This window comes from Marmota flaviventris, chromosome 8, assembly GCF_047511675.1.
Source record: "Marmota flaviventris isolate mMarFla1 chromosome 8, mMarFla1.hap1, whole genome shotgun sequence".
NCBI lineage: Eukaryota > Metazoa > Chordata > Mammalia > Rodentia > Sciuridae > Marmota > Marmota flaviventris.
The window spans coordinates 65,853,767-65,920,995 of record NC_092505.1 but is presented as its reverse complement, the minus strand read 5'-3'; the positions used below and the strand labels follow the sequence as shown (position 1 = coordinate 65,920,995).

The 67,229-nt window shown below is 36.9% G+C and overlaps 2 protein-coding genes across 5 annotated transcripts; both read left to right on the top strand.

Moving 5' to 3' along the window:
• The first annotated feature begins 7,023 nt into the window (after nt 1–7,023).
• Nucleotides 7,024–31,377, top strand: LOC114093193 (OX-2 membrane glycoprotein). The gene is made up of 5 exons (XM_027935909.2): nt 7,024–7,087; nt 11,035–11,373; nt 12,058–12,357; nt 23,207–23,308; nt 31,226–31,377. The coding sequence occupies exons 1-5, from the start codon at nt 7,024–7,026 to the stop codon at nt 31,375–31,377; spliced, it is 957 nt and encodes a 318-aa protein (XP_027791710.2).
• Nucleotides 31,313–57,695, top strand: LOC114093385 (OX-2 membrane glycoprotein-like). Of its 4 annotated transcripts, XM_027936168.2 has the most exons (7): nt 31,313–31,499; nt 38,751–38,832; nt 41,857–42,183; nt 44,310–44,582; nt 46,954–47,061; nt 47,453–47,572; nt 57,259–57,695. In XM_027936168.2, exons 1-6 carry the CDS (start codon nt 31,488–31,490, stop codon nt 47,542–47,544), a joined length of 894 nt encoding a protein of 297 aa, XP_027791969.1. In that variant the 5' UTR covers nt 31,313–31,487; the 3' UTR covers nt 47,545–47,572; nt 57,259–57,695. The 4 variants fall into 4 exon arrangements, with proteins under 4 accessions (XP_027791969.1, XP_071471450.1, XP_027791970.1 ...); XM_071615349.1 differs by lacking the exon at nt 46,954–47,061; XM_027936169.2 differs by lacking the exon at nt 47,453–47,572.
• Nucleotides 57,696–67,229: the final 9,534 nt, after the last annotated feature.

The window sequence follows — 67,229 nt, the reverse complement described above, 5'->3', positions numbered from 1 at the left end:
ACCTTTATTTTACTTATTTATTTTTATGTGGTGCTGAGGATGGAACCCAGGGTCTCGCAGGTGCAAGGCGAGTACTCTACCGCTGAGCCACAACCCCAGCCCCTACAATTCTTATTACACATATATAGCACAACTTTTCATATCTTTGGTTGTATGCATAGTATATTCACACCAATTCGTGTCTTTATACCTGTACTTTGGATAATAATGACCATCACATTCCACCATCATTAATAACCCCATGCTCCCTCCCTTCCCCTCCCACCCCTCTGCCCTATCTAGAGTTCATCTATTCCTCCCATGCTCCTGCTCCCTATCCCACTATGAATCAGCCTCCTTATAGCAAAGAAAACATTTGGCATTTGTTTTTTGGGGGGAATTGGCTAACTTCATTTAGCATTATCTTCTCTAACTCCATCCATTTACCTGCAAATGCCATGATTTTATTCTCTAAATTTAATTTTTAATACTTTTGTAAATGGCATTGCTTTTTTGATTTCTTTTTCAGATAGTTTGTTGTTACTGTATAGAAATGGTATTTATTGGGTTGGGAGTGTAGCTAAGTGGTAGAGTGCTGAATTCAATCCTCAGTACAATGACAACAGACAGGTACCTATTTTTGTAAGTTGATTTTTGACCTGCATCTTCACTGAACTGGTTTATTCTAATAGTTTTGTTTTGATGGAGTTTTAAAATTTTTCTACATATAAAGTTCACTTGTAAACATGGTGTTACTTTTTCCTTTATTTCTTTTTCTAGCTTAACTGCCCTGGCTAAGACTTCCAGTTCTATATTGAATAAGTGGGGTGAGAGTGGTATCCTTGTTTTGTTCCTAATCATAGGAGGCACTATTTTCAGATTTTCACCACCGAGTATCATGCCAGCTGCAGGCTTGTCTTTATTATGGTCTTTATTATGTTGAGGACAATTCCTTCTATACCTAATTTGAAGCACTTTTTATTGTAAACAGATGTTGAATTTTGTTGAATGCCTTCTCCGTGACTAGTGAGATGACCATGGTTTTTGTTGCACTTATTGATTTCCATAAGTTGAATCATCTCACATCTCCCGGATGAAAAATCTCCATTCATCGTGGTTTATGATCCTTCCAATGTGTAGTTGAAATTGGTTTGCTGATATTTTGTTGGGGATTTTACATCTAAGTTAAATCAGGGATATTGATTTACGATTTTCTTTTCTTGTACTGTTCTTGTTTTGCTTTGGTGTCAGGGTAATAGCACCCTCATAAAATGAGTTTGCCTTCTATTTTTTGAAGAGCTAGAACAGGATTGGCATTAATTCTTCTTTATATTTGGCAGAATTTACCAGTGAAGCAATCTGGTCCTGGGATTTTCTTTGTTGGTAGTTTTTTGGATTACTGATTTTAAAAAAGTGGATATTTAAGTCCCTTATTATCAAGATTCTTACTTGTAATGGTTATGTTTAACTTTTCTATTTCTTCATGACTCATTTTTGGTAGCTTCTATGTTTCTAGGAATTTGAGCATTTTTTTATGTAGTTTGTCGGCATATAGTTATTCATAATTGTCTCTTAGTATCCTCTTATATTTTTGTGGTATCACTTAATTCATTATTGTTTTTGTTTTTTAAAGTCTTCTTTTTTCTTTAAACTAGCTAAGGGTTTCTAGATTTTTTTTCTTTTCTTTAAAAAAAAAAAACAACAACTCTTAGTTGTGTTGGTCTATTCTGTCATTTTTCTAGTCTCTATCTGACTTATTTATGATCTAACCTTTGTGATTATTTTCCTTCTGATAACTTTTTTTTTCTTTTTCTACTTCCTTCATATATAAAATAGGGTTTGCTGTGCTTTGTTTTTGTGGTATTGGGGATTGAACCCAGGGCCTCATACGTCCTAGGCAAGTACTTCTGAGCTACATCCCCAGTTCTATTTTATTTCATTTTAAGACAGAGCCTAAGTTGCCCATGCTGGCCTCCAACTTGCTATTCTTCTGCCTCAGTCTTGAGATTAGTTAAGTAGCACATAGTACAGGGAGTTTGGGGGATACTGGGGATTTAGCCCAGAAGTGATTTACCATTGAGCTACATCCCCTAACTCTTTTATTTTTATTTATTTATTTTTTTATTTTGCAACAGGGTCTCACTAAGTTGCTTAGGGACTTGCTACATTGCCTAGGCTGGCCTTGACCTTGCACAATCCTCCTGCCTCAGCCTCCTAAACTGCTGGGATTACAGGTGTGTGCCCAGTATTATCTTACTGATTGATTGATTTTTCAAGAGTGTGTTTTAAAATTTCCAAATGTTTGTGAATTTCAAATTTTCTTCCTGTTATTGATTTATATTTTTACACCATTATGGTTGAAATCCCTACTTGACATTTTTTCCATGTTCTTGAATGTTTTAAGACTTGCTTTTTGACCTAATATGATTTGTCCTAGGGAATATTTTATATGCACTTGAAAAGAATATTTACTCTGCTACTGTTGGATAAATGTTCTACCTATGTCTGTTAAGTGCACTTAATCTACAGTGTTGTTCAGTTCTGCTGTTTTCATATTGATTTTCTGTGTGGAGGATCTATCCATTGTTGAAAGTGGGATATTTAAGTCCCTTATTATTATTGCATTGATGTCTGTTTCTCTGTTCAGATCTTGTTTTATATATTTAGGTGCTCTGATGTTGGGTATGTATGTGCTTATAATGGTTACATGCTATTGATGAGCTGACTCCTTTATCATTTTATAATGACCTTCTCTGTCTCTTGTGACAGTTTTCATATAAGGTCTATTTCATCTCATGCAGATATCGCCACCCATGATCTGTTTTGGTTATCATTTGTATAAAATATCTTTCCCCCCCCATGTGTTCATTTTCAATCTATGTAGGTTATTAAAACTGATGTGGAATGGAAGCAAGTAGATGGGTTGTTTTTATACATTCATCCATCTTATCTGAAAGTACAAGTAAACAAAACGGAAACAGATCTGAACGCCTCAATGGATCAGCAAGGCTTTCTTTATTAAGCAGTGGAACAGCACATTTTCAGGAGAGAAAATGGCAACTGGTTACAACAGGGGTCTGATTTTTATAGGGTTTAAGTGAGACTTGAATCATAACAGAATGTGTCAGTTGGGCAGTCAGGGGGAACAGTTGTACAAGTTCAAAGTCCATTGTTGCTGGGAAATGGTCCAGAGCACATTGTTTTCCTGCTTTCCCTGGGAACCACTGTCCTCCTTTCTCCCTGGGGGTTATGGTTTTTTTATATCCTTCATTATCACAGTCATACTTTAATTATTTAGGCATAGTTTTCTTTAGATCGGGGATCTGAGTAGTTATTTAAAGTTGTAAATTCTTTGTTCATATCTTCATGACTCACAAAAAAGTAAGAAGCTGGATTTTCAACTCAATAGAATTTCCGGCACTTCAGCATAGCAGCTGTGCCACTCGTTGATGCAAACACCAGACCACTAATGAGGCCTCAGGAATGGTTCCAAAACCCAAGGTAACAGAATCTGTTTCATTTTCCCTTTGGAAACTGGTTTTTTCTCTTAACCAAGAAAATAGCTCTCAGGTGGGTAGTGGCTTAGAGGCTGGAATATAGATGGAGGGAAGGTTTGTTTGAAGGGATGAAAGGAAGCAGAGTCTCCAACACCCACAGCCATAGGAAGGACAAACATTACACACAGCTTATCTTAATTAACATAAACTAGATACAGCAGTCAACCAATAAGGAATCTCCACAATTAATGACTCGCTGGCATTACTTCATAAACCACTCCCCCTGGCAAAATGCCAGACGCCATCTTGACTTGTTTACAGACCTTAACAGAAGACCTCTAAGAATGTGTTAAGAGATAAATAAAAGGGAAATTGGCCACTGCCCTTTATCTTTAGGTGAGAATCAAAGCAGGATAATCTCGGCTGTGAAGTAAAGTCAAATACTCATAAAACAATCTCACATGCACTGTTGACATGCAGTCTACCCAACATATTCCCACTGCCTGTAGGAATGATAAGGCTGATCATTTTATCCTGGCCTGACACCACCCATGATTGCCTAAGTCAGAAAATGTCTAAACTCTCTCTGATAAGCGCTCCAAGTTCCTTCTTTGGGACTGGAAAACAATACACTGGGGTCTTTGCAGTCCTGGGTTGGGGGACTGGGTTGTGTAACTATGTGTGTGTGTGACATGGATGCTGGATACTGATCTCAGTCTAAAGAAGACAAGACCAACTGTACACTTCTGAGTTGAGGATTTGCCCCAGGTCCCAGATTTGGCTTCATTTTCTCCCACTTCGATTTTTGTGGCTGATTAGGAATACTTTGGGAGATAGAGATAAAGATCTTCATCCCCAATTTTTAAGGCAGAACATATAGTCTTGAAGACCATGATGATTAAAATACCAAGCACATTTTGGGAAAAAAATCTTCATTTTCAAATGGACTGTTCTCATTAAAATATGCTGTGAACTGGTAGTGAATGTGCATGGCTTCTCCAGGAGGAAGGCATTCTGGGGAAACATGCAAAATTGTGGGTGTGGAAGGCCATCAGGCAGGTGGTTGGATTGGGATTTAAATGACAAAAAGAGTAATTAAAAGTACCAGGTAAGGAGCACTTTCCCTCTCTTCATCTTAGCAAGTGAATAGTATTTAATTGGAAAGTGTTTAATGATCTTATAGGATATGATTTTTAATTATTTTTAATTATATAGGATATAAAAATTTTTAATTTTTCTACTCCAGTTCTTTGGGGGAAGATGGCAAGAAGAATATTTTTCAGAGGCTTGGCATATATCTTTCGAAAACAGTTGTTCAACCCCAGGGCTGGGAAGCCTCACTGTACTCTTTTTCAATCCCAGAGAAAGAACTTGGATGACTCAACAGAGAGGGTTTGGACATTTTTTTATTCATGTCGTCCTGGGCAGCTGCAGAGTGGAACGATATGGAGGGCAGAGATGCTCCGGAAGGCAGGGGGAATGTACAGACAGATTGCATGCTCGCTGTACAGATGGATTTCTTCAGATGTTTTATGAGTATGTTCTTTTATTTTATAACCAAAGTTGCTTTGCTTTGATCTTCACTTAAAGATTGGAGACAAAGGAACTGGCTAGTTTTCCCCTCTCCATTTCCTTTGTTATCACATTCTTTAGAGTCTTTATGTTTTTTTTCTTTTTCTTTTTTATTCTTTTTAGATATCTATGCTAGTAGAGTATATTGTAACATGTTATACATGTGTGGAGTATAACTTCCCATCCTTATGGTTGTACATAATGTACACTGATCATGTATTCCTATATGAACATAGGAAAGTTATGTCTGATTTATTTCACTGTCTTTCCTATTCCCATCTCCCCTCCCTTCCTTTTTTTCTCCTTTGTCTAATCCTAAGAACTTCTATTTTTCCCTACCCCCACCTCAAATATTCTCTTTTATATGTGTATGTATTAGATCCGCATATAAAAGAGAATATTTGACCTTTGGTTTTGAGGGATTGGCTTATTTCACTTAGCATGATAGCCTTCAGTTCCATCCATTTCCTGACAATTTTTAATTTCATTCATAGATCAGTAATATTCCATCGTGTGTGTGTGTGTGTGTGTGTGTGTGTGTGTGTGTATCACATTTTCTTTATCCATTCATCTGTTGAAGGGCACCTAGGTTGGTTCCATAGCTCAGCTATTATAAATTAAGCTGCTATAAACATTGATGTGGCTGCATCACTGTAGTATGTCGATTTTAAGTCCTTTGAGTATGTGCCAAGGAGTGGGATAGCTGGGTCAAATGGTCCATCCACTTCAAGTTTTCTGAGGAATCTCCATACTGCTTTCCAGAGTGGTTGCACCAATTTGCAGTCCCACCAGCAGTGTATGAGTACATCCTGTCTCACTGCCCTGAACAACAAACTTTCCTAGGTTTTAGGAAGCTAGTCAACCATGAATGAGGGAGCAGAGAAAGGACAATGAAGGGTGACTGAAAACCACATGGAACCTTATCTCACAGATCACACCTGGAAGGTTATAGCACCTGTGTGTTAAACCTGTCCCGGTCATAATTGTATCCCCTAAGAAAATCCATTGTTTCAAGATCATACTCCACCAGGTAGCCTGGACCCTCCCTTATCATTGAAGCCATGTCACAACCCCCAATCACCCTGACAACCAAAACATTAAGACCCTCACTAAAAATGCTTGCTGAATTCTTCTCAAAGAGTAATAAACTGATTAAGGCGGCAGGAAATTGAGGCAAAAACAGGGGGGACTCAATTTCCTTCAAAACTTCCTCTCTGTGAGTACTATACCACCCCCTCTTGTAGGTAGTCTGCAGTTCTTATGCCGGGAGTCAAAAGTCAAAAGGTGGACCTGGGTTGTGCTCTCTGGAGACTTCCCTGGAACCCCCAATAACTCTGGAGGGCTGGAGAAGCACACTGTTCTCTTCCCTGAGAGGACCCACTGTCTGCCTTGAGAACATCCCCCTTTCCCTTTTCCTTTCCATTCTAATAAACGCATGCCTGTTACTATGAGTGACATGTCTGAAATCTTTCTGGCATGACAGCAAGAACTGGGATAAGGGGGGCCTTCAGGTCTGCCTCAGCTTTTCAGCAGGGCTCTGCCCTGCAGCAGGAGGCACCCAAAGCAGTCTTGTTCCTTGATCTCACTCACTGTGGATAAATGAGCTCGATATTTGTCATGTGCATGGATAACAGGACATTAATATTAGGAAAGGCTTAATGACACTCTCAAAAGGAGTGCTAATTAAATTTTCTTGCAAATCAGTAGAAAAGGAGCCTGTGAATAAATCGTGTGACAGCTACAAACAGCAGACAGATATTTAGAAAAATGTTTTTATAGATCTAAGTACCTGAAAAGAACTGGTGGCTAGGCAGACCAGGAAGTTGAAAAACAACAGTTTACAGACTTAATGAGTAACAGGCCTGTGGCGGGAAAAGTTGGAGGTAGTGAATGGTGCACATTCACTATCGGTTCACAGTGCTGGAGGTAGGATAAGAAAATGCATCAATAGTGAAAGTTCTCATCAACAAATTCCATGGGTTTCCCACTCCATCTTGTCCCCCACCTCTTGATTCTTCCCATCTGTGCACAACAATCAGGTAACTCTACAGTTTTTCTTTCAAACATGTTTGGCTGGAATCAATAGTTTAAAAAATGCCTATTTACTTTTATACAGTGAGGTAAACAAGGTGGTATGTTTGCGTCTGTATCATGTGGCTATTTAATCATGTAGCTAGCAAGTTGTTTAAACTGAGTATGTTTGAAACAATGAGTTATTCAACAGAATGCAAGAAAGGTAAGAATGAAGAGTCTTTCTGCATCAGAGGAGTATCTGAGTAACTCAAACTGGGGGTTATAAACCAACCAGAAGCATATGAACTCTTGGCAAACTTGCTTTGCTTTGTAGGAGTCCTTGTGAATATATTGAAGCAGCATATCTGCCTTTTAGTTTTGAGTCTGACTTGTTCTGTGTCTCTTCTTGTTCATGAAGACCTTTTTGATACTATCAAGTCTGTAAATCTTTTCCTTTGTGGGTTTGTCTATCCTTACGAGCTTTAAGAATTAACAAGTATTCGGTCCTATTATTTTTAGTCATTTAAAATTATTTAATTAAAGATATTTAACCTGAATTCTTCTAAATCCATTTGGTTCATGATAAAAGCAATAACCAGTGTTCTTTAAGAATTCAGGAGATTTTTTTTTTTTTTAATCACAGTGATTTCAAGATCAAAGAAAAACAGTAACTTCTAGTTAAGGAGTTTTTTTTTTTTTTTTTTTTTTTCCCTGGGGGAGGTATCGTTTGAATTCAATTAGATATTTGAATTCCGTTGAATTCAAAGTTGAATGATGGATGACAGAAGCTGAGGCCAATGGGTGGTGACATAGAAGAAATCAGCATGTCCTGTTCTTTCTGTTCTATTCCCCTAATATACTTCAGCACCTAAAATGCACAGCTCATTGTGACCAAGATTTAGTATAGTGGTACAGAAGGTGCTTAGCAAGGAATGCTCCTTTGAACATCTCTGTTTATGTTTTTGGAAAATCTATACATGTACTTCTATTAGGCATGTAGTTAGAAGTAGATTGGCTGATTATAGGAGTGCTTGTATAGTCCTCATTTTAATTAGTGTATTCCTGATGACAAAGTTGAGCAACTTAAATACATTTATTGGCCATTTAAATACTCTATTTTGTGTGTGATGTGTGTATTCAAATATTTTGTTCAGTTTTCCATTGATTTGTTGATTTGTGGAAATATATATACATTAGGGTATAAATCTTTGTCATGTACGCATATGGAAAATATATTTTCTCACTCCATGGGTTGCCTCCTTACTTTTGAAGACGTATCTTTTGGTGAATTGAAGTTATTAAATCCTAAGATAAGCTAGCTTTTCATTTATTACTTCATATCACCAAGAAAGGAATAAGGCACTAAATAACAATGTATTCCCTATTTAAAAAATCAATGGCACCGGGTACAGTGGCACTGACCTGTAATCCCAAAGGCTTGGAAGGCTGAAGCAGGAGGATGGAAAGTTCAAAGTTAGCTTCAACAACTTTGCAAGGCCCTAAGCAACTTAGCAAGTCCCTGTCTCAAAATAATAGATTAAAAAAAAGGGCTGGGCATGTGGCTCAGTGGTGGGTCCAATCCTCATTATCAAAAAAAAAAAAAAAAAAAAAAAAAGAGAGAGAGAGAAATCATTGGCTACCACAGTCATATAGATGTTATACAATATTCTAAAAACTGTGTTTTATCTCTCACATTTAGATTTTCAGTGCATTTTAAATAGATTTTTTTTGTCTCTGGTCTTAGGTGGTGGCCAATCTATAATTTGTCCATACAGATGTCCCATGGACACAGCATTTATTGGGAAGATCATCTTTTTATGCAACATGACATTACTTTAGCTTTTCATCTAGATAGTAAGTCTTCAGTTTATTGTATTGGCTTTTTAGAATCAACTCCTTAATTCAAGAATTAAAAAAAAATTAAAAACTACTTGCATTTTGATTAAATTTCCACTGAGTTTCAAATTTAACTTGGGGAGGATTGACATTTAATTTTTTTTTCTATCTGAATATGGTATATTTCTAAATTTATATATATCTTCTTTGTTTCTAAGAAGTCTTTTGTAGATTTAAGTAGAGAGGTTTTATATATCTTCCATTTTGTTTATTTCTAGATTTTCTTTTCATTAGGAGGGTGAACTATTGTAAGTACTATTCCCAAGTGTATATTTTCTACTTGCTTAGTGTGCATATATAGAGATACAATGATTCTTTAAAATGGCTTATTTTTTTTAGAAAGTTTTAGGCTTATAGAAAAATTGAGAAGCTAGTAGACAGTTTCAGTAACTCCCATGACTAGATTTTCCTGTTATTAACATCACATATTAGTATGATAACATTTGTTAAAATTAATAAACCAAATCTGATACATTGTCCATAACTAACATCCATAGTAAATTTATGTTACTTTAGTTTGTATTCAATGTGTTTTCTGTGCCTGGATCCCATCCAAGGTATCACATTACACAACCCTGTCATATCTCCTTATGCCCCCATTAGCTATAGGAATTTCTCAGAGTTTCCTTGTTTTTGATGACCATGACTATTTTGAGGAGGGGATGTTTGGCAAAAGAAGCTGCTCACCTTAGGGCACAGCAGGAAATAAAAGAGAAAAAGGAGCTATAGGGATTTCAACATCCATTTCAAGGGCCTGGCCTAATGACCTAGTTTCTTGCACTATGTTCCACCTCCTAAAGATTGCATTACCTCCCAATAGCACTGCAGCACATTTAGGGATAAATGCCTGTTTATCAGCAACATCTAAGATCCAAACTGTAACACCACATATTAAAAGAATTGTGTAACATGCCAAGCATGGCGGCACACACCTAAAATCCCAGGGACTCAGGAAGTTGAGGCAGGACTATCACAAGTTCAAGGCCAGCCTCAGCAACTTAGTGGGGCCCTAAGCAGCTTTGTGAGACCTTGTCTCAAAATAAAAAATTAAAAGGGCCAGGAAAGTTGCTCAGTGGTTAAGCACCCTGATTTCAATCACTGTACCCAGGGTACAGTGATGTTATTGAACAGACATCTCATTAAATGAAATACACTCTAGCTCTGGGTTTTAAAAAACAAAACAAACAAACACCTCTCTATTCCCTGATTTCTAGTTTCTTACCTACAGAGAACTGACAACCCCAGATTACTCACCTCTGAGATATTCTCTCTTCCTGAAATTTTATTCCCTCTAGTTTTTCTTGGTTTTGCCGTTGTCTGATGCTCTTAAGTATATTGTTATGTAATTAATTCAACTTTCCTAGTTGTTCTCAGAGAGTGTTAATATCCCACAGAGTACTCCATCCTACCTAGCTATGACATTTTATGATTCTAGTTTTTATTTAGGTTTGCAGATTGTGACACTTAGAAAACACATTCAAACACACACACACACACACACACACACATACACACACATATCACTTAATATAAACATTTTCCAAAGTCTTTACAGAAGCAAAATAACATTTTACTTAACTTTCTATTAGAGAATACATAATCAGATGCCCTTTTCTACATATCAGGAAAATTATTAAATTTTTTTTGTTCAACCAACAGAGAAACTGTGGCCTCCTGCCAGTCTTCTATTGTAGCAGAAGATTGAGGAAATCAGTGCTTTTGAAGGTCTAAAGGTTTTATTTGCTCTATGAATTCTATGCCTATAACACCTCACCTTTAGTTTAGATCAGTTAGTAGCATTCTTACCTTGTGATCTACTTTAACTAAAAAGCATTTTTAAAAGCTAACAATACTCATGTTGCTTAATTTGTGTTTCAACTTTTGTACTCAATAAATATGAATTGATTAGGTAATATATGCTAGAAATAATTTTAGAACTAGATATTCAATATAGAAGAGTTTATTTTCTAGTGAGCAAGACAGATAAATAAATGATAATTAAAAGATAGAGAGGTAAGTGCTATGATATGCATTAGCATAAAAGCACATTTTTCTTAATTTTGAACTTTATTTTCAGATTCCTTACATAAAATAAAGCATAACAGTAATGAAACAGCTGTATTAGGAGCAAGTGTGACCATTTTCTGCAATTTGACAACTCCAGCAAATGTCGTGCAAATCACCTGGCAGAAGATCCAAGACTCTCTACCACAAAATATTGGCACTTACAGCAGTAAATACGGAGAAAAGATTCTTCCACCATACATAGACAGGCTGCACTGCAAGATCATTGAACCCAATTGCTCCTTCCTGACAATCAATGAAGTAACATTTGACGACGAAGCCTGCTACAAATGTGTCTTTAACGTGTTTCCTCATGGAAGTCATGGAGGAAAAGTCTGCCTGAACATCTTAAGTATTTAAATGTTTTCTGTGGGATCAGAGTACTGAGGCAGAAATCATGGGCTTGTGGTATTTTAAGGTTGGCATTCAGAGAATGTTAGAGGATGAAGGACTGATAGAGAGCATCCCAGCCAAGTCATTTACTATATGTAAGGGATTAAAAAAAAGGGTTGGGGGAAAGCCAGTAACGATCAAGTGACTGCCCATGTTCACACAGTGCAGGACCTTCTCCCCTGTCCTCTAACTTCTTTACCCTGCACTGGCTTTCATCTGTGAAGCATCCCTTCATTCCGCTGCAGAGTTGAGAAAAGTGAGGAAAAGAAAAAGACTTTAGGGAAAGAGAAAGAATGATGAGGATTAAGAGAATAAGGAGTTTCCAGTCTTCAAATAAACAAAATGCCTCATGGCTTGTGGCAGTGCGACACAGTCACCTTACTATATTGTGATAAATGTAACTTTTAGGCTGGATGAAAGTTGAGACACCAGTTGTTCCTCTCACCTTGGAGGGGCTGTGGGTATAGGAAATGATACTATGAGGTTGTTGTTTGTTTTTTTTTAAATGCAAGGAAAGGTATCTGAGAGGGCTCTTCTCAACATTTTGGGATCATATAAAAATTTGGGGAGGCCAAGTTTTAACAGCATAGGAATCTGGTATGGTATATTTTCATACTTAATTGTGTTTCTCTTTCTGCCTCAGCTGTAACTGAATTAACATCGGAACCCCGATTCAGTCCTGACTCTGAAGGTTTTCTTAGCTTTAATTATTCAGCCGTGGGAAAACCTGCACCTCGAATTTCTCTTTTCCCCTCACGGATCCTGAATTGTCCACCTGAGGAGTACCTTGCTGAGAACCCCAATGGTACCATAACAGTCACTAAAATGTACACCATCTCTATGGAAACTGTGAGGTCCCTAGGACTCCAACACCTGATTGTGCACATGGATCACCCTCTAAGGAATGAAGAGAAGATTGTTTCTCTGCCAGAAAAACAAGAATGTAAGTAGCAGTGAAGCCCAGAGAGGGGAAATATTTATCTTCCCTTAAAATTCACTTTCATAGGTGTTTGTTAAGTCATGTACTTTGAAAAAAAAAATCATACACATGCATAGTTAAAAGACTGAAATAATGAAGACAGCCTCATAAACCTGCTCACCTGCTCCCTGGGGCAGCTGTTTTTAAATGGAAGATTTTGAAATTGATCTTGATATGTCTTCTACCCAATTTCTACCTCAATCACTTTGGGCTTATTTACTCTACCTTCAACTTTTCCTCTGCCCTTTCCCTTCCTCTGCAACCTTTATGGTTAAGCCTATTTCTTGTTTCATACTCCACAAAAAGTCTCTCTTTGCTGTCCATTTCTTTCTGCCTTCTTTCCCTTCAAGCTCTGCCAACTGTATTTATAACCATATTTTTTTTTATTATGACTAGGTATAAACCATTTATCCTTTTACCGAAGTAAAATAACAAAGTATTGTTGATGGACTCCCAGACAGAAGGCTTTAAGGAGTAAAAAAAGTAATTATTTGTAATTAGTATGTTAAGGTTTTAATGAAATAAAAATTTATATACAACATCATTCTCAAACTAGAAGCCTTAAATAGGTTAGCCCCAAAGTGTTTCTTTTTAAACAGTTTAAATTATTTGTCAACATTTAAAGATCCATAAATTTCAGGTGAATATTATGGGTTTCATCTTTTCTCTAAAATGGAAAGTTCTGGCAAAGCTGGGCCCACATTTGTGCTCGGTGACGACTATCTCATCTTGGTTCCTTAGCTTGGGTGTGGGTGCTCACTCAGTTCTATAACCATAATTAAACAGGGTTAATAGGAATGGGATAATTTTTAAAGAGCTCAAGAAATAGTATGTGAATAATGTCTTTATATTTTACCCAATAATCTTTTAAAATTAGAATTTCTCCAAATATTTACTCTACATACTGATAATCTGAGGTTTTATTCTACCACTTTACCATTTATTTTCTGTTATCTCACCTTTAGTCTCTAAATATTTATGGTACATACTGACAATTTAAGGGTTTAATCTACCACACTCCTATCATTTTCTGTTAGCTCACCTGTTCCTGTCTCTCTTTTTTTACTATTTCCTTTCCCCCATATATTGGTTTACAGATTACATTATTTTAGTGATTGACTTGGAAATTATAACATACATCATGACTAATTAAGGTCTAAAAAATTTAATACTTTAGTAATCACTTCCCAACAGTGCAATGAGTTTATATTAACTCCCACTCCTTGTGCCAATATTTTTGGGCATTCTTTATGCTTATATATCATAGCATATTATCATTGCTATGACTGTTATTTGTTGTACTATTCATTTAGATTTACCCTCTCTGTTGCTATTCATTTCCTTGCCCATTTTTCATGCTTTTCTCTGAAATAATTTTTCCTCTACGTGGAGAATTTCTCTATTGCTTTCCTTTAGTAGAGGCTTACCTGGGACCAATTTTCTCAATATTTTTGATTAAAGAATATGTCTTTACTTTTGAAGAACATTTTCACAAAATTTGTGATTCCAATTTGACAGATTTTTTTGCATTAATTTGACAATGTCAAATATGTCATTTTATTGACTTTCTATTACCATGATTACTGTTGAAAAGACATTTCTTCGTCTTGTTGCTTAATCTTTAGAAAGAAAAGTATCTTCCCCATCCCCAGCTCTGGCTATGTGTAAGATTTTCTCCTGGTGTTTGTTGCTTACCAGTTTTATTATCATGTGCCCTAATGTAGTATTCTTATTCTGCTTGTGGTTGTCCAAAACCCTTGATTTCTTTTTTCTTTCTTTCTTTTTTTTTTTTTTTGTGGTGCTGGGTATTGAACCCAGGCAGGGCCTTGTGCATGCAAGGCAAGCACTCTACCAACTGAGCTATCTATATCTCCAGCCTTTTGATTTCTTAATATGGGAGAAAATATCCTTTTCTATAAATGTTCCACATTTTGTTTACCCATCCATCAGTTTATAAATATCTGAGTTATTTTCATTTTTTGTTATGGCAAATGATTTTGCTATGAATATTTGTGTAAAAGTTTTTGCATGTGCATGTTTCCAATTCTCTTGGGAATATACCCAAAAGTAAATTGGTGGTTCACATGGTAATATGATATTGACCTTTTTGAGGAACTACTAAACTGTTTTCCACAGTGGTTGAACCATTTTAAGTTCCTAATAGCAATACACGAATGTTTGAATTTCTTCACAATCTTTCTAATGCTTTTTATTCTCTCAATTTTAAAAGAAATTATAGCCATAGCAGTGGAGGTGAAGGGGTATGTTACTGAAGTACTTTATACTCTTTAACCTAAATTCCCAAATGCTCATATCCCCAGCCCTGGGAAAAACTAATTTGATTTATATATCTATACATCTGTACATTTTCATGTAAATGTAATCATATTTGTGGTCTTTTGTGATGTATGATTTTATCTTCTCTCAGAAAGCATTTACTTTTGCTTTCTGTAGGTGCTTATTAGGGATAGATTGCCTTAATACAATTAGGGATTAGATGACTTGAAATAGTCTATACTCTTCGCTCCTTGAAAAGTGGAGTCTCTTTCTGGTCCATTCTTTTTTGATTTTGTTGTTTTTGCTTTTTTGTTTGTTTGTTTTGGGTACTAGGGATTGAACTTGGGTTACTTAACCACTGAGCCACATCCTCAGTCCTTTTTTATTTTGAGATGAAGTCTTGCTAAATTGCTTTGGGTCTCACTAAGTTGCTGAGACTGGTTTTGAACTTGCCATCCTCCTTCCTCAGCCTCCCAAGCTGCTGGGATTAGAGGTGTGTGCCTGGCTCTGGTTCATCTTTTCTACTGGAGTTTAACTCTTTGGAATTTTAAGCCTCAAGTCCTACCAGGACCCTTTGCCTTGGTAGACTTTTAATTCCAGGCTTTATTGCTGACTTTTCTGCTCAACTTTTCAGTATCTCAGCTTTGGCTTTCACTTTAAAAATTTGTGCTTCTACTGAGTAAAAACATATCTTAAAATGAGACACTCCCTCTCTTGGCTTTCTCCTTTTACTAGGTCTATAAATTCTTAATGATCTGGTAACCCTTTGATGTTTCAGAACATTTTTAAAGTAATTTGTCCATATTTTCTTAATGTCTTCAGTGGGAGGGTTAGCCTCAAACTAATTAGGTCATTGCTAGAATTAAAACCTGCCTATATTACCCAATTTCATACTGATAAGCATCTTTTCTTCTGTTACAACTGCATTTCCATAGCTTTGTTGCCCATGGGGCCCTTGTCAAAATGTTCAGGAATTGCTGTGCTTTGAACCCCCTCTCCCAGAAGTATAAGACAGCATCATTTTCAACCCTTATCACATTGCCTTAGATATTCTCTACAGAAATGATGAAGAGATCCTGACTTACCTGCTAACCAGAATTTCCATACTCTTTTTTTTTTTTTGTGAAGGAAGGTAGAAATGATACTCCTAACATTTTGCTCTATTTTGGGAATCCCTTTATGTTTGGATAAGCACTACAGAACAAGATTTGGATACAAGTGTCACCCAAAAGCTCCTGTGTTAACTCAGGAATATTCAGAGATGGGGCATGATTGGAAAAGGTGGGTCACTGGGGGCATGTCCCCAGTGCCATAGTCATGCACATATTCATATTCTCCCTCTGTCCTTCCTGGCCATCATGAGGTGAGCAGTGCTACTTCACCACCCTCTCTTGTTATGATGTTCTGCCTCGTCTTGGGCCCAGAGCAGTGGACTTGACAGATCAGGGAATAAACCTTTGAAGCCATGAGCCAAAATAAGCTTTTCATCCTCCAGCTTGTTCTTGTTGGGTCACAGCAATGGAAGGCTGACTAACACACATATTCTATAGTTTATGTTAACCATCCTTCTGCCTGAATCGTCCATTGGTCCTGACGAGAAGTCACATGTCAATCTGCTAATTGCAATAGCATATACTACTCCATATTCTTTTCTTCTTTATTTTTGTTGTGGTTTGGAGATGAGATGTCCCCCAAAAGCTGATGTGTGAGACAATCCAAGAAAGCTTACAGAGAAAATGATTGGGTTGTGAGAGCCTTAACCTAATAAGTGTATTAATCCTCTGACAGGAATTAACTGGGCACTCACGGTAGGTAATTGGGGTGTGGCTGGAGAAGGGGGGTCCCTAGGGGTGTGGCTTTGGGGTTTATATTTATATCCTTCTTGAGCAGAGCTCTCTCCGCATTCCGGTCCCATGTTCTCAGATGCTTTCCTCCTCCACACCCTTCCACCATGATGTTCTACTTCACCTTGAGTCCCAGAGAATGGAGTTATCCATACACGGACTGTGACCTCTGAAACTGTGAGCCTCCAAATAAACTTTTCCTTCTTTAATTGTTCTTGTCAGATCTTTTGGTCACAGCAATGAAAAAACTGATTAAAACAATCCTAGTGCCATGTTTTGTTTTGTTTGTTTATTCATTTTATCCTTCCATGTGAATACATGTGCTGCATTCATTTAATCTAAAATATTTCAATTCTGAGCATTTTCTCATTTCTCTGATAATTTCCTGCCTGTTCATCTAACTGATTCTTTTTGTATAAACCTCTGAGTAAATAAGCATTGAAATATTTGGATTCGATTTTTTTTTTTCAAATTTTTGTATCTTTTTTTTCTCTTTTTCATGTTAGCTGGAAGGTTTTCTCAAAATTATCTTCAAACTGATTCATTGAATTTTTCCTTTTTTGGACAAATCAGGTTTTTAATTTAGAATTGCTTTGGGGATTTAAAATGAAAATTGTCTATTTTTTATAGACTTTAAGAAAGTAATATCAAATATATCTGGGAATAATAATTTGTAAAGATTATATTTAACTTCTGTTTCTTTAATTGTCTTCCCTTACCTCCACCCCTACCATTTTAACATTATGTTTCTTTTACTTAGCCGCCTCACTTGGATGAAGCTTTCTTTACTGGAGGTTTATAAAAGGCTACAGTTTTTGGTGGGGTGAACTTTTGTGTGTAGATAGGAGACCCTGAAAATCAGAGTGTAAAGGCCTTCATTCTGGAGCCCTGAACTAAATAGCCCTTAGTTATTTGAAGTGAGTTCAATAAGTCACACCTACTCCTCCATTTTTATTTTGGCTGGGTTGTAAGCATCTTGGCTGTCCAGCGTTGCATTTTGGAATATAAAGTAGGTGATTTTAACCATAAATTCTGTTACCCCCCCTGAGTCATCTTCTGCTTTTTCAAGGCTCTTTCTTCGTGTGTTGTCTGCTTTGTACCTCCCCAAGGCTGCAGCCTCTTTTATCTTGTACCTTCATAGCTCATTGCTTTGTCTTCTTTACATCTCCTATGTTTGATTCTTCATAATTTCTTATCACTGGAAGTTCCTCTGCAGTATTTTTGTTGTTTTGAATTTAAATCTTTTACTTTTATCACTATAATTTTAATTAAGTCTCAAGAAATATTTTTGCTTATCTGTCTCTCGAAGCTGAAATTAATTAGTTTCTTTTTCCTGGTAAATCTCCCCATCTTATCTCCCATCAATCTATTGGCTAGTTTGGTTAACTTATGGTTAAGTTTACTTCTTACTAAGGTACAAAGTCTGTAAGAAGTAATGTGAATTTATAAAAGCATTATTCTTGCTTACTTTTGTGACGTATGTACTATCTCATTGAATACATATATATATATATATATATATATTTTTTTTTTTTTTTTTTTTTTTTTGTGGGTTTTTTTTTGTTTGTTTGTTGTGTTTTGTTTTTTTCCTCTCAATACCAGGAACTGAACCCAGGGACACTTGACCACTGGGTCACATCCCCAGACCTATTTTTGTATTTTACTTAGAGACAGGGCCTCATTGAGTTGCTTAGTGCCTTGCTAAATTGCTGAGGTTGGCTTTGAATTCACAATCCTCCTACCTCAGCCTCCCAAACTGCTGGGATTACAGGTGTGCACCATCACACGTAGGCTTCCTGGGAATTGAACTCAGAGGCACTTGACCACTGAGCCACATCCCCAGCCCTATTTTGTATTTTATTTAGAGACAGGGTCTCACTGAGTTGCTTAGAGTCTTACTTTTGCTGAGGCTGGCTTTGAACTGGCGATCCTCCTTTCTCAGCTTCCGGAGCCACTGGGATTACTGGCGTGTGCCACCATGCCTAGCTCCCCTATGCTTCTTTGTTGTTGACTTTAGAGATTTATGTTCACATTTGGGTCTTCAGGTTCAGTCTCCTCTGACTATTTAGAATGGGTATGTAGTATCTCATTGAATAAGAACATCAGTAAAAACAGAAGCTCACACAAAACAATGGCTGAGCACTCAAAAGTAAATGGCCAAAGTTATTCAACTAAAACACAGGTGCTTTTCTAACAGTATTTAGGGAAGAAGAAACTAGTGACAAGGCTCTCTTTTCCTTCATTGGTAATAGAAAATTCAAACCAGCAAATTAAACAGGGGTGAAAGTTTACTATAGGATTAATATTTATATTTAGGAGAATTTTAAAAAGGACAAGACCAACAAATAAACAAATAAACCCCTACCCTGACAAGACTTAAGAATATAAAACTCACAATATTTCATGCATTTAACATAACTTCAAATTTCCTTAGGGGCCAACATAAAACACAAGTTCAATTTTCTATTTTATCTAAGAACAATCATTGTTAATCCTTAAGAATGGCCTTTTGTTAATTTTAAATTATATTAAAAGAAGTAGGAATTATATTCAAAGGCAACATAGAAAGAAGAGGTATCTATCATATGATTTGGGAACACTAGGGTCAAAAAAACCCTATTTTTAAAAGTGTTGATGCTCAAAACCTTGCAGTTTGTTTTTTGTTTTCCCAAGAGTTCATCTTCTGGAGTTGGAACTGAACTTGTTTCCCAATTTTGCCACTTAATCACCGTGTATTTAAGTGATTCTCTTAACTACAGACACTGCATTTCCCCATCTGTACCTAATTACTGTACCTACCAGTTAATGTAAATAATCCTTGTAAAAAGCTTCTTACAGTTTTTTATATGTTAATCTTAAATATTTGTTATTATTAGAAATTCATTTTCTGATGTTATTACAGACTCTAAATTTCATTTTGGTAATGTAGTCATCCAGTATACTCTATTTTGCTTAATCATTTATCTATGATGAATATTTAAGTGGTTATGTAATTTTTTTCTCCTTTTTGAGATCAATAGGATTATATTAAATATCACATGTCTTATTTTGAAGAATATGTACCAGTTTGAGTATATTTTACTATATTTTTTTATAAATTGGAATATGGCACATTCTTGTAAAGAATAAATTTGAATGTCAGTGAAGCAGTAAGAATCAAAAGAAGAGAAGGAAGAATAAGGGGAAGGGGGAAGGAGAGAAGAGGCATTGAGGAATGAAATTAACCAAATTATTTGTACATACAAACATATCACAATGAATTCAGCACATGTAATTATGATAAACCAATAAAATTAATAATAAAAAAAAGGAATATTGCAAATTAAAGGTCCCAGGATGCAGTACACTGTAGAGGAAAAAAAGTATGGTCATGAAGAACATGTTTCTGGTTTTTCTTTCAGGTGCTACTTGTTCTTCTACTTGCATATATATAGTTTCGATGATCTTCGTTTGTGTTTTTCTTAGCGCACTCCTCCTCATTCTCTATTTTGTTTGGAGAAAGAAAAAGTAAGTCACATTACTATATGTTTGTGATAAAGAAAGTTGTTAAAACAAGATTAGTTTTAAATATTTTTGCAATAATTCCAAGGGATCTGGCAAAATCCATCATGAAAAGAGGAATGAAAACTCTTCCATATGCTTGGTTCTTCCCATTATCAGGGGTGTGTCTTTGTCAAAATGATACTTTACTTAGGATTACCATAAAGGTGTAACCACTTATGCTTGTAGTAAATTGAGTTTAAGATTTTTTATTGAGATTTTTATAGGAGACTGCATATGGACCCTAGACAACTGGTGGGAGGGAGTCCACCGTGTAGTAGAAAAGACAGACTGGGAGCCCCAAATAAGTCTGACTAAGCCATAATGAGCTGAAAGTGATCTTATTTTTACAAGACTAATATAATAAAATATCCATTCGGTAATCCAACAAATACTTCCTGAGGCCTCTATATTGCTGTGCATTGTTCTCAGTATCAAAGACAGAATTGAAACAGGTGAGTTCTTTGCCTTAAGGAGTCTACATCCTAGTGAAAAGAAATAGACCATGGAATGACAAAAGGAAAGAGGAAATATCAGGCAATGATAAGTACTGGGTAAAAAATAAGACAGAATGATATGATTGAAAGACATGTGGCTAGTTTATGTTAGGAGGTCTCTGGGAATGGGGACGTTTCAACTGATACCTGAATAAGTATAACTAAGTATAACTGATACCTGAATAAGCATGAGTGGAATGCTTGGTGAAGAGCATTACAGACAAAAATGAAGAATATTTAATTCATATACCAATGTGGGAATAAGCTTGGTGTGTTACAAGAATAAAAAGAAAGTTGGGGCTGGGGTTGTAGCTCAGTGGTAACACGCTTGCCTAGCATGTGTGATGCACTGGGTTTGATTCTCAGCACCACATACAAATAAATAAAAAGTAAATAAAAATAAAGGTTCATCAACAACCAAAAAATATTAAAAAAAAAAGTCACTGTGATTGGAACAATGTTATGGAAATGGAAGTGGTGGCCAGAATAGGTTAGGCCCACAGGCTTGGGATTTTTATCATCTGCAGTTTCAATCCATGGAAACAAGAAGCACAAGAATTTGATTTACACTATCAAAAGCTGTGTCTTGCAAGAATGTGGACAAGGTTCCTTAGAAATCAAGAATGAAGGACAAAGAGAAGAGAAGTGAGACAGTCTGGAATACAGTGGTAGAAAAGGGAATGGAGGCATTAGTGATGTATTTGGAATCTGTACATTGGGAGAAGAGGATGTGGGCATCTCACTCAGGCCTAATGCAAATGCTCTACCACTGAGCTACATTCACTGCCCAGGGGTATGTTTAGGATGACAAGATTTACTGAAAGATCAGATGGGGAGAAAGAGCAAAAGGAAAGAAGTATGCTGATTACTAGACATAGAACAATGATGTTATTGGAGTACATTTTGAACATTAGATAAAGACAATTTATAAATCTGGGAAAGAACAGAGAAGAAGCTTTGGGTGAAGGATTAAGAATTCTATGTGGAACATGTTAATTAATTTTGAAATGCCTATTTTACATCCAAGGGAATATGTTAATTAAGTACCTACATATATGAAATCTGAAATTTAGGGAGTAAAGACCAGAGCTATAAGTCTCCAATGGGACAATCATAAATTACATTACTATAGAATAGAAACAATATGCAGGTCCTGTAATTGGAGTATTTTTATATTGAACTAAGCACTTGAAAATCTCTCAAGAGAATTTGAATCAGAGTCTTCCAATATTTTATTAATGTTTTCATATTTCATATTTTTACAATGTACTGCCATGAGGGGGAGTGTTTGAGCCATATTCATCTTATGGATGCATCAATGTTACTACATGTCTAGGCACCTGTGTGAACAATCATCGTTACAGTCGAGAGACACAGAACTTCATCTGACACACAGGTGATTGGCACTGCCTGATTTTGTTTTTTACTGTTATTGTGTATTCCTCAAATTTAATACCTAATTTTCCAAGTTAAATTATGCATTTGGTAGCAGCAATTATCATTTTAGAAATAAAGGGAGACAAAGATTGCTTTGTTTAAATATATAATCCAATTCTATGAAGTAGTGGATTCAAATGAGGCTAGTTAATATTAATACCTTTGCTTTATTTTTAATTTTTAAAACTTAAATTTTCTAACTGATACATAAAAAGACAAATATTGTGATGTATAGATATAGGTATATATTATATAATTACATAAACATATAATATTTAAATCAAGTTAAATGTATGTATCTCCTCAAACATCATATTTTGTAGTGAAAACACGTAAAATTATTTGTACTAGCCTTTAACAATATACAGAATTTTATCATTATTTATAGTTATCCTACTGTGGAATAGCACACTGGAAGTTATTCCTCCTATATAACTAGTTTTTCTAAATTCTCTTTCAGTGAATTCATCACTAATGTATAGGAACACATTTGATTTATGGGTGTTAATTTTATATCCGGCTACTTTGCTGAATTCATTTGTTAGTTCTAGAAGATTTCTGGTGGAATTTTTGGATCTTCTAAATATAGAACAATGTTGTCAGCAAATAGTGATAGTTTGAGTTCTTTTTCCCCCTATATATATTGTTTTAATTTCTTTCTTCTCTCTAATTGCTCTGGCTAGAGTTTCAAGGACAATGTTGAATAAAAGTGGTAAAAGAGGGCATCCTTATCTTGTTCCAGTTCTTAGAGGGAATGCTTTCAATCTTTCTCCATTTAGAATAATGTTGGCCTTGAGTTCAGCATATATATCTTTTACAATATTGAGGTATTTTCCTAATATTCCTAGTTTTTCTAGTGTTTTGATCTACATCTATTGAGATCATCATATGATTCTTGTCTTTAAGTCTATTAATGTGATGAATCATGTTTATTTATTTCCATATGTTGAACCAACCCTGCATCTCTGGGGTGAACCCCACTTGGTCATGGGGTACTATCTTTTTAATATGTTTTTGTATGAGATTTGCCAGAATTTTATTGAGAATTTTTGCATGTATGTTCATTAGGGATACTGATCTGAAGTTTTCTTTCCTTGGTGTGTCTTTGGTTTTGGTATCAGAATGAAACCAGCTTCATAGAGTGAGTTTGGAAAGCTTCCCTCCTTTTCTATTTCATGGTATAATTTGAGAGGTATTGGTGTTAATTCTTCTTTGAAGGTTTTGCAGAACTCAGCCGAGAGTCCGTCTGGTTCTGGGCTTTCTTAATTGTTAGGCTTTTGATGGCGTCTTCATTGCTTGAGTTTGATCTGTTCAAATCGTGTATGTCCTCCTGGTTCAATCTGAGTAGGTCATATGTCTCTAAAAATTTGTCATGTCTTTGAGAATTTTTATTTTATTGGAGTATAAATTTTCAAAATATTTTCTAAATATCTCTGTATTTCAGAAGTGTCAGTAATGATATTTCCTTTGTCATCACAAATTTTAGTAATTTGAGTTTTTTATCTCTTTCTTTTTGTTAGCATGACTAATGGCTTATAAATTTTATTTATTTTTACAAAGATCCAACTTTTCATTTGTCAATTTTTTGGATTTTTTTTGTTTGCTTCAATTTGTTTGATGTACATAGATGCTCCATTGTTTGGGGCATAAATATTTATGATTGTTATATCTGATCCATCTATAATTCCCTTAAGCAGTATAAAATCTCCTTCTTTGTCCCTTCTGATTAACTTTGGCTTGAAGTCCACTTTATCTGATATGAGGACAGAAGCCTCTGCTTGTTTATACAATCCATGTGAGCAATATATTTTTTCCATCATTTAACCTTTAGTCTGTGGTTGTCTTTGCCTATGAGGTAAGTCTTTTGGAAATAGCATATTGTTGGGTCTGTTTTTTAATTCTATCTGCTAGTCTGTGTCTTTTAGTGATGAGTTCAGGCTATTCATGTTCAAGGTTTTATTGAGATATGATTTGTGTTTGTGGTCATTTTTGGTTTATTTCTGGTTTTTTTTTATTTGAATTTGTTTCTCCTTTTATTGACTAGTCCTTTAGTGTATTTCCTCCTTTCACTGGTTTTCACTTTTTTTTTTTTTTCATTTCATCTTCATGGAATATTTTGTTGAGAATATTCTAAAGTGCAAACGTCCTGATTGTGAATTCTTTTAATTTTTGTTTATCATGGAAGGTTTTTATTTCATCTTCATATCTGAAGCTTAATTTCACTGGATATAGGATTCTTGGTTGGCATCCATTTTTCTTTCAGAGCTGATATATGTTATTCTAGGACCTACCATCTTTGAGAGTCTGGGCTCAAAAATCAGCTAAGATCCATATTGGTTTCCCCTGTATGTAATCTGATATTTTTCTTTCTGCAGCCTTTAAAATTCTCTTTATTCTATATGCTAGGCATTTTCATTATAATATGCCTTGATGTGGGTCTGTTGTAATTTTGCACACTTGGGTTCCTGCAAGCCTCTTGTATTTGATTTTCCACTTCATTCTTTAGATTTGGAAAAATTTCTGATATTATTTCATTAAAAAGATTGTGCATTCCTTTGGTTTGTATCTCTGTGCCCTCATCTATCCTGATAAATATTAAATTTTTTTTCATGTTATCCTGTAATTCTTGAAAGTTCTGTTCATGGTTTCTTAACATCTTCTCTCTGTGGTCAACTCTATTTTCAAGATTATATATTTTTATATTTTGTCTTCATTCTCTGAGGTTCTTTCTTCTAAGTGGTCTAGTCTGTTAGTAATGCTTTCTTTTTTTATTTACTTATTTTTTAATTTTTATTATTGGTTGTTCAAAACATTACATAGTTCTTGACATATCATATTTCACACATTTGATTCAAGTGGGTTATGAACTCCCATTTTTACCCCGTATACAGATTGCAGAATCACATCAGTTACACATCCACTGTTTTACATATTGCCATACTAGTGTATGTTGTATTCTTCTGCCTTTCCTATCCTCTACTATCCCCCCTCCCCTCCCCTCCCCTCCCATCTTCTCTCTCTACCCCATCTACTGTAATTCATTTCTCCCCCTTGTTTTTTCCCTTTCCCCTCACTTCCTCTTGTATGTAATTTTGTATAACAATGAGGGTCTCCTTCCATTTCCATGCAGTTACCCTTTTCTCTCCCTTTCCCTCCCACCTCTTGTCCCTGTTTAATGTTAATCTTCTTCTCATGCTCTTCCTCCCTACTCTGTTCTTAGTTGCTCTCCTTATATCAAAGAAGACATTTGGCATTTGTTTTTTAAGGATTGTCTAGCTTCACTTAGCATAATCTGCTCTAATGCCATCCATTTCCCTGCAAATGCCATGATTTTGTCATTTTTTAGTGCAGAGTAATACTCCATTGTGTATAAATGCCACATTTTTTTTTTTTATCCATTCATCTATTGAAGGGCATCTAGGTTGGTTCCACAGTCTAGCTATTGTGAATTGTGCTGCTATGAACATCCATGTAGCAGTATCCCTGTAGTATGCTCTTTTTAGGTCTTTAGGGAATAGACCGAGAAGGGGAATAGCTGGGTCAAATGGTGGTTCCATTCCCAGCTTTCCAAGAAATCTCCATACTGCTTTCCAAATTGGCCGCACCAATTTGCAGTCCCACCAGCAATGTACAAGTGTACCCTTTTCCACACATCCTCGCCAGCACTTGTTGTTGTTTGACTTCATAATGGCTGCCAATCTTACTGGAGTGAGATGGTATCTTAGGGTGGTTTTGATTTGCATTTCTCTGACTGCTAGAGATGGTGAGCATTTTTTCATGTACTTGTTGATTGATTGTATGTCCTCCTCTGAGAAGTGTCCGAGCTGAAACCAATGAAATTGAAACAAAAGAAACAATTGAAAAAACTGACAAAATTAAAAGTTGGTTATTTGAAAAAATAAATAAGATCAACAGACCCTTAGCCATGCTAACGAAGAAAAGAAGAGAGAGAACTCAAATTACTAGCATATGGGATGAAAAAGGCAATATCACAACAGACACTTCAGAAATACAGAAGACAATTAGAAATTATTTTGAATCCTTATACTCCAATAAAATAGAAGATAGAGAAGGCATCGATAAATTTCTTAAGTCATATGATCTGCCCAGATTGAGTCAGGAGGATATGGACAACCTAAACAGACCAATATCAATTGAGGAAATAGAAGAAGCCATCAAAGGACTACCAACTAAGAAAAGCCTAGGACTGGATGGGTATACAGTAGAGTTTTACAAAACCTTTAAAGAAGAACTAATACCAATACTTTTCAAGCTATTTCAGGAAATAGAAAAAGAGGGAGAACTTCCAAATTCATTCTACGAGTAATGCTTTCTATTGAATTTTTAATTTGGTTTACTGTTTCCTTTATTTCAAGGATTTCTACTTTTTTCAGAATTTGTACCTCTTTCTTGAAGTGATATTTTGCTACCTGTATTTGCTCTCTTACATCATCCTTTACTTTGCAGATAAGTTTAACTATGTACATTCTAAACTCCTTTTCTGACATTTCTTCCACTGTTATGTTGATAGATTCTGCTATTGGAGTATCTTGGTTTGCTTGCAACTGTTTGTTCCCTTGCTTTTTCATGTGGTTTCTGTGCCTAGCCATCTACCAGAATGGATCTGAGGCAGTAGAGTTTCTACCCTGTGGACTTAGAGTATCTTTGAAGGTTTACATACCTCACTGTTTAGGGGGAGACAAATAATAACAACCAATGTAAACAATTTACAGCATTAAATAAAATAGTTCCTACTATGACATCTACAATATTAATTATCACAATAAACAAAAATGGATATGATTAGTTATTGCCTATAAAAAGAACAGCAAGTTTGCAAAAGGGTTTACATTTTCAAATGGTGGACAGTAAGAGAACAGAAGTGATATAGGATGTGATTATTATGAGGGAGGAGGAAAGAAGACAGAAGTAAAAAATCAAAGAAGAGTGAAAGAACAATAGAGGTTGGCTGTGAGCAGAATAATAGAGATAATTCGGGAAAACAGGTAGAAAAAATATAGAAAGCAAAAATTCTAAAAAATAAAAATTAAAAGAATACAAAACAAAAATAAAATATATTAATCAAAATCCTAGTTCATGGAAAAAACTAATCCATTTAAAATAACTGACTTCAAAATAGAAGAAGAAGCAAAATAGAAACTATATAAATGGCCATGTACCATTAAGCTCACAATTAAACAGTGAAAAAAAATTTAAAAAAAAAGAAATAAAAATCTTGATGAAAATTTAAAGAATTCTTTCTTTGGAGTTCAAAATATTCTTAGTTTCTCAGCAGTTTTAGGTGGGGTCATCTGGAGTGTGATGCTCCACCCTCTGGATTGCTGGAGTGAGAGAGGTAATCCTGTAGGTGGAGTTCTTGGAAGCATGGTTTAGGCTCAGGCAGGCTCCAGGCTCTTTGCTGAATGCTAATTGGTCTGGAAATTTAGCACACCTCCAGTACCCAGTACTTGCTGGTCCATGCTGGAAGACTTTACCCCAGGAGTCTCCCCTGGGTTCCACTCATGTGGTGGGGGAGCCAATTCTTAGTTCCCTATGTCACCTGCAGACCCCAGGTTTCCTGGTCTTGGGTTCAGTCTCCAAACAATTTCTCCCGCTCCCCTACATAAATCGCTCTCCACATTTGATTTTTTTCTGGTCACTTATGCACACTCTGTGCCCTGCAGAGTGTGTTTACTGGTCCTGTATTTATGGCCAAACTCTGGTTTGCCTGGAATCGGCTTCCTGCATTGCCAACCCCTAGCCACAGCTGCAAAATGGTTCCTTCCTCTTCCTCATGCCACCTAGAGAGATGGTGGTTTCTTTCTCCAAACATGGATATCATGCAGTGAGTCCTTCAGGTTTGTTGGGCAATATCCTTGGTCTCTAAACACTCCGTACCCAAACACTCCTCGGTCCTCCCAAAAATGTGGGTTCCTTTAATTCCATTATTCCTCTACTATACCCACAGAGGGGCCTCTCTGGCTAGAGCCTCCAGCCCAGCTGTGGTGGTGGCTATCCCACTGGGGGGGCGGGGGGGTCCTTATTTTATTATATCCAACCTCCTGTGCCCTGGTCTGCTTTGAATGTCCAGTTTTAGTGTCCAGTAAAGTTCCCCACCTCCCATTTTTGAACATTTCCTACCTTATGGAGAAGCTGCCTATCTGCTTTCTTGGTTTCACACCATGGAACAGCCAGGCATGCAACCTCCTCTATTCCTCCATCTTGGACCTGAGCCCTCCACAATGTTTTCCGTAATGATTATTCTCATTTACATTGCTACTAACAGTGTCCATGTTGACCACTGTTATCTTTTATTTATTTTTGATACTAGCCATCCTTACCTGAGTGATAGCTCACTGTAGTCTTGATTTGCATTTCCCTGATGATTAGTGATGTTGAGCCTTTTATCATATACTGTTAGACATTTGTGTGTCTTCATTTAAAGAATGTCTGTTTAGGTCATTAATATTTATTGTTTATTTTTAATCAGGTTATTTTTTAATTTTTGCTATTAAGATTTTTTTGTTCTTTGTATATTCTGAGTATTAAATACTTGTCAGATGTTCTCCCATTATGTAACTTGTCTCTTAACTTTGTTAATTGTTTCCTTTGCTGACCAGTACTTTTTTAGTTTGATGTGATCACCCTATTTGTCTGTTTGTCTATTAGCTTTTCCCTGTTATTTTACAATCTTTTCCAAAAACTTATTGCTTATACCAATGTCCTGAGTGTTTTCTTCCAGTAGTTTTATAATTTCAGGTCTTAGATTTAAGTCATTCAATCATGTTGAGTTGTTCTTTTGTAACTAGTAAAAAGTAGAGATCTAGTTTTATTACACATATAGATATTCATTTTTTTCAGCATTATTTATTGAAACAACTATTTCATTTCTAGTATGTGTCCTTAGCATTTTTGTTGAAAATCAGTTGGCTTATAGACATGTGGGTTTACTTCTAGGTTCTATTCTGTTTCATTGATCTGTGTGTCTGTTTTATGAAAATATGCTCTTTTCATTACTACAGCTTCATAGTATGTTTTGAAATCAGGTAGTATAACGCCTACTTATTTATACTTTGTGCTCAAGATGGCTTTGGCTATTAGGAGGTTATTTTTGGTGGTATTATAAAAATTTTAGGATTTTTTTTTCTGTTTATGTGAAGAATGTCATTAGTATTTTGGTAGAAGTTGCCTTAAAAGGTGAATTGTATGGACATTTTTATAATATTGATTGTTCCAACCTATGAACATGGGATATGTTTGCACTATTTTTGTGATTCCTTTAATTTCTTCCATCAGTGTTTTATAATATTTATTAAAGGATTATTGAAATTTTAAGAAGTATTGATATCTTTTTAGTGTAATTTGCTCCACCCATATTCTGGTATCTATTTAGTCAAGTCTTTCTGAAAGTATTTTAGGAGAAAAATTAAATTTTCTCTCTGTAAGGTTTGTGTAATTCTTGCTGAGTTAATTCCTTTGTACTCTTCCTTTGCTCACCATAATAAATAATATCTTTTTAAAAAAAATGAAATCTGGGCTGAGGATGTGGCTCAAGCGGTAGCACGCTCGCCTGGCATGCGTGCGGCCCAGGTTCCATCCTCAGCACCACATACAAACAAAGATGTTGTGTCCGCCAGAAAAAAAAACTAAAAATAAATATTAAAATTTTCTCTCTCTCTAAAAAAAATGAAATCTGACTAGTTATTAGTGGGTTAAAAAATTTCTTGAGTTTGTGAGTTAACTCATATTCAGAAACCATTCTAACCTCTATCAACTCAAAGTTATTCTGTTGATTCTGATAAGTGTGGAGTAATTTCACACTCTGACAAATAATAGTGATATGCCCTGAGAGCTCACCATGTGCCAGGAATTGCTTTAACCCCACAAGATATTATGAGTCTGGTGGTATAACTCTTCCATTTTCCTCTGTCTAAAGCATTCAGAACTTGCCCACAGTCACATAGCTATTTCATAAATTCCTGGCTGTATGCTGTTTCTGGTTCTATCTATATGGGGTTTGAGTCATATAACCCTCTTTAAATTGTGGTTGTCACTTACCTAGCTCATAGGTCATTTGACTCATAAATATAATGATGAAGGTCTTGAGAAAAGAAATTTATGCTTCCAAGTAAAAATTTCCATGATACCACTTAATGAAGAATCTAAAATTGTCAAGTAGAATGGTGGTTGGTAGAAGCTGGTAGGAGGGGGAAACCGAGAGATATTAATCAAAGAATACAAAATTACAGCTTTATATTGTTGAATAAGTCCTAGAGATCTACCATCTAGCACAGTGCCTATAGGTCACAATATTGTATACTTAAAATTTTGATGAGGGTCAATTCTATCATGTGTTCTTATCTCAAGTAATAGTAATAATAAATAGAGTGTGAGTAAACTTTCAGAAGGGATGATTTCACAGGTGTATATTATCTTGAAGTTGCTTACAGCTGTGAATTGTACATAAGTAGTATATATAGATATGTTAATCATTCCTCAATAAAGTGGGGAAGGAAGAGAGGAGGAGCCTGAAAATTGTACATAAGCAGTATGTATAGATATGTTAATCATTCCTCAATAAAGTGGGGGAGGAAGAGAGGAGGAGCCATAAAAGCTCTGTCCCAGCACCTTATCAGAAGGTACTGGCAGTAAAACATAGAAGGCTTTTTAGGTGGGCTGGGGATGTAAATCCGTGATAGAGTGCTTGTCTAACACCACAGGTGAGACTCTTGGTTCAATCTCCAGTACTGGAGGTAGGAGTGGAGTGGGGGAGAGAGGGCTGAGCATTTAGAAGTGAGCATTTCATTGATCTCTTTATCTTTTTATTTTTTTAGACTCACGAATTCTGGAAAACAGGAACAAAAACAATCCTAAGCATCCTCATCATTAATGCAAGCGGAAGGATATTCCTCAATAAAGAAAAAAACTGATCACATCATGAAAGGCGAAATCATTACAAAATTGATTACTTGAATATATAATTTGATCCTGAATTAAAAATAATAAAGGTAAATTTTAAAGAAAGTGATCCACTGGTTCAATTCAACTTCAAAATATTTGCCATTTCTTCAGTTGCCAACATAGTTATTTAAAGAATTCACTTCTCCCTCTTCCCACCACATTTCCTTTCTCAGTACAGGTATCAGGAACATGTTTAAAAAAAATGAAAAAGGAAAAAAAAATATTTGAAGATGAGCTAGAATTAATATGAAAACCATTGCCCACGAAGTGATCCAGGCTCCTTTGAGCTCGTGGGGGCGGGGGGCGGTGGCGGTGGAAAAGGCAGAGGAGGAAAAGAGGCGGAGACCCAGCCCGAGGCCTTCAGCGAGCAGAGAGGGGCACCACCATTTCTGGTGCTAAGGATACAGACTGAAGCAGGTGACGCTTAGGATCCTCTCCCCTCCCCGGCATAGCTCGGGGGCAAAGACTGGTCGGGGAGAACTGCCGGCCCTTTTCCTAGCAGCAGCCGGCCACCCTGCGCGCACGGCTGGGATCCAGAATGGAGAGGCTGGTGAGCGGGGCTAGGGGATGGAAAGGAGGGCGCTGGGTGGGCGGACAGCAGGCAGGAAGAATGCAAGGAGCGGCGGCTGATCGCGGTCTAGTCCGAGCTGGTCGGAGGTGCTGATGGCCAACGCAGTCTTCTCAGACATTTACCCTGCTGAGAAGCGACTCTTGCCTTTTAAAGGGTGGTTGACAGGCAGTTTTTGGTGTCGTGGTTCTCCTGGGGAAAGGATGCTCCCCGGCGAGGGCGAAGCTTCCCCGAGAAAGATTACTGCTTTCCGCCCAGAGAAATTGGGGCCGGGAGGCGAGCGCTGGAGGCTGCGGGTGCGTAGGGCGTCTCCACTGGCTGACTGCAGCTCCCGGGGAGAGCAAGGCACTGCCTGTCTTACATTGCCCCAAGAAGGGGATGACAAGCGTTGGGCTGGCTCTGCGCTGGCGACCAAAGATTCGGTGGGGATGCAGAATTCCTATCTCGCTTGCTCCTTCTCTTGCCTCCTTGGTGCTCAGCCTTGCTGCCTCCTCTGGGCTCTTGTCTTGGGAAGCCATGAAAGATCCGATAAAGCGGCAGCAACAATTGAGAGGGGATTGAAACGCTTTGTGATCCTGTTTCTTGGAAGGGTTAAACCCCAGGATATCTAGGGAGGCCGACATTTTGTTTATTCTGGATCTGTTTATATGACCAAAGTTAAAGGCGAGGATGTTCGTATGCCCTACTGGTATATAATTAGGTAAAAATAATCAAATACGATTAAAGCCTCAAGGTAATATACTCATATATAGTTTACTGGCAAGACCACACAGCCAGTTACTTCATTATCTTTTTTTAACAAAGGAGAATGGTAGTCCGTGAGCTAGTGTCTTTTTCTGGATAGATGCTCTTGATCATCACAACAAGGAATTATTACCCCATTTTACAAATAAAGAAACAGGAAGAGAGATTAATTTTTCTAAGACCATGTGGCTACATGTGGTAGGGTGGGGGTTCAGACTTAGAAACTCTCAGAGGAAGAGAGATGTGTACCTGCCAGGTGGGCTGTTTTGAGGTAAGGTCTGGGCCTTGGTAAATCTGGCCTTTTCTGTGAGGGCCATTGTGGATTTCTTTGTTTTCATGATTGGAATCCTGGTTTGTTTCCATTGATTAATCTCTTTAGCTACCTCACACGTTTTGGCATTTATTAAATCCTAGACTGCAGTAAATACTGCTAAATACTTTATTCCTACTATATGCTTATGAGATAACAGCAACATTGATTTAGTGCTTATTTGTACCAGGCACTATTTTAGGAGCTTTGCACGTGTTACAGGCTGAATACCCATTATTCAAAATGCATGGGACTGTATGTATTTTAGATATCAGATTTTTTAAAAAAATTTTAGAATATATACATAATTTATACATAATGAGACATCTTGGAAGCAAACTTAAGTCTCACTCATTTTTAATGTAGACCTTATACACACAGCCTGGAGGTAATTTCATAAAATATTTTTAGTGCCTCCTTTATGATTACAACGTATCAGATAATGTGAAGTGTAGAATTTTCCACCATGACATCATTTTAACATTTAAGAGTTTTAGATTTTTGTAGCATTATGAATTTCAGATCTCTTGCCTGTATTTCATTTAGTCTTTTTAACCATGACGTTAATACTGTTATTTATTTATTTTTGTCTCGGGTAAAATGATTTGTCTTACCTTATACATTAAAGTATTTGTTTTAGACAAAATTCAAGTCAGCCAGAGTCTTCCTTTGTGGCTACCATACAGTAATGCCAGATAGACTTGTTTAAAAATAAAAATCCTGTTGTTTTCAAGTTGGCAGTATTTTCAGTTACTCTACTTAGAGTAGAAGAACAATTGTGATTTTTTTAACAGTGGGGTTTTCTTTCAGATTACCTTTGACTCTGTCACTGTATTTTTGTTTCTTAATATTGCTGGCTCCCAGTCCACAGTTTTGCATTTTGGTATATGTCTGCTTTTTCTCTTGTCCTGAAACAGATTTTCTCTATGAAATCCCAATTCTGCATTTTCTCATGACAGCCTGCTAGGGCCTGGGTTTTCAATGAGAGAAGCACATAATTATTTCTTATAACAGCATGGAATTAGGATGCCAATATCTCTCGCCACAATAGCTTTAACTGAAAATAAAACAAAATGTGTTGGTATCTGGCAGGAGATCCTGAGGAAACACTTGGCTGACTTTTTTTCTGACTTTCTCACACTATAAAATAGAATGGGGCAGTCCCGGTAATACTGAGAAATTTTTCAAATAGTCACTGGGGCACTTCAAAACTAAAGGCTTTTTAATGTGGTGCCTGTGAGTTGGTGAGTAGTGCGAGGTGAGCAGGTGTTATGGGGGCTGAGTATATTTTCAGATAGCACATCATCCATGACTTCCTAAAGGCAGTAACTGGTATTAGCCTTAGATCTGTGAAAAAAAGGGGAGAAATCAGCAGGTAGGCATGGCATGCTCATGGTATGCTTAGACATTAAATAATAAAATACATGTGCAAATGGTAATTTGTCCTAATGGCATGTTCAGATATAAATTTTATTCCCCCATAACCTTAGAAATGTAAGGGAAAAACCAACTTGTGCCACATAGATGAATATCAGTGTGCACCATGATGGAATTCCTTGGGATTTAGGCAGAAAGTCTGATTGGGCCTCCCTGTCTGAAGATGAGGAGGCACTACTCCGATATTGGGTGGCACTGGAGATAGGACCACAGAGAGGTGATACATCATCCCTTCCAGGGCATCCCTCTCAAAAGATCTACAAAGGACACAAATAGAAAATGTGTTGGAGATTCTCCATCTCTGGCAGTTTCAGTGGAATACAGAAGAGAACCAGGGATTCATCCAGACTGTGACAGTTCAGGTGCTCCCATGAATACATCCACCTCTTGAGGACACGTGGGCCCCAGAGAAACTGAGACAAGCCTGGTTCTGATGTTCATCACAACATTAATCCCAAACCACGGACTGGGCCAGGACAACTGGGGCTCCTCTCATTACAGCCATATGCCTAAGTGTAGCTTAGGCAGGTGGTTACCTCTCTTCCTGAAGAAAAAAATCAAGGTTGCATAATGAGATTAATGTTTGCAAAACATCGGATGATCTAACCTGCGTTGACAGTTCTACTGAACATTTCTCAGTAAGTTTTAGGTCATGGTTACCCTCTGAGGGATGAAAAGATATGTACTAATTAGAACTAAGATGTCTATACAGTGGGAAGACAAAAACTTATTAAAATTGGGATGCTCCCACTGGGGACAGGAAAAGGAAAGATAAATTCCTGTGGCAGATAAGAAAAAGATATTTAGGTCGTCAAAGACTCTGTTCCCCCACCGTTCCCCCCAATCCTAAGGCCACAAGAAGAAATTAGAAATCCCAGAGAAATTTCAAGGATCCAGTTTAGGGTATTGGGGAAAATGAACTCTAGCAGAGCTTTTGCTATCATTTATTCTGTCTTTAATCACTGTATTTAAAAGCAACTGTAAAAACAAGGCTTAATTAAGGCAACCAATGAGAATGAGGTGATGAGAATCCCTCAGGTACCAGCCTTTGCAACCATGATATGGAACTGAGGCTGTTTAAGTGGATATGGTTCAAATAGTTTAGAAGGAATCTTCAAGTTATAGCAGAAGCCGGAGCTAAGCAGGTCTGACAAAACATCTGCACATTTAGAGCAGAACACCCACGCTGGGTTTGTTGTGGCAATAGATTGGAACTTGGAGAAAGTGGTCAGGATGTCCTGAGGTTTTTGTGGGATAATAGAAAAAGTGGTTAGATAAGAGATTATTTCTAGCCAAACAAGACAATGTCCCAGCCTCTGAAATTTAGCACAGTCTGAGAAGAAGTTTCAAAATTGGCAGTTCATATTTTAGTATTAAATGTTTTCCGATGGACAAGAGCGAAGAAACAGAATAACAGACTGGGGTGAGGGGTGCTAGACAGGTGGCATGCAGGTTAGGAGCAGTGTCTCAGGGTCTGGGGCATAGGGGGAGCTATGTTTTGGAAGAGGGCATTTTCTCTCAAGGTGGAAAGTGGACTGGTGTGTTTAAACAAGATCTGGAACTGGTGGGATGGTAGACATAAGGAAGTAGGAGCCTTTGGGGGGCGGGGGAGGGGGCGATTAAGTCTGTTTGGTGCACCAACAGGCTCACAGACCTAACCAAAAAATGCTTCTGAGGCACAAGATCGCTGTGCGCTAAAATGACTGAAATCAGGTTCACAGAAAGCCCTAAAAGATCTAAATAAAAGTCAGGGAATTCATTTTTGGTAGGGGAATGGTTTAAGCAAAAATGCCAAGGTAGGGAATTGTGTGGTGTGCATTGAGAAATAGATAAGAGGGGAAGGACATGTAGGGAAGCAGTGGAAGATGAGTTTTCAGGAATGGATCAAGTTAGGTGAAAATGCTGGAACTATTTTCTTTAAAAAACCAGGGAAGATAGAAGGTTCTTAAGGGTGTGGTAACTTGTACAAAGATGAATATTAAGGAAAATCTGTCTAATAGTATTATGTATGTATATAAGCTGGATGGTGAACTTAATTTGAGGTGGGATGCCATGTCTGCCTGATCCACCACTGTCTCCAGAACATCAGGGACAGTGACTGGCATGAAGTCAGACTCAGGAGAGATTATTAATGACAGAATAAATGATAGCAGAAGCTCAGTAAGTAGGAAGACAACTACACAAAACACCTAGTGTTAGGAGTCGAGACCAGGAAAGGTGAGGAGCAGGGACTTCACAAAGTATGATGTATTGTGTAGAGTGACTAATGACATGTCTGGGAAGTGAGAGAATGTGAAATCCAGGATGACTCCAGTGACTGGGAGATCAGATTTCACAAGAAGTCGTTTTGATGAATTTAGTGTCATTCATAAATGTACTCATTCACTCCTTTCCTTTCATTCGTTGGACCCACAGCACTGGAAGCTAACAGAAAACCTAAAAGAACTGATGCAGAAAAAAGCTTGGTAGTTTCAAGGCATCCAGAGGGTGGTGAGGGGGAGCTGGAGGGCAGGGAGGAGAGCACAGTGAGTGATCTGGGAGAGCATCTCTGGAGGTGCTGAGCCCCAGGGGTGGAGATGGAAGCCAAAGACTCTAGTCAGACATCTGTGGGGGATGCTTTATCACCACCAGAGTTTCCAGAAAGTTTCTCAGTGGCTCTCACTAAATGTTCCTTAGGGTACTAGTTTCAAAATTGAATATAGTATATTGTTCCAGGGCAATGAAGCAGGGATCTCTGTGTGACTAAGAGTTTAATAATTCCTTATAATAGTGATTTGGTAAAAGGCAGTAACAATATCATTTTATTAAAATCAGAAACATTACAGTATTTCTGTAGTGGATTATGGTTAAGAGCTCTAGAGCCAAACTGCCTGGGTTTAAAATCCAGCCTTTCTAGCTGTGTGGCCTTAGGAAAGTTAACTTCTCTGTGTCTCATATTCTCCATTTTGGAAATGGTGATAATAATGTTACCGTTGTTTACCAGTGATGAGTCCTTGCTTCCCGCAATGCTGAAGTATATAACACCAGAGAAGCACATGGAGGCAAGTGTAGAGTGGAACGTAGAAGCTTTATTAAAGGACAGCAGAAAAGACTTCTCCAGGAGGAAGAAGGGGACCCAAAAGGCAGAATCCTTGGAAGGAGGAGGTCTTCCCTGTTTTATAGTGAAGGTCTACTTTAGCTTTCCTGGCATTCCTGTGGCATTCCCTGTCCTTTGTTCTCCCTTATCTTGCAGTGATGGAATGTAGGTGGGAAGGCCCAAAGGATGGGGGACCCCTGGGCTGAAAGAGTAATCTGGGCAGGAAGGGCCTGGGGTGTTTGCCTGGAGCTGCTTCATTAATGTTTCCTTGGGATGGGCTCTGGGCATTGGGGACATAACAATTCAATTTCCCCAAGTGCTGCTCTGTTTTCCTGGATTCCATTCTCAATAATGGCCTCCATTTTATTCATCTTACTTGATATTAGACCCGATTTACCTAACTACACTAACTACCTATCTTTAAATCTGGTTTCAGTAAGAGGGTTCTGTAATAGGTTTATATGAACTATTAGATGAAGTAGTTTATCTCAAGTGCTAAGAACAGTGTGTGGTGCATAAGAAATATTCAGTAAAGGTTGTCATCATTAGTGGTTTCATCACCTTAGGCAAAATGGAAGTTGGAGAGTCGTTTTCACATATTATCTTGTATGTTTTTGGATTCTGGTCTTTTGCTTCTGTCTCCTGGTTTTTTAAACCAGACAGTCAGGCACCCACTACTTTAGAGCTCTGCCACAAGAAAGCAGGAAGGAATCTCAAGTTTCGCACAAGCAAGATCCTAAACATTCAAGTTTCATATGAAAGACCAAGGACATAAAATTCATGCCAGAGAAAACTTAAATTTCTTACACATCTTTTATTTATTTATTTATTTATTTTTTTGGTACCATGGATGGAACTCAGGGGCACGTGACCACTGAGCCACGTCCCCAGCCCTGTTTTGTATTTTATTTAGAGACAGGGTCTCACTGAGTTACATTTCTTGCTGTCTTCCTTAAAATGAACATCCATGGAGACCAAGTGAAGGAATCCATGAGACAGCTGTAGGGAAAAGTTCAACTGAATACACCCTTCCTGCTCATTTTTGAAGAAAGTGATGCTCCAAATAACATTCCCTTAAATAGCCCCATGGCTTACAAGAAGGCCAAGGATTTCTGCCTAGACACATGGAAACAAAGCAACGAAGAAAAAAAACAATCAAATTAAAACCAGTACTGGTTTTTTAAAAGGTGCAATTTATACAAAACTTGTGACATTTGCGGGGGAATCTGACTCCACAAATCTCTAGGTGGTTACGTGTTTCTGAAGTGTTTTTCCCTTAATACTAACAGACATGGACCATTTGAGGAGTGGATACATTCTCCATTTGTATTCTCTGCATTTTCTGTATTTATGTAAGGTAGTGTGTTTTCCCCAGTGATCCTACATCTTTGAGACTTTGCTGTTGACAATGGTGGTTTAGGAGCAAGGCCATCCATTGCAAGGGCCAATTGCTATTACAAAAGAGCCACACTGCAGCTTTGCCCTCTCCACATCCTGAATACTCTGTTATTTCTTCTATCTATAACCTCTAACTACTTCCACAAAACCAAATTCTCTGGGGAAAACTTAACTCTCCAAACATGTCCTGAAATAGCACTTAGATGGAAGATTCCTTGGCCTTATCCAAATGCAAACCCCATTTCTGTACTTTGCTTTCTGTCTTCAGGTATTCAGGAAGCCCTTCTGTCATCTGTCCACCTACAGCCTGATTTGGGGCATGGCAGCAGTGGTGCTGTGTACAGCACAAGGTAATGATGCTCAGTTCCCCCACCCCGAGTAAATGCAATGTCTGGGGTGGACACTTTGGCCACTAACCACTGTTTGTGATGCTAGTCCCATTTGTCTACATGAATTATTGAAGCATGTAATTTGCTTGGAAGAATGGGAGTGGTTCTTTCCGCTTTTCACATGTTTGTTTGCAGAAGAGAAGAACAGCTGTTTCCATAGATGAACCAGGCTTATGAAAAATATTCTCTTTGAGTTAAATTATGTTGTCATTTTTCACCCACCAAAAGACTTTAAGACATAGTAATTCCTCTGTTTGTAAGGATATGGGAATGATTATGGGAGTCTGAATGGATTCGATATTTTTGGAAGACAATATCACAACCTTAAAACTGGGCATGCCCTCTTTTTACAGAAAAATATAGAAAGTAATGAAATATAGAGGATATGTAGGTTCACATTATTTATCATGTAAAAATCGTACCCATGCCATCTGACTGCTGAATTCCCTGTTTCTCCCTGCTCGACCCCATAGGTCACTGCTTACTTTTCTGTTGGACTTTATTTTCTAAGTTTTAATTTTTAATCATTTTCAGTGTATTGTTTCTCAACATTGCCCACAGGGGAAGGTGATGATTGTGAAGGACAGGTGGGCTTCATGCCCATCAAAACCCTGGTCCACAATATCCAGTATTTACCAACTGATTGGAAAATCTAAATGGGTTCCATACCAGCAACAAAGAACGGTGAAATTTCCCATCAGTGGCTTCTTTCATAGTCAAGGGGGAAAAAATTACCTAGGTGTTGAAACCTACTTTTGATCTCTTTTCCACCACGTTCTGAAAGCAACGATTTCTTCCATTCTTTGCTCTCCAAAATTTCAACAAACTTTCAGGACACCTCAACCCCACCAACAGGTGTTGCCTCCCAGAACCTTCTCTATGCCCCAAGAGTATCTATCATTAAATCTTGAGTCACACAACAGGGGTCCAGAATATAATCTGTTACTCTGCTTCTCTTTTTAACCCTGGTACTGTTGGGGAGTTATGTTTTTTTTTTTTTTTTTTTTAACTTTCTTTCTTTTTGGTGCAGTCTTCTTTTTTTTTTTACAATAGCTGCCAACATTTTGTCTATTTTATTCATCTTTGAAAACAAATTTGGTGTTTTTAATCAAGTCTACATTTTATGTATTGGTATATTAATGGATACTTTTATCTTCATTAAGGTGGGGGGGTAGGTTTGGGAGTAAGTTTATATTCACTTTCAATTTCTCTTATTTTCTAATAAACATAATTAGGATAAGATTTGTCCCTCTAAGAATTGCTTTACCTATTTCTACAGATTTAACATTTTTTGCTATCACTGTCATTTAGTTATAATATATGGTTTCTGCTGATTTCTAGTATAAATAAAAAGTTAAAAGAAGTGTGTAAATTTATGATTTTATTGCATTGTGAAAAGTGTTCAAGTCCACAAAGTATAGCAAATTTTGGTAGCTGATTTCAATTTTAGGAAATATTTTATATGTGTTTTGAAAAGATTATGCAGTCTTTGAGTATTATATATTTAAGTTATATATATATATATATATATATATATATATATATATATATATATATATATCCATAAATGCTATATAGTATGTATGTAAATATGAAATGTTTTATGCTAAATATATAAAGTATATGAATAAACATTTTTTTCAAATTTTCTCTATCCTTATATTTGATGTTTTTTTCTTTGTTTATTTTAATATAATGGAATTAAAGATTCTGAAAGATGTATAGTAAATGCCTATGATAAGTGTGGATTTTTAAATTTTTGTTTGTAATTTTATTCATATTTGCTTTATATATTTCAGAGATAGGTTGTTAGGTGCATGAAGATTCATGACTGATATATCTAACTTTAAATTGTTCTTTTCCTCATTTTGAATAATTTTCCTTCTTAAAATGCTTTGTCTACTACTCTCTTTTCTCTCTTTTTACAAATCTTATTGGATTGATATTGGAACATTTAAGTCTGCTCATTGAATTTTTCTTGAATCCCTTTCATATCCTTATCCTTTTGTGCTACATTCTGGAGGAATTCTGTGACCTGAACTTCTACCCATTTACTGTGGTATCCATTCTGTTAGTTGAGCAATCAGTTGAGATTTTGTATTTTTCTTTTTGCACATCTCTAATTTCTACCATTTACAAAATTGTCTTCTTACACACTTTGGATATATTCATGTCAAAGTATTTATTGATTTATGATACCTTTATTTATTTGGTCTGGCTTCTTGGGTTTGTGGACTTTAGTTTTCCCTTTTCCTTGTGTTAGTTTTCTCAAATGCGTGGTTGTTTGTTATGAGGTGGAGGTTTCTCTGTCATAGAGAGTAAGTGGCCAACATTGCAGAACACAAGAAATTACTGTCATAAAATTCAGTGAAAATGGGGATGCATAGATTGTCATTGGGTACCAAAGCTTCAAGGTCCTCATAGGTACCACAAGCCTCCCAGAGCACTGTCTTGTATATCTCTCTATCCGATGTGCCTATCCTCCTGCTTTCTGGAGGCAGCCATCTCTGTGATATCTCCTTCCTTTGTAGGTTTTGTGTGTGTGTGTGTGTGTGTGTGTGTGTGATGAATAGAGCTGCTCTATCTTCTTTGCTTAAACTGACCACTCTGCCTGTTGTCCTTTGGCTCCTGGCTTCTACCTCTCCAAGCATGCACGTACTTGGTGGATCTTCTATACAGTCTAGCAGTTTTCATCTTCAATCTCATTCTACTTGTTTTCCAACTTACAGGGATTCTCCACAATTCCTGGTCTCTGAGCATTTTCTTTCTTATTATTATACTCTATTACTCTACTTTGAAAGATGGAACAAATATATATTTCTCTACCAAGAATAGGTATGTAAATAATTTTGTTCTTTGCATTTTTCTCTTTTTAAAAATTGACTTTCACATACACCTTGTTTATTATCAGGAAAACATGTTCATGTGTGTATGAAAGTATGTATTAAAGTCTTAAAACACACATGTTCTTTTATGGTTCTATAGAGGAAGTGGTGACCCAGGATGAAAAGTTGCTGCTGAACACACCTGCATCCTTAAGATGTTCTCTGCAATCTGCCCACGAAGCCTTGATTGTGACATGGCAGAAAAAAAAGGCTGTAAGCCCAGAAAACATGATTACCTACAGCAGGAACCATGGGGTTGTGGTCCAGCCTGCCTACCAGGGCAGAGTGAACATCACCGAGCTGGGACTCCAGAACTCAACCATCACCTTCTGGAACACAACGCTGGAGGACGAGGGGTGCTACATGTGTCTCTTCAACACCTTTAGTTCTGGGAAGATCTCGGGAACAGCCTGCCTCACCCTCTATGGTGAGAATCTCTGGGAATGCACTGCCTGTGGGGAGACACTATTTGCAGGAATGTTTGGAACATGGTGGTATGGCTAGTTGTTCAGGTTCATAATCACAGAATGGCTCACTAGAAGACACAGCCTTTCATGTCTCTAGCAGCTATTTGCTGTGGTTTTCCTTTTCTTTGAGGGTTTGTGGTGCTGTCCTGAGTTGTTCTGCTGGAGCTCTCTTTCCTCTGGAGATCTTGTTGTCCACATGACTTTGGGCAATAATGAGGGCAGCAAGTTCTTCAGAATCAGTGGCACCAGTGAGACCTGGCACTGCCCTCATCAGTCATGTGGCCCCAGAATATCTGGTATGCTTTCTCCACTGGAGTTTCTTTGTCTGGACAGTACATGTGAAACAGACTATCCCTGGAGTCTCCTACAACTTGACCCTCTTGGATCTAAGGACAAAGCCAGATTTTGCTGACCTGGAGACAGCTTTCTCTTAAAATCCAATAGGCTTAGTTTGATGAGATTTCTTTCCTCTTCACTATCATGTTGCTAAGGATTAGGATATAGGGATAAGGGATGACTTTGAGACATGGCACACTTGGCAGAAGGAAAAGACAAATTTAGACAGGGTTATTAAAAATATTAATGTGAGACTTTAAGCATGCCAACATTATTGGCCACAGGAGGAGAGGAGATTCAATGAGGTCACAATTTAAGGAAGGCACCACAATACCAAATACAAGTTTCTTTCATTTATTTTGCCCATGCTGGATCCTCTCTGCAGAATCTTATGTCAGGTTTTCTTCTTGCTTTTCGATTCTGTCATTTTCTGTCTGTCCATTCGCTTCTCTCCCACCTCCCTCCTTCCTTCCATCATATTTCCCTTCTCCTTATCTTGTTTTTCTTTTTTTTCTTTCTTATGTCATAATTTTCGGATTTCTGTTCCTATTTCTTCTCTTCTTTTTCTCTCATCTTTCTCCTACTCTGTCTCCCTTACTCCTAATTTTCTGTATTATTGTTCACCTGAAAATCAGATGACTCTTGAATTTTGCAGCTTGTAATACTGTTCTCTTCCACCAAACCTCTCCTTCTAAGCCATTCTTTGGTACATCTCCAAAGAATCTGGACACCTAGTCTGGCCACATTAATCACATTCCTCTCTCTTCCTTTGTTCTCTTTACCTCCAGTGCTTGCTTTGTTTGGAATCTGGACATTCTTTGGACACAGCTGTAGTTCTACAACCCTACTTCTCCTTATCCACCCACCTCTTGAACCTAAAAGTATAGACCAGCTTTAATTTGGTGCTGCCCTGTAATTGTCTTGGAGTCTCCAAAGCCAACTAAAGAATATTCTGCACTGCTTGGCAGAGATAAAGTCTACATTCCAATGAAATGAAGTCATTGGGGAAATTTTAAAAGGGAATAGGCTATGGCTGGCCTGAAAATTATATTTTTTTCTCATAAGCTAGTTATTTTCCCTTAACTCTATTAGGTGAGGCCTAAAGTCCTTTAACTGCCGTGTTTTGATTTTTCAGGTTATAGGCTTGGAATTGCTAGTTTGTATTTTGTGTACATCTTTCAAACAGAGATTTTCCAAGCCTTCTCTCTGTATCCTATTTGCTCATTCAGCTTTGAGAAAAAAAAAAAAAGAATGGGTATCACTAAGTGGCAGTCCTTCTTGGGGCTGTCTGTTCTGCACCTACCCTTGTGCTTCTGATAGGTGCAGAGTACATGTATACAGGTGCTGGTGGGGGTTACTGTCAAGCTACTTGAGAGGAACACCCAAAAGAAGGGAGAGGTGCTACATTATTCATGCAAGAGGAGAACATAATAATTAGGCTTTAAAATATTTGAGAGAGACAAGTAACATCTGACTTTTCCATAACTTTCTATCCATCCAGCTAGTTCTGCTGGAGGCAGTTACAGAAAGGGCCTTTCTCATCGTAGGTTTACACCAGGCCATTCTCTATCCTGCAGATCAGAGAAGGAGACCTCAAATAACTGGGAAGGCCCCAGCCCCAGTGGGTGTGGGATGTACGACCTCATCTAACTGGTTTCCATTTGTCATTCTGTAAGGACCTTTTCCTCATCTCTGTGAGGAGACTATGTGCTTAACTGATGGCAGGTCATATATATTTTTTTTGTCCCAGTACAGCCCACAGTATTCCTTCACTACAATTTCTTTGAAGACCACCTAAATATCACTTGCTCTGCCACTGCCCGCCCAGCACCCATGATCTCCTGGAAGGTTGCTGGGTCAGGGATTGAGAACAGTACCGAGAGTCTATTACACCCTAACGGGACCACATCTGTCACCAGCATACTCCGTGTCAAAGACCCCAAAAGTCAAGTGGGGAAGGAGGTAATCTGCCAAGTGCTGTACCAGGGGACTGTGACTGAGTACAAGCAAACTGTGAACAAAGGTAAGAGAAGGAGGGCAAAGATGGCTATGGTCACATCTGCATATATCCGACTGGAAGGTGGCAAATATCCTTCAGAGACTTTGAGTCTCTCAACAAAGGAAGTAACTGGGGAGAGAAAGGTACAAGTAAGGAAAGAGAAGCAGAGTTGAGGAAGCAAATAAAGCAAATTTTATAGTAGTCTCCCCTTATCTACAGAGGATATATTTGAAGATGCCCAGTGGATGCCTGAAACTGCAGAAAATACTAAACCGTATGTGTATGTGTGTGTGTGTATACACACACATATATAATATGGCTTTATTATATTATATATAATTATATTTATTATATAATATATATACATATATACATAATATAAATATATGTATATTATATATAATATGGTTTTATTATAGTTATGTTTACACCAATAATAAAATAAACAAATTATAACAATGTACCTTAATAAACATTTGTGATTTGGGTGCATTATTAAGTAAAGTAAGCATTACTTGAACCCAGCACTGTGATACTACAACAGTTGTCTGATAACCCAATCAGCTACTAAGTGACTACCAGGCTGGTAGTATACACTGTGTGTATACACTGGACAAAGTGACGATTCACATTCTAGACAGGATAGACTGGGATAGTGTAAGATGTCATCACATGACTCAGAATGACATGCAATTTAAATTTTATGAATTGTTTATTTATGGAATTTCCCATTGAGTATATTCTGACCACAATTGACCATGGGTAACTGAAATCAAATTGCAAATAAGGGATAGTACTGTACTTTGGGGAATGTGATACAGCACATTGTTCACTTATCAAATGCTATTGCTGATATGCATTCATACATTCATTCATTCATTCATTCATTCGTTTCATTCTAAGATTTATTGAGTGTCTGTTATATACTAATCTTTAGGTTGAACACAACAAATTCAACAACAAGCAAGACTCAATCACTGCACTTACAGAGCTTATAGCCTACTAGGGATACAGAAAAGTGTCTGGGAAATTGTAAAACCTCATGCTTCAAAAAGAAAGTAGTGGTTCACCATATGGGGACTGAATGTGGAGAGGTGGGGCATCAGCTCAGTTGGGGAGATTAGGAAGGAAGACCTGACATCTGTGATGAAATCTCTGTATAACCTACAGTAGGAAAGGGCCCATCTGAAGAGTCTTCATCACTACTTTAAAACAATCTGTCTCCCATTCAAGCCCCTTTTGCTCTCTTGTGTTTCCTTCTGAACTACTGTCTATGAGCCTCATAGATACAAGAAGTGAGAACTGGGTGAGGGAATAAAGGGAGCAAGTCTTAGTGATGATAGCCAGAATTTTATTTCTCCTGTAATTTTGAAGCATCAACTCTTAGATGAGCACTCAGTAATAAACTTCCTAAAAATATTGCTGTTCTTTTGGGTGCTTAAAAAAAAAAAACGTGGCAAAGCTTTCCTGTGTGAAGCTCACTGGCCAAAAGGGTTGTGGTGTTAGATTTGGGCATTTGTGAAGAGATTTTCAGGTTTAGCCAAGGCAAAGTGTTAATTTCACTGAAAAACAAGAAGAGGAACATATTTTCTATTTGAGGAATGCTAAATTCGACTTATATCTTATATAATGTTTAAAGCCACTGGTATATTAGTTTACTCTGTGAACATTTACTAAAAACCTTGAAAAGTATTAGACAAAGCACTGGAACTGTAGAAATTAGATAAATCCCTGTCTGAAGGTTAGTTAAATTGTGATGTGAAAAAAATCCATTATGGAGAAGATGCTAGACACTTCAGCTCTTTCTTTGCTTTGTGTTTCAAAGTAGTATTGAGGAAGACATTTAGGCCAAGTTCCATTACTGACACCTGGAAAGAGTTTTAAAAACAAAGACACAGATTAGAAAAAATGCAGTAAAAACATCGAGACAAGTTATATCTGGGAGTTGAAATCATGAGGTTCATGATTTTCTTTGCTTTTTACTTAGTACATTCCAATAAACTTGCATTATAGGAAAAAGAATATATGCTTTGCTCTTCTTCCTCTTGCTGCTTTGATTTGAAGCTCACTGGCTTCTCAGAGGTTCGGATTTTAAAAAATCTGTCAGATAATAATAATAATACCTGACTTAGAACATTTTGAGCATTAGATGAGATAATACAAAGACCTTACTATATAGTAACTGCATAAAACATGTTACCATTACTAACGTTTTCTAGATATTATTAAAATCATCTGAAGTCATGAATATAGATCTCCGTAGGTGTGCATTTAAGGTTAATTTCAGTTAAAAACTCTTGTAAAATCTCATATCATACCTGTTGCTATATCAGTATTTTTTTGCCTCAACAGCTTCCTCTTGTGATTTTCCTTTTTCTACCTTCAATATCCACAGGCTTTTGGTTTTCAATTCCACTCTTGTTAAGCATTGTTTCCCTGGTAATTCTTCTGGTTTTAATCTCAATCTTATTATACTGGAAACGTCACCGGAATCAGGACCGAGGTGAGTCATTACAAGGAGTACAAAGAATGCAACAGGTTCCATGATTGTTTTAATAATTTGGGAATCATCTGAAGTTATGAATTAGGGGATGGCCACATGTGTTTTGTTTGTTGTTTCCAAAATACATAAATTGTTGGTGCAGTTTTAAAATGCTTTAGAATTATTTTCTTGCAATTGGATATTTCTCCTTTTCATTTGCTAAGATGTTTCAAAGATGAATTATTTTATGAGCCGAGAGAGAAAGAGGGCTCAGGAGAGGAAAGAAATGAGAATAAAGTGTTTATTTGATCACAATGGAGTCATTTGATGGCAGAACCAAAGAAAGAAGTCTGGCACCCATGCAAGGTCCTCTCTACCTGTTAATAAAGGACAATCTTTTCTCTTTTTACAGCATTCCACAAGCCAGCTGCCCATTTAAGAGACTGTGAAATTGTCCAATATGATCACTCATTAAATAGCACTTCCTATGTTATACTCCCATGATGTCTCAAACACTATCGGCAACATACAGGTGATCCACACTTACAGTAATTGTGTCATGTCATTCTGCCCTTGTAGGCTGTGAGTTTCTCTTTATCCCCCACAGCATCTATCACGACATCTTATTTATACCACATGTTCAATAAATGTTCATTTATTGAATGAATGAATGAATGAAAGGGATGATGGATAGATTTTTTTAAATGAATTTTTTAAATTTCCTTCCTTCTATTGTAAATTCATTACCTCATAAATGCCAAGTCTAAGATATTGTGAAATATTATAGAAGAGGACATGCCTTAGAAACAAGAGAAGTGACCTGTATATGTAGAAAGATTAAAATTTCTTTAGTTTCTGAAAACAGTGCACTATATTGCACAAGTTGTTAAAATGAGCACAAAGTTTCAGTTTGTGTTATGTGAAATGGGAGTTTCCTAAGGCGAGGGGGTAATATGGGAGTTTCCTGCATCTTAGATGGCTGAAGGTCTGGGCTCAGGAAAGAAAAAATGTTGGTTTTGAGTGTTATTTTAGTTTTTAATTTAAAATCCCCTTCAAAGACTACCTTATTTTCCTTTTCATTTTATGTTTCATGGACTGGGTCTTTCATGTTCTAGTTTCCTTGATCACTTTATTTTGCATAAGCCTTACATTAATCCCAAATTAATTCTTGTGAATTTATAAAAGAAGCAGCAAATCTTCAGTGACAGTGTCAGCCCTATTGCAAAAGTAAGTGAAGGAATTTGTTCTATCTGGAAGAGGAGATTACAGATCAGATACTCTTATGGCACATGAACACATGCCATAAAACACATAAGCACTGGACAGAATATCAAAGACTGAAATTTGTTTGATTCCTCTTTATACAAATATTTCACTTTTCTAATTTGGAAACTAAAGCTCAGAGAGGGAATTCAACTTCCTTCTCTAAGGTCACACAGCTTCTTAACAGCAGGCTAGGACTAGAACCTGGGTCTCCTGACCTCTGCCAGAATGCTCTTTTCATTACAGATGCCCTGGATTCCTGACTTGAACGGAGCTATTGTTATCAGTTGCATTAATTTTAATCTGTGCTTAGTGTATTGTTCTTGTGAAAATGCAAGCAGAAAAGCATAGAGTAGTCAAAGTAATTTTTAAGTTTCTCTTGGAAAAGAGTCTTATAAAACAAACTGTTAAAGCCCAAGGTAAATTCCACTCGTTAGGGATATTTGCAATGTCATTGCCCTGTGTTCATTAAGCGAAAGTTGGATTTTCTGGGAAATGCAGTTATTCAAAACCATATCCAATTCTTGAAACAAAAAGAGACAGTTTATTTCTATGACCAAGTTTTTCCTCATTTATGAAATAAACACCTCAACTTGTGTTAAAGCTTGTAAGCACTAGGATTACCATTTACTGGTGATGTCTTCATGACATATGGCCAATTCAGTAAATTTCTCTGAATGTTCTGTGGCATATTCTAAATGAGTTGATTTTGTCTGATTAAAAAAAAATTGACAGCCAGAGAATGATTCTGTATACAGCTAGTAATACCAAATGTCAATTATGCTGATAGCTTACATGCTCAGAGCTAAGGAAATGGTGTTTCATTAAGACCAAATGTTAAGTTATATTTTCTTTTTTTAAAATTATTTCTTCAAGTAAGAAATTTTGATGACTAATTTGTGAGAAAGGGGAATAGTCCTATACATAGGGCTTTCATTTTTCCTTACTTTACTTTTGTTTTCTTTTTCCTTTTCTTTTCATCACCTTTCTAAAGCACTAAATTTTGAGGGCAGGGAAACATGATCATATAGAACCACAGCCAGGATTCTGAACCCTGAAAAATGATGCTGTGAGCATAAATAAGGAAGTGAAAAAGTGGAACTGAGGTGTGTGTGTATTTGTGGGTGTAGGTGTGTGTTCAGAGTTCGTAGTGAGGTAGAGAGGAGAAAGATGAATTAGTGCTTGCATTTATTAAGTGAATCATCAAAGATGATTCTTTAATCATCTTTGTGGAGCTGCCCAGTAGCCAGTAATAAAAATCTGTTCAAGTCAGCCCTGTTTGATAAATGACCAAAAAAAATTTTTAAGCTCATCATTACTATTCATTTACCCACAAAAGTCAACAAATTTATAATTTCTGCACAGAGGGGTCATCGCCAATGGTTGATGTTATCTTTGCAAAGAAGTTAGCCTTGACTGACTTTTCTTGTGATGTTCTTTAATGACAGAAAGCATGACACCAGTTTTGTCAGCTGTACAGTTCATTTTGGAGGAAGATATGATGAATTATAGGCCACTTCTCTGCACATTCCTAATATGATCATGAGTTATTTCCCTGGTGACTACCGTAATAAGACTAATAAACTTCAGAGAATATACTTTTTTTTCTTTCATAAATCTAGTACTTTATTACTGAAATAGAAAATGAGAAAAACATTAAAATTTCCTAGGGAAATTTTCCATCTCATAATAGTTCTTTCTATTAAAATGCAGTGGTGTCATAAGTTTGTGCCTTCCCCATATAGGACAAAGAGGTTCAGACTTGAGGTTGAGAATAATATTTTATTTATCTATTTATTTGGTACCAGGAATTGAACCCAGGAATGCTTAACCACTGAACCACATCCCCAGCCCTTTTTATATATATATATATTTTATTTAGACACAAGGTCTTGCTGAGTTGCTTAGGTTCCTGCTGAGTTGCTGAGGCTGGCTTTGAACTCATGATCCTCCTGACTCAGCCTCCTGAGCCACTGGGATTATAGGCGTGTACCATGGCACCCAGTGAGAATAATATTTTATTTCTCATTAGTCCACCTACCAATGATTACATGTTTCTCAGAAAAAAAAATACAAGAAATTTTACTTAAGAGCAGACCATTGTGGACATATTTGTCATTTTTTTGTCTGTTTTGTTTGATTGGCAGTGCTGAGTTGAAAAACCATAGAAAATTTAGACCAATAGTGTAACATACATGTTCTAACTTCACTTTGTCTTAAACTACTAGCAATTTCATGTAGGAATATATTTTCCAGCCACATGATCTTCATGTTTGCCTTGAGTTCCTTCAGTTCACAATAATCTGTGAATGGATCCTTGCAATGAAACAATCGCCATGTTAGGAAAACCCCATTTCCTGGGTAGGAGCACAACACTGTCTCCTATTTTAAGCTTAGTACTACCTCAGATAAAAAAAGCTCAATAAACAAGTTGTGGTGGTGAAGGAGGTCATCAGTTCAAAGGACATTACAAATATTGTTCCTAAGACAATTTGGATTGCAAAATAAGATTTTCATACTCATCCCCACTCCTACCTTGGTGTCCTCAGACTTCCAAGGAGAAGGAATGGGATGCTTTGTATGGGGAAAGCAATGGGGAATCTTTATTGAACTGCTCAGTGAAAAGTCACTTTCTAGGTGACATTTCACACTCCAAGGCTATTTTCCTGAAAAAAAAAAAAAGTTTACAATTTTCACACATGTATAAATATCACCCGATATGACTAAATAGCACAATAAAATCTGATCACAAAGTTCTTACCTTACAGGCCCTTAAAATCTGGACATTCTTGCCTAGAGCTGTTCTTTGCTTCTCTGCTCTTCAACACTTAAACCCACCTTAGATTACATGACCCAAATTTTGCTTTTTAGTGTATGGGAATACCTCTAGGAGTCAAAACCTCACAATATCCTACCCAGTAATTAAATCCCAGTTCACTTCTCAGATAGCACACTCATTCCCTTGGCTCCTTATCCTTCTGGCTGCTTTGTTTAATTTTTGTTGTTGTTGTTGCTTTTATTGGTTCATTATAGTTATACATACGAGTTGGGTTCATTTTAACATAATCATAAATGCATGGAATTTAGTTGGCGCCATTGCAGTCATGGGACTGTTTTAAGGAGATTTGCCATCAGTATTAGTGTCTTCTGTTAGACACATTAATGAAAAATCAAGAATGAGAAAATATCCCAGCTGAACAACCCTCCCACATCTCTGTTGCTTTTGCATTTTAGCTTGCGTTCTTTAGAGTCTAATTACTGGTTGCTTTCTTTTCCACCGTCTTGCCCTTCATCTTATCCCTACCACTAAGCTTGGCTCTGAATAGATTTAAGCTTTTACTCCCCGCTGCTACAAGAAATCAACTTGATGGTCCTTAATCTGGAAAAGATTGGATTCCTTTATGAAAGTACTCAGCATGGCTTACCTGAGAAGGAAACATCATAAATGTTGTACTAATTTTCTATTGCTTCTTTAACAAATTATCACAAATTTAGTGGCTTACAACAACACAAATTTGTTATCCTGCAGTTCTGCATGTCAGAAGTCCAGAATGGTTCTCATCCACTAAACTCAAGCCATCTATCTAACAGGGCTTCCTTCCTTTCTGGAGGGAGTAGTGGACAATCCTTTTTTTTTTTTTTAAACGTAGCTTTTAGAGACTACCCATTTTCCTGATCCTTTTGTCACATTCTACCTGCAAAGCTAGCAACAGCCAGTTGGGTCTTTCTCCTGTTGCATCACTCTGGCTGACTCTATTGCCTCCCTTTTTCCCTCAGAAGGACCCTTGTGATGACATTGTGTCTACCTCTATAATCCAGGATTATCTCTCCATCTCCTGACCCTTCATTTAATCAGTAAAATCTCTTTTACCATATAAAGTTACACATTCACAGATTCCTGGAATTAGTATGTGGACCTTTGAGGTGACCATCATGAGGCTACCACAAATGCATAGAGGGGTTGGGAGTGAGCTGGGTAGAGGAGCAGCTGTTAACTGACTTCCCAGTGAAAGCATTCTGTGTCTGTAATTCCACAGCCTTAGCTTTGTTTGTGGTTACCCTACGTCAAAGAACATCAGAAACTGGTCAGAATCTCTGAGCACATCACTTTGATTTTCTCATCCATTTCCTATCTCAAACAAGGCAGGGCTTTATTTTTCAATGTTGTATTTTGCCTCTCAATTCTATAACCCAAAAGCATGACTTCTGCTGTCTTCCCTTTTACTAACCATCACTAACTCTAATGTTACAAAACCTTTTCCTTTTATTTGGAATCTTGGTTCTCATGTATTTCTGGCTTCTCTCTACTCACAACCCCCCTCACAAAGGCAGGTAATTCTGGGTTCCTTTAATAGCTTAGTCATAGGTAAGTTCATTGGATTCTCTGTGGAAGGTAAAGGTGGAAAGATTATACTTATTGCTGTATCTAGTGACATTTGGCATACCACATTGGTCTTCTCCCGTTTATTATAGCTCATTAAAACAGTGATTTTTGAATCCATAATACTTGCAGAATATTGTAAAGCCATGATAGTTTTTGCAACCTTAATGTTTTCCATATCATTTCTAAAATTCTTTAAAATCCTTACTTATAGATCCAAATTGATGTCAACAGCCCATATACTGTGCAGCAGTTCTTCCACTAGCAATTTCTTTCTTTTTTTTTTTTTTTTTTTTGAAAGGAAAAAGACTTATTTGCTCTGAAGAGAAACCAGAGTATGAAAGTTCTTTTGTATACAGATCATATATGTGTGTTATATAATTTGGATAATCTAATATGTATTATATATATATATATATATATATATATATATATATATATATATATATATATATTTGACTAAACATAGCAGGTGTAAAAGTGTTAGAATTATCAGAAAAAATAAATTAAGAAATTCTCAGGGTGTTTGAAATGAATAAATGAAGTCTTTCTAACAGGATATATATTGGAGATATATATATATATATTTCATCTACAAAATGATGAACAAATGAGATTTTGCAAGACAAGTTTTGCAAAAATCACAACTTTAGTGTTAAATCCTACATGTCATGGAGGATAATTATGGAAACATCTATGGACAAGAGAACACCACAAGAACCTTTTGCCCTTGGTAAACACACAATACAGAATGTCACTAAGGCTGACAAGTGCTTCTAGTTCTAAGAGTCACTGATTTGTAAATTCCCCAAATTTCTCTTATATTTGTACATCAAAAAGAGAGGACTGGCCTTATATTCTGTGAGTCTTTGAAAGATTATGCTGGGCATGGTGCCACATGCCTGTAATCCCAGTGCCTCAGAAGGCTGAGACAGGAGGATCTAAAGTTCAGGGCCAGCCTCAGCAATTTAGTGAGGCCATAAGCAACTTAGTGAGACCTTGTATCAAAATTCGAAAAATTTTTTTAAAAGGGCTGGGTATCTGGCTCCATGGTAAAGCATGCCTGGCTTAAATCCTCAGTACAAAAAAAAAAAAAAGATTATTTATTGAATATCTTTGGGACTTAGGTAGACAAGTTTATTTTAATCTACTTTAAAAGTATGTGTCTTTAATTTTTATTATTAATTTTCTAAATTGAGTACAGATATATATATATATATATATATATATATATATATATATATATATATATATATATACATATTGTGTATAACATGATGTTTGTAATTGTGTAATGGCTAAATCAAGCTAATTAATGTATCATTTTTTCATATACTTATTTTTTGTAGTGAGAACACTTAATATCTACACTTTCAGCAATTTTTAAGGATACAATACATTGTTACTATAGTCATCAGATTGTATAACAGGTCTCTTGAACTTATTCCTCCTATCTGGCTGAAATTATTTTAATCTATGCAAAGTTGCATGAAATAATTCAGAAACTAAACATGATATTTTAATTCTATAAAAATATTTCTTCCTTTAAGACTTTAAATTTTTAACTGTCAACTTTAGCACAGATGATTATAAATGTCTATAGATTTGGTTATTTTCCAACCAGTCATTATTTTCACTTGCAACTGTGAACAATTACTCAGCGATTTAGATCAAGTCCTATCTTTTGACAAATTAGCTGAGTACTTTTGGGCAAGCCATTGTGAGGATTCGGAAGGGAATACCTGGGACCAGAAAAGTGCCTTGAAACAATGGTGTGTTGGGAAACCAATTTTGGGGAACGCTGATAGATCTGCTCTTGCCAGCTTCTGTGGCGCAGATATTCCCACCATGGTTAATTTCAGGTTACCAACAATTTAACCATCAGTGTGAATCAATAAAGGTCCAGCACACAAATGCAACATAGTTAGTTTCCAGTAAATAATTAGTTTCTGTTGTTACTAAATCTAAGGTCCCTCAAAGTTTTATCAGTGTTGTGAGTTGTACAAATGATAGAGGGGTGTCCAGTTAAATAGCTAAATGGAGGAAGACATTATAATTATTAGCAGGTAGGTTTTGAGAAAGATTTTAGAAGATACCTAAATTTAGACATGAGGGCAGGCATATATGGAAGTAGCAGTCTTGAGAGAAGTTTGGAGTGAAGGTAAGAGGGGAGATAAGATCAGAAAATATATGTACCCAAAAGCCTGCATGTGCGGAAAGGAACATATGATACCTAAATTGATTTCTAGATATGTGTATAGTATTTATTTCTTTTTGGATATGGGGAACTGTTTTGATTAGACTTTTTGTTTCTTGGAGGATGAAAAAAAATAGTTAATTATTAAAGTTACTGGGAGTCAGGGTGTAGAATGAGAACAGTTACTGTGCAGAAGTGTGTGAATGGGTTTCTAGGAAACCAAAAATGTCAGGAAAAGCATGCTAGCAGTGGCTTTGGGTCCCAAGTTGCCCTGGGCTGCTCAGCAGCACTGAATCATGGGTGTTCCATTTGGTTTCCCTATTCTTACTGTTTCCTCCTTTTTTTAAACAAGTTCTTCATCCTCTGTTCTGTGTATCTTAAACATAACTCATAGTTTCTGTTCTTTCATAAAAGTGGTTCATAGAAGACTCAGTTTTTTTTGTTGTTGTTGTTTTGTTTTTAAAAGATGCATCTGAGCTGCCTAAAACCATAGAATCTCTAAGTGTGTCCTAGGTGTTTGAAATGACCCAGTTCTTCTGGTGATTCTCATGCATCCTAGAGCTCAGAAGCTCAAAGGTTCCATTTGAGTAAGAGTTGTGAGTAAAGTATGGCCCCTTTTGTTGGGAAGGGAGGGCATATGGATATATTTGCTCGAAAAGCTATATTTTAGAGAAAGGAAAAAAACTTTTAAACTAGATGCAAAAAATCAAACATTCAGTCATTCAAAGTCAGGCTTAAGAGATTTAAACATCAAATTATTCTAGTGCTCTCTAAAGAAAACTATGCTGTCATTTGGATTATTATTCTGGATTCCAGTCAGTGGTTGGATCATACGAAAATGTTTGTTATTGTTAAATGATAATCCAAAAGAAATAGTCATAGGGGAAAGTGCTTAGATTTTAGAGGAGAAAACTTTGGAAGTGGGAATGTTATTGGAGATGAAAGGAAAACATGGACTGGGCACTAAAATATTTAAAAGGATGTTCATGGGTCGAAAGGAGTAGATTTTCTAGAAGTTATATTTAATTCTCACAGCAGTGTATGAGGAAGATGTAGTTATTTCTGTCTTACAGATGATAAAACCAAGGCTTGCAGAAGTTTATTCATTCATTCATTTTACAGATATTTATTAATAAGTTTTCCATGTGTGTTTTAATAATTATAATGAGCAAAAAAGGACATTGCCACTCTTGTGGAGATGATAGGCCAGTGGGACAGAGAAGCCACCAGTGAACTAGAAAGAAAGGATATGCTCTTAAGTCCTGAGAATGTGACTGTTAGGAAATAACACAGTACATCACACAGAAGGAAAGAGAATTAGGTGACAAGAAAACTATTTATGTGCAATTTGTTTGGAAGATTTCTCTGAGGTGGTGATGTTTAATGATCTTTACTGATGAAATATACACTAGATTTGAAAGGAGAGAATAAATCAACCATAGAGGAGAGAAGGCGAGGTGGCTTCTAGCAAACGAATGGCAGATTGTGAAAACTGCAGGGCAAATTTCATTGATATTATAGAACAATGTTACACAAATATGGTCTGAGGATGTTTGCCCTTCTGAGAATCATTTCTTACTAAATCTGAAGTAAAATAAGCACATAACTGAGTAGATACCATGATAACAATTTGACAGTAATTTTATGTCTGTTGAATCCAATAATTAAAAATGAGATTATAGTTAGAAAACTAGAGTTACGTTTTATATATATTTTATTTTGGTAATAATTCATTGGGGTTTGGTTTTTGTTTGTTTGTTTTTTAGTATTGAGCTAATTTGGGGGGGAAAATTGTACTTCTGTGGAACATTAATAGTTGATATTAGACATGTTGACAGGCTCTGAAATATCCAGAACTTCACAGGTTCTGGTAAATTACCCAAGATTACATAGAGAGTGAGAACTAGAGCCAGGATAAATTGTAGGGCTTATTTCAAGTCCACATGCCTTGTAGAAAGGAGCATGTCCTCTCAGGTTATGCGCTAGAAAGTCAATAGCCCCTGAAAAGGTCCCTGTGTCTACTTTGTGACCATTCCCAACGTGTGGTCTATCAAGTTACTCTCCATTGGGAACAAAGCTCCAGGGCTTATCAATAAAACACATTTAGATCATTTGACATTCTTGAACATGTCCTTTTACTTGTAATCGTAGGTGATTCTCCAGACTGATATTTCTTGGATGCCCTATGTGTTTTTTAAAGAACATCATGGTTCACTTATCATTTTGGGTGGGGAACATCTACTTCTTCATCTTTACTGATGAAATATACACTAGATTTCTGAATTTCTTAAACCTTCTATTGCATATCTTCTTAAAATACATGAACATAGAAATTATGCATGTCCAAAGTTAACATCTTGGTCTTTCTTTTATCCAGAGCCCTAGAGGAGCCACACGGAACCCTGAAAGATTTTCCCTGATCTACTTGAATCTGATGTAAGAGGAAAGAAGGAGGAAAATAGGTCATTCTCCAAGGCACTTATATGAGCAAAAGAGGCGGGAACGAATGTTTTAAGAATTCCATGACTTTTCACTGCCATCTAAGCTACTCAGTGTTTGAAGTCCAAGAGAAAGTCATTTTACCTCTCAGGTCTGTTGTAGGACTTGATTTTGTAAAGCAATGCAGTGTTGTGCTGTTGGAAGGCACTGGACTTAGAATCAGGACATTGAGCTCACAGGCTGACGTGGGCTCCCACCGGTGGGAACCCTGTGTTAGTCACTTTACCTCAATGAGCGTCTGTGTCCTCATCCAAAATGGTAACAGTGTTGGACCTGATAATTTACCATGCAGTTGTAAAAATTGATGAAATTCCAGGAAGAAAAAAAAAAAAAAAAAGGAATAGGAAAAGGAGGAAGAAATGAGAGAGAGAAGAAAAAATATGAAGGGTCCAAAGAACTTTTCTGAGACTACCTTTGCCTTTCTGTTGTTCTGTCTCTTCTGTTGTTCTTAGGCCCAGGAGCCTGTTTTCCCGCTGTTTGGGATCTAGTCTATTAGCTGCTCACTGTTTTGCTAATTGTTGACCTTGCTAGAACCTTTGGTTTCCCTGCCATTTTTTTTGTGTGCTTCTCTGAGGTTTACTATGATGAAAATAGGACAGAATTTATTGTGAAATAACATTGGCAACCTTAACTTATCTACTTAACTTATTTTTGTAGCAGTATAAATAGTGTTAGTCTTAGACAATAGCTCACATTTTAAAGACAGCATGCTTCCCCTGACCATTTGTCCCATCCTATGACCCCAGCCCTCGTTCTGAACTCAGTCTAGTGTAAAGAAAATATATTATGAAAACAGATATTTAGACATCCTGTAGAGCAGTCAGCCTGTTCATACACTTGGCCTCTCCTGGATCCTTTTCCCATGAATTAACAACTTCTCACCACAGGAGAGGAGACAAGTATGAACTTACAATGACTTTATCTTAAAGATATTGTTCTAACTAGTAGAACAATATGGATTCTTAACCATAAGACCGAATTAGTGTGTTTCTTTTCAGTATTTTTTCCCTTGTCTTTCTCTATCCAGTGACCTAGAAATTAAAATGTAAGTTGTTTTCATTGTTGAATTGAATATTTATATATTTAGTAAGTTGTTCGTGTGTTATTTAATTCTGTATTATTTCTTATATTTGTATTAAAGTACTGAACAATTAAACGTGTCACCTATAAATATTTGATGTATGCTACTCTCTTGAGAAATGTGGAATTCTTATATTTTTCTCTGTGTGTGTGAAACCCTTCTCTCTTTTCTATCTCCCACTCCATAAAAGATGCAGTTGACATTTCTGATTAATCACAAAAGCACAAATCGAGGACTCTGACCTGGCCGGAGGAAGGTCCCCCAATTTGTGTCTTTTAACATGGACCATGGGTCATGGTACATTTCCTGATGTGTGTTGTTTTGGTTTTGCTTTTAGATACCAAAAAAATAAAAGATTTCAAAGGTTCAATAGCTCACATAGTTTTGAATTTAGTGGAACCATCACTCTGTATTTTGCTAGATTTCTGTAGAGCAGTCAGAGTAACTGAAAGCACCAGTTCTCAGACATTTTGGTATCAGTACTGCTTTATGCACTTAAGGGGACTCCAGAGAGCTGTTTTGTAAGGTGAATTATATATGCTCATATTAACCATATTTGAAATGGAAACTTATAAAGTTTTAAATCAAAAATTTATAATCACATATCATTGTAGCTCTCTGAGTGTTGCCAACATCATATATCACACGGCACATTTGGGAGACCATGAGAGAGAAAAGAGAAAATAATGGATTGATGTAATTATGAAAATGATTTTGATTCCATGGACCCCTGAAATGGTCTCAGAGACAATATTCAAGACTTCTCAGGAGAACACCTTATAAGAATATTTCATGAGCCTTTCTCAAAGGAATTCCTTCCTAGACAGCTGCTACCAGAGTTTGTGGGCACTTCACCATTTCACCAGCACTGTATTCAAGAAATGGCCTTTCTGGAATCTCTCTTTCAAAATTTAGAGATTTCAGAGAGCCCTGAGACTAATCCTTCTTCACCATTAATCATTCAATTTACATTGGGTATTAAACAGCTTATCAGTTACCTTTCGGAACCTTAAGACCCTTGACTTAGAACAGGGATGTTTGATGGAGATGACTTGGAGGGTCAGAGAGAAGATAAGAGGAGCAGGAAGGGGTCAGGTAGAGCAAGTGCCTCTGTCTGAAAGGGCATGACAGTGTGTGGCACTGTGGTCCTGCCTTCCCTGTGACTCCTGCCCTTTCACCCCTGGGAGGGGCTTCCCAGCCCTCCCGCTCTCTACTCATCTTGAACTTGAGATTATGGGTGATTTTTGTACTTGAATTAGAAAGAGGTAATCAGGACTTTGCATATTTAAGCAAAATTGAGGAAATTGTAAATTGTAAAATTGAGGAAGTTGTAAACTTTTGAGTCACTTAGAATAATTCAATCTCATATTTCTTAGTAAAAATTTGAAAAAATTCCAGGGTGCTGGTAAGCTTGCTCAGAGATAAGGGAAAACAAAAGAAGATTTGTGTCCTTAACTGAAACTGAAATCTGAAGTTGAGGATTTTTTTTTTCTTGGTAGTTATTCATCAGTCACTGACTAGATAATTCATAAATCTAGGTTGGAAGAAAACAAAATCCATATTAGTACTAAGAATTGAACTCTTTGGTTAAAACAATTTTCTTGAAACAAATTTCTTCTATGAGATATATATATATATATATATATATATATATATATAACTTACCAAGTCAGTGATTTCACTTTTTAAAATAAGTTTGTTTTGGATTATTTCCTCAAAATTATAATTTAATTTTTTTTTTGTATTTGTCCTCAAAATATTCCAGAGTTGATCTCAGTGCCCCTCTATGGATACTTAGAATAATTAACTTGAGCAGGTCACATAGGGCTAGGACACAACCCAAGCCAGTCAACACTTGCACAGATACCATAATCATTGCACAGATACCTGGTGAGCCCATTTGTGGAGGTATAAAGGCCAAGACTCCAATTTTTTTGGCGACTTTCTTTAAGTATCACTGAGTATGTGTTATGGGGCCAAAACTGCAACTCAGAATTCCAGGTTTCCTGTCCAGTGTCCTCTGCTCTACCACCTCTGCTGTGATCCATCCTATCTCCCACGTGTGAGTGTACCCTGTTTGCTTTGGAATTCAACTCCTACCTCCAGTCCTACCTTCTGACCCAAACCATCTTATCATTCTCCTAGTTCTTGGCAACTGCTTTAATTAATCTCTCTGCTTCTGCCTTCTCTTCTGGTTAGTTTATTCTAAACATAACTTTTCTAAACGACATCAAGTCAAATCATGCCACTCCTTGGTACAAAGGGTCTAAGTGCTTCCCATCTTACATACAACAGAAGGCGAAGTCTTTACATGGTCCATAAGACTTCACATGAAGGTGCTCCCTCCTCCTCTGAAGTCATCTCCTACTGCTCTCACTCCTGATCTCTGGCCTCTCTGATGTTTCACTTATCTTCCAGACATGTTTCCACCTCAGGACCTTGGCACTTTCTTCTCTCTCTGGAAGATTCTTTCTGCAGAGAGCCACATGTGGTCCCCCCTCAACCCCCGTGACCAACATGCCCTAACTCCCTCTCCCACTTCATGTGGTTCCTCCATCGCAACCATCACTATTCAAAATATTCTATATATTTTACTTGCTTGTTTTATTTATTATTTGTCTCCTTCCACTAGATTGTAAGCTTCATGGGAGTTGGAGATTTTTATTAGTCAGTAAATCCTTCTCAAGTGAATTCTTTTCCTACAAATACCTTATGGGAGAGAGGAGCAGTTCAGAAGACATTGAACTGGAGCATCCTTTCTGCCCTATGGGAGAATGAGTGTAAAAAAAAAGGACTGAGAGAAATTGGTAGTTGTGAAGCACAGAAACAAACATGATGGATCCCAAAGAATGGAGTTTCGTTCTATGCTTGGCATTTCGTATGTGTGATCATGGGCCAGTCACCTAATCTCTTTGGAATTATATTTTCTCAAGTATAAACTACAGTGTGCACCAAATCTATCTCCCGGGGTGGTTACAAGTTTCAAAAATACAAGGAGTAAATTCTTCTCCATGACATAAAAATTCCCACTGCATCAGCACAAGCTTCTTATCCTCAGTGACCTGTCCAGTGCCCCCTCACCCCACAGTCAGCCTCATCCCTGTTCAGAACTACACACAGGGTTGAGGAGGAAGTGGAGCCCTGGAGCCCATGGGACCTGCCATTGGATGAGCAGAGAGAAAACCCATTGGGTTTTGCTTCAGAAGCAGAGGCCTGAGTGTACTACCCAGCATGACTTGGCCTTTCCTGTGCTGAGGATGAGGCAGAAGGAAAAACATGGAAAAGGTCAAAGTCTGTCTCTGCTGTGTTGGCTTGCCCAGAACAATTGTGTTGTCTGACGCTGGAGTATGACTGTTTGTGACCCCTTCAGAGACAGCAGAGAGATTCCAGATCACTTAAAGCCGATGCCAAAGCTGACATGCTTGGTTTCCCTTTCCAGAGTTATGTTATTAAATCAAAGAGATAACATGTCATGACAGAAAGATCTGGCCAGAACTTGAGTGGTTTCAGAGAACTCAACAAATTCTTTGATAGTTTTAATCTGATGAATATTAGTCTAGATAGTGGAGTATTCAACTCAAAAATATATTGAAACACCAGCTGGTACCCCATGAATATGTACAATTTTATGTGTTAATTTTAGAAATTTTAAATTAAAAAAGCTGGAATCCAAAAATGGAGTTATAAAAAAAAATATGTAGTTACATTTTTCTGGGAGTAGTTTTCCCTTTTCAGTCCGGGTACAGAAAGCCCAGCTGCTTAGGTTATGAAGCTCAAATACCTCATGATCAAGTGGTGATGTTTAGCTCTGTACCTAAAAATTTTCTTAAATTCTACACATGTTGGTTTCCTTTCTGGTAGATCAATGATAATTATCATATAGATCTCATTTAACATTAGGTCAGGTGTTGGCTTTGATTAAATATCCTTAAATAGCATATTGATTAAGAGACTGGATGACTCTTAGTTAAGAAACATCAGGAAGTACTACAATTTCAGTAACTAATTGCAAAAACAGTGAGCAGTCAGATGGAAGCACAATGATCACCTGTGAACCTTTAGAGGTAGGTAGAACTGGCTTAGCAGTGTTTGTGAAATATACCCTGTAGCTATCCTAGACATTATTCTCCCCTACCCCTTGTCCCAGTGGATTTCAGAGAGGTCAAACTGGTTCTTGGGCTGCTCAGACATGGTTGGAGCTATTCAGGGAAAAAAGATGCTTCTATTTCATTTTAGAGCTAACTTTAATTTACAAACCATCATGTACAACCACAAGAATTAATTTTAAAAAATAACTACGGCAGAAAAATCAGTGGAGGGAAAGGAGCCAGAGCTAGGGAGTGGGAAGGGAGAGGAGTGGTACTGGATGGAGACTGGATAAGAATGAGATCTATTCCAGGCTTTTTAAATTATGTCAAAAGGATTCTACTGTCATGCAAAACTAAAAACAACCAGTTAAAAAAATATAAAAAAGCTTAGAAAGAAAGAATGTATTCCTTCAGAGAATTCAGGCCTATCATACTGCATTTGATTTAACTAGATCATATCTCAAAGTGCCACAAGAAGCCACTGTTATAAGAAAAGGTTAGCTTGAGACTTGGTGTCTCAGTGCTCAAAGGACAAAATGCCCTTGGATATACTGAAATTCTTGCTGGTCACCAAGAGGCAAAGTACCCTATGAGTCTCTAGAAGAGACTGGCTGAGAACCCTAGAAGGTCAGTACTAGAAGGGATCTCTTTTCTAGATATCAGGTCTAGCAAAGTGAAGGGACTTCCTGAGACTGCACAAGACCCACACACATCTTTGTGGGGATAGATGGGAGAACCAGATGGCAGAAATTTCAGTACCATTAAAAACAAATACTCTCCTGTGGCTTTAACAGTCTGGTCTGGGCACTGGCTCAGCTAAGATAGCCACTTCCTAAGTTTAAATAGAGTGCCAGGACCTCAGAGTTTACTGGAATCCAAAACTTTCCTTAACCGCTTCTGTGTTTCAAAGCTATTCCCATCATTGGTTTTTTGACTTACTTCCAGCTTCTTTGGCAGTGGAAAAGTCACACCTGGTTTGATAATCTGTATGAACAGTTCTGATGTTGCACTTTGTTCTGGAGAACACCTTTTCTGGTATAAAGATTTCTCTTGGCTAGAATCATTGTGATTGTTTTCAGAAAGACTTTTTTTTTTCCCCCCTTGGGTCTTAGAGAGACAGAGAAAGCACAGGAGTTGAGTGTATGAGTGCATGCTTGGCTAGGGAGGGGGAGGTATCCAGAGATACCATTAGCAACTGCCACAAAAACACGCAAATACACTCAAGAAGCAAACACTTACAAAGCCAGACGCAAATGAATTTCTGTTCTCTCTCATCAAGTTTCAAAAGACAAACATATCAGAGAGAAATTTCAACAGTGGAAAAAAAGATGAAGAAAAAGAAAACAAGTGATTTCAAAAGTTTGGGGCCCATGTTTGGCTTGATTTACTCAACAAAGAGTGAATACAGATGCTGATGTCATTAAATGAAGTTTGTGTCTATTGGATTTTATAAAAAATAAATCTCTAATAATTTTCTAAACATACCATTGTTAGAAGGCAACATTACAAATCTCTTTACTATATTATATATGTGCTTTGGCACAGTAATATTTATGGTGATCAAAATAGCACTTTGGGCTGGGGATGTAGCTTAGTGGTAGAGCAAGGGTACATAAGGCCCTAGGTTCAATCCCTAGCACTGGGGTTGTGGGGTCAGTATGTCTGGCAATGGGTAGCATTTACTAAGCTGTCATTTGATAGGTACCTCACTGTACTGGGTCCTGAGAGATAGTAGGAAAGGAAGGCATTAATAAAACCCTGTCCTGGAGAGATTTAACACTTAAGAAGAGACAAAGTAAAACTATCTGCATATATTTAGAAACAACTTGTGGAAATTCATGAAGTCATACCATGAATATAAAAGTAAAATTTAGAAATGCAAATTGAATATCCTTTCTCCAAAATACTTGACACCAGAAGGATTTTAGATCTTGGAGTATTTGCATATACAACGGAGCTATCTTGGGAATGGCACACAAGTTTAAACACAAAATTCATGTAGGTTTGATATAGACCTTATAGTTATAGCCTAAATATAATTTTATACATTTTTAGTGTGCCTGCATTTTAACTGTAATCCTTCCCATAAGTTCTGCTGTGGGGTTTTTCCACTTGGGGCATAGTGTGGGCACTCAAAAAGTTTCAGCTTTTGGAGCATTTCAGATTTCAGATTCCCAGATTAGAGATGCTCCAGCTGAGTATTTTTTTTTATAATTAAATTTGTATTCTTTTTCCACATAATTGCAAATATCCTGGACATGGATAATAAGGAATAAGATTATTCATATGCTGATCATTGTTGAAATTGTTGAAGAGTCCATTGGGCTCTTCTTTCTAGAGGTTTACAATCATTTCTGACTAGTTAGTGTGACTTTCTTAACTGCCAGCGATTTATCAAAGCGTGCATTATTGCACACAATAAGGTCTGAGTGACATTCCCTTCACATCCTCTGGTAGTATCAACGTCTTCCTCTGTGACCACATTGACACAACCAGAAGTACAGACTGGGTACAGGCTGGAAACCTCTCACCCATGCCAGGACCTCATCATTTCTGGAGTTATACAAAATACAATAATATTGCAAAACTTAACTCCTACTTCGTTTATCATCCTCAGATATTCCAAGCTACAAGAGCCAGCTCCAAGAACATATTCAAGCCAGGAAAGTCACACCAGACCTGATCACTGTGCATTTATTCTCCCTCTTGGGCTCGTCTCACACTGATCCTTAGGGGCAATTGACTAAGGGCACAAAATCCATCTAATTGGCATTTATTCTTGAAGCACACCATCTTAGCCCATTACAGAGTTATTTGCACTTTCTGGTTTTTTTTGTTTTGTTTTGTTTTGTTTTTTTTTTTTTTTTGGACAATGCTACAAGAAGTATCACCAGCTATTTTCAGTGTATTTACTAAGGAGAGGTGCTGAGGTCAAAATACATCATACTGTTAAGCCCTGCAAGTGAAGCAAAGCTAGAAAAAATATTGTTTTACTGAAGGAATTGGCATATTCCCTACTTTCTGATTCTAACTATATAAATGACTAATTTTCCCTTGTTGCCTTGACTATTAAGAAATTTTTTTTTCTGATTTTTATAATAGTATATGCTCATTATAAAGAAGTTGTGAAGTACAGAAGAGTAAAAACGAGGAAAGGAGAGCTATCAAAAAAATTAAAGGACAATCCCATCATCAAGAAAAGCCAGTATTAATATTTATGTGTGTGTGAAAGTCAAATATGACACTTGATTGGTGAAATTGTATTTGCCATTATGTTTCATATAGGAGGGTTCACTTTTTCCTTAGTTTTAATTTTTACAATTTACACTTTAAGTTTATATATTTTGGAGCTGTTCCAAGTGACTTTTGGGAAAAGGAAGGGCAGATAAAAATTAATCCTTAAATAAACTGATATTGTGGCAATATGAGGTAAGTCTTGCCAGACCTAGGATTCCTGACATAACAGTAATTCAATCAGGGGATTATGAGATTGATTAGGTGAATCACTGCTTACATGTGGAAAACTGAAGACTGCAATACTATGAAGTAATTCTAACAAAAACAGCTCCCGTGTATCGAGTACTTTGGTATTTGACCAGGAATGGAACAGATTGCTGTTCATAAACATGCCATATAATATTCACCACAGCCCTGTGAGAAGGTAATATTATTTAATTTACGAACAACAACAAACTCTAGAGACTTGGGAAGGCTAAGTAATGTTTCCAGTTAGAAATTTTCTAAGCTAGATGTTACTAGATGAAAAAAGTTTGACACATTAAAAATTTTTGAAGTAGTTCTGGTAAAAACCTCTTTGAGAATTTCTCCAGGAAGTCATACCTAAATCTTAGCCTTTGGTTATTAAACAGTCTACTCTACTCTTTTGTAAGGTAATGGGAGAATAAGTTGAGGTTACATTTTTGGATTAGTATAGTTAAGTAGAAATATCACTCCTCTATTCGAAGAAACAAACAGAAGAAGTAAGACACTTAATTGACCTCTCCATAAACTATTTCACTGGAGATCAATGAAGCAGAGAGAATAAAAGAGGAATCATCTTCAGGGAACTGTTGAAGGATGGAATGGGCTGAAAAGAAGAGAACTGCTTCTACCCCGAGGCAGAGCCAGGAGATTAAAAATTACTGGTTTAATCATGTGATTGGATATTTAAATATTTTTTGAGCATCAATTATGGGATTCTGCTTACTTCTAATGATACAAAATAAATAAGAAGAGATCTTTTCTCTAGAGGTGTTCAGGGAAATCATCATATAAGCGAGGACAATGAATGGAGTACAGCATGATGAATACTTCAGGCAGTCAGACTGGTACACGCAGGTGTGGAACAGGTGAGATTAAGGAGGGAAACATGAGGTCCAGGGTTTGGGGTGGGCAACAGAAAAGGACCATGAAGAGAGAGGGGAAAAGCAGGATACTTTTGCACCACAGATCATTCTAACATAGGGAGTTTGCTTTGTATCTTGTACTGAAACTTAAAAGTGTGAGACTTGATATTGAATTGATGAATATTTCTCTCTGGAATACATTTGATTCCTGAAATTCAGAGTTATTCCAAAGCCAGGAATTTGGTATATTTTATTCTTTTTTTAAATATTTATTTAGTTCTCGGTGGACACAACATCTTTGTTGGTATGTGGTGCTGAGGATCAAACCTGGGCT

Excerpts from the sequence above, each read along its gene's own strand:
- LOC114093193 (XM_027935909.2), top strand. The coding sequence starts at position 7,024 with ATGGGTTTCCCACTCCATCTTGTCCCCCACCTCTTGATTCTTCCCATC. Across the intron at positions 12,358-23,206 it reads TCTGCCAGAAAAACAAGAAT|GTTTTGCAGAACTCAGCCGA; the intron begins GTAAGTAGCAGT and ends TCTTCTTTGAAG. Across the intron at positions 23,309-31,225 it reads GTTTGATCTGTTCAAATCGT|GCTCCTTTGAGCTCGTGGGG; the intron begins GTATGTCCTCCT and ends GAAGTGATCCAG.
- LOC114093385 (XM_027936168.2), top strand. Across the intron at positions 38,833-41,856 it reads GGTGCTGTGTACAGCACAAG|AGGAAGTGGTGACCCAGGAT; the intron begins GTAATGATGCTC and ends ATGGTTCTATAG. Across the intron at positions 42,184-44,309 it reads AGCCTGCCTCACCCTCTATG|TACAGCCCACAGTATTCCTT; the intron begins GTGAGAATCTCT and ends TTTTTGTCCCAG.